The 72,089-nt window shown below is 36.8% G+C and overlaps 1 protein-coding gene across 1 annotated transcript; it reads right to left on the bottom strand.

The window, feature by feature from the left end:
* Positions 1–4,557: 4,557 nt before the first annotated feature.
* On the bottom strand, positions 4,558–35,630 carry LOC589806 (tailless). The gene is made up of 7 exons (XM_789440.5): positions 35,444–35,630; positions 16,742–16,978; positions 7,877–8,133; positions 7,310–7,450; positions 6,389–6,485; positions 5,912–6,061; positions 4,558–5,420 (listed from the first exon to the last, which is right to left on the bottom strand). Exons 1-7 carry the CDS (start codon positions 35,541–35,543, stop codon positions 5,170–5,172), a joined length of 1,233 nt encoding a protein of 410 aa, XP_794533.3. The 5' UTR covers positions 35,544–35,630; the 3' UTR covers positions 4,558–5,169.
* Positions 35,631–72,089: the final 36,459 nt, after the last annotated feature.

A 72,089-nucleotide genomic window follows, 5' to 3' on the forward strand; every position in this document is an offset into this window, starting at 1 on the left:
GGTGAAACTTTACTAACTTAATGATATCACAGTGACACCAAGACTCAGTGGTGTAACTGGGCCTAATTGGCATCGAGGGGGGGGGGGGGGGGCGTTGGGTACATCATTCGAGCCAATAGTGATAATTAAAATGTTAATAAGCCTTAATTTGTATAGCGCATAGTAAACCAGAGTCTGTCTATATGCTCTACGCGCTTAACAAGGTAAATCAAATAAAGAAAATAACATTTTATGCTGACGAAATGGGGTAAAACATTGCGAAAAATAATACCACTAGTACATCTCATACAATGAAGACGATTAATTCCTAAGACTTAATAATAAAAAAAATTACCAAGTACATCATATGATAAGCTTATAAAAGAAATGGCTCAGGAAAACTTTGTGATCAATATTCAGAGAAAAGTATCAATAACTATAGCGGTACGAACTTCAAAATCAATCATTAATGTGATTCAAGCCAACCAAACAAAAATATATAAACAAAAGAGTTTAACGATCCATGTATTTCAAGATTTCAAAAATTGCATGGACGGCGGGAAAGAGGGGGGGGTTAGGGTGATGTATGTTCTTCTAAATCTGTCTAATCTCTTTTTTAATATTTTGTAAATTTTATAATTTTGTTTTCGATGTACTATTATCACGGTAAGTAGCAGCGGTATCCAATCGATGTATAGTTATATGTATTTGTATTTAAGAATACGTACACTTATGATTTCATACAGTTTTAACAGTAATTTGAAGATTATTCAACTTGCAATAATTTCCCCACTTAACTGAAACCGTCACGTATCATCATTTTCCCTTGGACTCGGAAATTTGTCGGGGGGGGCAAAAATAATGCCCCTATTCCCCCCCCCCCCCCAGCCCCCTTCAAATACATCAGTGTCAAGACTGAGGAAGCGTATAATTTCATTTTCTTCAAGTTGCGTGACAGTATTGAGTTTTGGTAATAGTGTTTAGTTTTAAGAGGATCGGTAGCTTCATTACAATATCTTAAATTGATAGAAATAAAGTTGCTTACTTACAAGCTCATGCTTTCTTAGCTGTCAGGTAAAACAAGATAACCAAAGTGGGGAAGAATCGAGATGAACATAATGAAAGTAGTGCTATAATATTATCATTCAAGAGCATAATAAATCAATTTAATAGCTGATATCAAATCATTTCCCCCACCACATCTGGTATCAGCACATTTTGTTCTTCTTTTTCACTCAGTTGTGTATGTGTACTTAATGGTAGGACACACCCTTCCCTCCACAGGGGAAATTAAGGACAGTCCGACACTTTCTAATTTTAAGCGTATATTTAAACTGTATATTTTGCCTGTTTAATTTGCCAACTTCATTTGTTTTGTCATGTACTGTACGTCGCTTTTATGACTGTCATATTGTTGTGATTTTTTTTTTTTTTTTTTTTTTTTTTTTTTAAATATAAAAATATCAAAAATATCTATTACTGTACTGAGGATTAGCCTCGACATATATAAGCCCTTTGCTGGTCTGTGTTTATGGACATTAGATTTTGTTCGCTATTTTTTTCTCTTAATATTATTGTTTGTTAATTTTGTGTTACTTTGCATTTTTTATATGACTGAACATATATGTGTATGTATATTTGTTTTGTTATGAACCACATGTGGAAAATAAAATTGAACTTGAAGTTAAAGATACATGTTTTAGACTTAAACCGGTATAGTCCGGTAAATGTCTACAGATCAGGATTTAGTCAAGGGAGTCGGGGGATTCTTGTGAATAAATGGTCAACAAGTTTACAGGGAGCCAATCAGACAGTTAGTAGAGACATCTGAGCACTTCGGCTTCGGGTATGCCACGTTGATCCTTAAAGGGAAAGTCTACCCTAATATTTGGTTGGTTTAAATAAAAGCAGAAAAATGAGAATGACAAATGAGTGAAAGTTTGAGCAGTATCCGATTGAAAATAGGAAAGCTAGGGTAAATGTATAATTGAACATTTTCTTGAAGTTTGTTTAGTACAGGGCATACGAGAGGAAAGCTCGCAAGATACGCCACAGAGTTTTTAATTTGTGTTTGATTTATCGCACCAAAAATTCACAACTTTCTTATTTTTAATCGGTTTTTCTCTAACTTACACTAACCCTTTTCTCTCTTATTTTCTGTTTTTTTTAAACTAACTTAATACCAGGTAGACTTCCTCATTAAGGGGGGGGGGGGGTGTGCCCATTTCCTAAATCCTTCACGGCACTAGGGCGTGTCACCTTACATGTAGATACAAAACCGCCATGCTGCTGCCAATGACATCAAGCAACTCGCTTATGATGGCGATCTCCCGTGTTCACAAATTCCAATAATTGTGAATTTTAATTCTAAATTAACAATAATATTTATGTCTGAAAATATGTTCATATATATGTTTTCTGTTATATAACATTTTTTTGTATTACGTTATTGAACGCATAGATAAAATTCAAACAAACAAAAAACACAACGCCCAACAAAAATACAAGTACAAATCTAGAATAATTCTTTAAATCATTTTATTCAGCCAGAAATTGGCTTAACGTGTCTCACATAATTATATTCACATTTTTACAGAAAATAAAGTTGAGCAAATCTGCCTCATTGGAGAAAACAAATCGAAACATACTCTAACACCGCTAAAGTTCATAGCATTTGAATCTTTTAAGATTAAAAGTTGACATACAATTTATCCAACATGTTCAAGACACTTGATGCATGGTTTTCACAAAACCATAGTCACAAAAGAGATCAGAAGAGAAACAAAAACTATATACACATTACAAACATGCAGTCGTCCCAGTGAACATTCCCTATTGCTTAGGACAACACTCAATACTCAAAGAAAATCTTATTTACATATTGCATTTCTTTTCTTACAAGAGGAAGATTCTGTTGAAGGCACTTTTATAGCCTGAAGTCAAATATTTCACGAAACATTTTCACATTAAATAGCATATTTTGTTGAAAATAGATTGAACAAGTTCTGCGCAACTTTGACAAATTCATGTTGCGATATCAGCCCCTACGATACAACACTTTGAATTTTATGAAATATATTTCTAAAACCTCTCTGAATTGAATAAGGCATACTTAATTTTCCACATGAAATCTTTTTTTCAATAAAATTTATAAAATTCGTGGACTTCTCCTAAAAAGCTATAGACTGCATTTTGGGCAAAGATGCAAGCGCTAAATAGTCACCACTCCTATGAAAGGCACTTTGTCATTGCATATTGACATTTTGAATCGTATTTGTCGATTTCGTTTACCAAGGCAACGAGACATTTTTCATAGGGCTGTTTATAATTGTCGAATAGAAAGACATGACAAGTCCTGATTGTTTTGTTTTCAAAAGACTAATTCTTTTTAGTGTTATAGACGCATACTATAACGCATTCTAAGTCATTATTTATTTCTACTTGATAGCAACATGGGTAATATAAAGACACTGATACAATTTCAACGTAAATTTATACGTATAAAATGAAATGGAATGATTTGAAAGGTGCAGTTTGGAAGATAATCTTTGGTCATCACAATATATTTCAAGGCACATTACGACGATAGCAATAGATGATTTCTATCTAATCTGAGTTACAAATCAATGAAAACATGTTTCATGTAATAAATTGATGATTTATATTTAATATTTGAAGCCATTTGATGACCTCAGAGAATAGTGTTTACCATTCTAATAGATCATGATAATTGAAACCAGTGCATTCAGTCCATACCCAAAGACATTGATCAACACAACAATTATTGTTGGATATCATGACTCAAAGCGGCATGATTATATATTGTTTTTTTTTTTATGACCGGACTTTCGACCTTTATGGGAGGGAGGGGAAGAGAGGGGTCAGTGCCCCTGCATACGTTTTAAACCAGCTTCATACTCTAATGAGGGTTTTAATATGTGGCGATTATACAGCCCCCCCCCCCCCCACTCTTACGATGGTCGACGCCCCGGCTTTGTAGACATCAAATCAAGATAAGTGTTGACGACATGAGACCAACGAATCTCGTACTTTGATTAACCTCTTTTCTTTTATGATACTTTAGTGCAAATATATTGGTGGTTATCAAAAACAAGTGATGCTTGCATTAGACCCCGTACTTCATTGGATAATGCTTTCATTGGCAATTTTCAGTATAGATAAAAAATAATAATAGAAAATACTTTTTGGTTCTCAATGGTACTACAGTGAGCTATACAAAAATTAATCTAGAACGCTATCGCACTACAAGATACCAAAGGGCTTTAAATTACATTGAACATTAAGTTATGGTGAAGATGAGAGAACATTTCATCTTTCTCATTCTTTGGACGTAAATTGTGGAGAATATCATTGAGGAAAATAAAGTCCTCTCTCTATTTCAGCTCAGGACCACTGGCACTATGGGTAAAAATATAAACTGACTAAGCGCAGATCAGACAAAGGTATTCGTAGTAGTTTCTTCTCTATGACAATAATTAGTACGTGGAACAGTCTTCTAAACCAAGTTGTGGTGGCTGTTTTTTATTCAGTTTGAAATAGGCTGGAAAGGCTTTGGCAAAGTGCTGAATTCAAGTACAATTACAGAGTAGCTACCCCAGACCGCGCCTATACTGCGGGAGCACTACATTAACAGAATCTGACGTAGAGGCATCTCAACCTGTATCCAGAAGTAAACCCTTAGTACATTATCTCATATCTTGTATTTATTGAGTCCCTGTTGGAGTTGAGTGAGTTCGGTTTTCCAGGCCATTTCGAATGCTGTGCAGCTTCAATTAAGGATCATCGCCATCATGGTTTGTCCCTTTATCTTAAAGCTCCGTGAAAATATAAGGTGTTTCGTGCAGTGATCTGTGTCACACTTTGTCAATGCTATCCGCCGTGATTGCAATGACAAGTCCGCTGTGATGTAGCCCGATCACCAACAGCACTGCTGCAGTCGAGACCGGCCTCGAGACCATGGGCTTACCCTCGGACCAAGACACGAGTACAAAGTCTGTGGAAGACTTTGATTTTCAGCCACCTCATGTCTCGGAACTTCTGGCCTCGATCGACTACATCAACAGACCAACATTTAATGTTTTCCACGCAAAGACGTCTCCTAGCGTCAATTAACGCAGAATGACGGTCACATGATGTTCATTTTCACTGTTTCACGCATTTTTTGTTTTCCTAAAAGTGTTCGTTCTTCTTGTACAGATCTGTGAGGAGTGTATGGAAGGGAGTTGACCCGACGGCCTTCCAGAAGAAGATTTGCTCCAAGGTGGTCGGTCTGATGGCCCTTACGCTCGGAAGGAGAAGAAGAAGCTTGCCGAACCGGTAGGGCTGGGTTTGATGCCGAACCGTGATGTATTTGCTTAGAGCCAGCTGCGATTGGTCTTGAAGTGTGACGACTGAGGATGTCTCCTTGATTCCACTGATATCTGAAGATAAGAAGAAACAAAAAGATTTTGTTTATAATTCCAAGCAAAACATGTCATGCTGCGGTCACAAAGGTTCGTACGAACGATAATTTCGTACGAATCTCCCTGTTTTTTCATTGTCTTCCCGAATTTCCATTGGCTGAAAATCGTTCGTACGGCGTTCGTAGCAGTTCGTAATGGCATTTGTGACCAAGGCTTCAGTCAAACATAATAATAATTATGGAAATAACGCAAATAATTTCACTTTCACCCTGCATCGATCAGGTAAAGTGAGAAATAATGATAGCCGAACACCAAGAGAAGGGAAACCTTTATTCCTTTACATCAAACTGACGACAAGACACGAGTCTGATTATGGAGTAAAAAGAAGGGAAACCTTTATTCCCTTCAACCCCTTCCGCCTGCAGCATCAGTAACCATATTGCCATCCATCCAATTTTGCTTTATCCAACAAATAAATGCATACCTGACAACATTCGCCCATCACTTACCTGTCTTAAAGATGACGATGCCTTTCAAGCAAGCGAATTCTGTGTCATCAACGTTGAGCTGCCTGAACTTGGCGATCAATTCCTGTAATACCCGCAGCTCACTAGAAATGGCCGCTAACTTTTCAGCTGGTGTTGTGTCGGGTTTCATACCTGGAGAGAAGGGGCAAAGATAATCCACTTTAAAACTTTGTTCGACGGAGATCCGATATGAAGTAGGGCCTAATATTGTATTCGTTTGATATTTTCGAGCTCATTAATTTATTCTGAGAATTTCAATTTAAAAAAAAAAAATTCAAACTATTATAATTTTTTAAATGAAAATGTTATGATTGTGATGATGGTGACGAAGATAATGATGATGATGACGTTGATGATGACAATGACAAAGATGAAGATGACGATGTTTTATATGATGTTGCAGCAGATGGTTAAGGAGATTAAAACAGATATGAAAAAAACAATGAAAATAAGTGTTACCTGCTGAAGCCATGAGACCAGGCCCATCTACTGTCATCTGCCATTGCGCTGCTCCCAAGATAAATAACTCTCTCCAGCCCTCTTCCAGTAACGTGAGCTGTAACAGAAGGGACCAGCGAAATATTAAAGTACAATTCTAAATTTCAATGGCACTTCCATATTTCTAAGTCATTTTTGCCATTTTTGAAGCTACACTGTATGAAACGTAAGAGAAGTCTAATTCCAAGTTCAATTGAGCATTTGTGGTAAATGTGTCTAGTCATTTTCACGAGCTATATAGGGTATGTAGAAGTTAAGAAAGGTCGTTACTCTTTCTTTTTTTAATTTACATTCCGAAACAAAACTATACTCTCGATTCCTCGACTCATAATGAGTTCCCTTGCATCCCATATTAGAATATAAGTTCATTATACGTCGATATGTTATCATCTATCATATGATCTATAATTTGCAATTTAAAATAGAACAAAACATTCTCTATAACTGATAATTGTCAGTGCACACCGACACATTTTCTCCCTCTATATTGTCATAACATTCTTCATCGATACCAATTATTGAATCTGACGGCACCGAATGTGTACTTATTGGAATGTTAGGCATTAACCGAGAAGAATGGATGTTGTATGTAATTATCAGAACTGTATCATGGAACTATTCAGATGTCAATGAAATAGTGCATTGACATATTAATGAACATCATCCATCGATACCAATTAAAGTGTTAAATGTTAGAGATCAAGTTGTTATACTGGTCTTAAAAAGTAACGCAAATGTAAAAGTACGTTGCCTTTTTATTGAGGGGAAATTTATATTGGAAGACTTTGTAGACAGATTAAAGAAATAGGCCCCATATCAAAAATTAATTTTGGATTTCAAGTTAGATTGATAAACAAACTAATAATGAAATGTGATTCTCACCTGATCTGAGTATGGTAGGCCGATAAAGGCGGGAACGTTTTTCACCCATCTGATACTCATGAAGAGAAGACGAGCTGCTGTCTCACAGATGGCATCTACCGACCCGACGGGCGGCATCATCGTGACTGGTTCATGAGGATACTGCGAGGGGTGGAGAGGAGAAGGAGGAGGAGGAAGAGAAGGAGGAGGTTCTCATAATTCCTGATTACACCATATTAAACACATATACATCAAATTAAAAGTTTACAACATGGAATAATAATTTTGACAGATCCGGAATTCTGTAAGAGGGGGGGGGGGTGGGCACCATTACGACAACAAAATATCTGACATAAACAATTTAAATCATATTTTCGGTGTTAATTTACTCGAATGATCGCTGTCAAGCAAAACAACAACAAATTATTACACATTTATAGCTATGTGCCTTTTAGGTTACATTTTTTTTTTGGGGGGGGGGGGGGGGAATTAGCACATTTGGGGTGGATTGTGCAGTTAAGCGTTAAGCATGCCGACTAGGTTTTAAGTGGAGGACCATGAACCACCATCGAAATACAGTGAACATACCTTTGGGGTGGGATAGCACGGGACGGCTTGGGGTGAAAAACTGGTGTAATCTACGGGGCTGACGATGATGCTTGGATAGGACTCTATACCGAGTAGTGGGTGAAAGAAGGCCGGTCCTGGCAGATAACCGTTGGGGAGTAGCGGGGGAGGTAGATCACCGGCTGCCGCTGCGGCTGCTGCTGCTGCAGACTCTTTCAGATAAAGCGCCATCTGTTTCTTGATTGTCGAGTTTCTTGGGCCACGTTCATGCTGTACAGCTGCAGAGAGATGATCAAGAAAAGAGGCGGAAAATTACAGGATTTTTTTAACCCATACGGTTTGCACGGAATACGGAAGGAAAGTAGCTTAATCATTTGTGTTTCCTGAAACGAGTATTCAGAAGGTCAATCGGATATCTTTGTTTTATATTTTGACCAATTTATTTTGCCTAACGAGTAATTTGGATAATGACCGGTCATTATCCAATTCTAACGACCGGTCATTAGTAAAATCATGTTATAAAACATCATTTTACAACACAAATAAAACATAATCTTATAAAACAAATAATACACATCATTTTGTTCGGGCATTAGTAAAATTACCCTCACTCGGTACCTTCAGAACACCGTCCGAACACCCTCGGCTACCGTCTCTGGCGTATAGACTGTTGCAAAGATACCTTGTGTAATTCTTACTAATGCCCTCACTGCTGTGTTTTATTTGTATAATAATCATCATCTTCATCATGATCATTGTCACGATCATCATCGTCATTGCCACCATCATCAACATCATCATGATGATCACTGTTTTCATCATCATCATCGTCATTATTATTATTACTATTACCATAATCATCTTTATCATCATCACCACAACCTCCATCACCGCCATAGTGATAATTCTTCAGTACCAATCTTATATGATTAAGATAATTCAACGCTTTGATTTCAGCCCAAAGTTAGTTTATAATTGCTTTATTTCAGGTTTAAGCAAAAAACATAAACAAAAGCTGAACGAGGCTCTGTTATGATATTTAAAAGACACTTTTATAATAAGTTGGTATATTTTGCTTTATACTCCCAATAAACTTCTATCAAACTCGATCAGATATGTCCATAATGAGCATTCTTTCATTATCATTAAACCTCTGCTAATTCTTTGCCGCTTCTTATCCATTACGCACTATTCATGCGCAGCCGATTTCAAAAGCAGTATATACTGTTCTGTATACAATGTTCTTATTTCGCTAATATACTTCCTGAAAAGAAGAGGAAATAAACACTCTCAATTCATTTACCGACTTGATTCTCATCTTATTAATGAACTCCAAGATCAAGTTCATTTATTCCCGTATCCAAGTTAATCCTTTTACCTATCAATTTGATTAACATCCCATTAATCCGATTCTAATCTTATCCCTAGATAACGGGATCAAGAGGCGGGCGGTCATTATCACTTTCATTCAAATTTGACCAACCGAGAGATTACCTGTATGTCCTTTCTGCCATTATAACCACCGTATCAGGTTAGGTAGAGCACATTTGGGCCCTATCTTACCAAGAGTTGCGATTGACACGGATTAATCGCAAGTTTGCAGTCTCATATATCTAATGTACATAGTTGCGATTTATATCAATCGCAAATAAATTGCGTTTAATCGCAACTTTTCTTTTATTCAAGACCGGGCAATGAAGTGTCCTTTTGAAAAAGGTCGCCTTTTCAATGTTGTTAAAAGCTACCATGTGATTAAGTACATTATTGGAACGCGACTTGTTCATTACGAAAGGAAAGGATGTAATACTTTGTGGCGCCCGGATGTTCGGTTGAGGAGAAAGGGAAAAGACAACGCGAGGCTTTATTTATATTTATGTTGCACTAAACAGAAATAAAAATAGACGATTACACACAACTGTACAAAATAAAAAAAAATTATTGTCAACTTAAAAAGTTATTTGTCAAGATATAAGATTTATTTAGCGTATATTTCGTCATATTAGATCATACGCACAACAATAAACGCCAAAGTAAATGACCTTGTCGAAGATAATTTATGTTACTTAGCTTAAATTCGATTTCTTTGTTGTTTTGACAGTGGTCACATTATTTTTATATTTCTGTGTGTATCAATAATAATGTTAATACTCTCAATGTTTCTAATATTCATCATGATCTTTGGATAGCATTCGGGACTGAATGAATACAAATATGTCAAATAAAGTAATGACTACTGAGTCGGTCTCTAGTTTACTCACTATTGCAACTAACATCGCAGACATAATACATGTATATTCTATTTCTCATTTCTTCTCTCGCTGACAAAAGTCAACCCGCATACGACAGAGCCAGGTCATCTATTTGTAGCTTATGTAAGCATTCCTATAATGAGTCAATTTCAGTTCCCACCACTTTCGTATTTACTTTTCGTTTAACGACAATAGTTGAACACCCGTAAGAGCATCTCGGAAATTGGTACAATTCATCGGGGGCGTCATTAGCCGATTCATCTCGATTTCTGATAGTGTCTGACGACAACCCCCCGCCGAAAGACCAAACATAACTTTTCTACAACACCTAGCATCCACAAAGAAACTTGTCACTTAGCAAAAAGTCACCATACTATTTCCTATTGAACATGTTGCATAGTTTTCATCCTATTTCATATCAAATAGTGTCTGACATAATATTTCTTGCTAAATAGTCTCCGTCCTAGTTTTCATTGAATAGTCTTCCTATTTTTTGTTAATAGTGTGCATGCTCCTCCTTGTTTAATGGTGTTACTCCTCTTTGAACCCTTAATCACCACTTCATGATTCACACCGGGCTTAGTTTTTGAAAACTCGTTGGAGTCACAAAGGCAACTGGTGGCAGCAGCGGGATACTGTTCTTAGTCAAAAAGTACCATGACTACTGGAAGGACATACAAGTTTCAATGCTGATTCACTTCGATGACCACCTGAGATAGAAGTATTTACATTTTATGAGTCATCCGCATATTAGTATACTCCAATTGCAAAATGCCATTGCCATGTTTACACTGGGTGTATTGATATAAAAAGTAATTGGGAAATAATGTACACTTTTTTCTCGTCACAATTTTGAATGACTACACCCATAGGCTTCATTTAACACTGTGTATCATTATCAATTTCTTATGCCCGAACGCACGCTATACGATCTGTCGACAATCCGATTGTGGAAGAATGTGCAATAGAATTTGATATGAATGATTCAAACATGTAAGATCTACACGTCCGAGGATAAGCAAAGGCACCTGATTCATACAATCTAAATTTCAAGAGATTTACACCACAGAAGGATAAAAAGCTGACTTGGCTATTAAGAACCGTATAGTGACGTCTTAAAAGGAAAGAACTGAAGTAATTGAACCATTGCACTATTGAAGATTGATAATAATAAGAGAGAATTTTATCGCATGTAAAATAGATATTTGAAGGTGAAGGACGAAGAACGTATTGAATCTTGAAGCATGCATTGTTTTGTGTGTCTATTCAAAACTTTGTGGGATTTAATTTTGTTCTCCTGCAATAGTACCATTTTGTACATCATGTACATGTTTAGTCTCGTCTGGCCAATGTCGTATTATCACGATTTATGTTGCTCCATGAAGTGCAAGCAAGAATTGTGGGACGGGCAGACTTTCGAAGGAGATCATTGCAAGCTAAACCTTCTTTGAATTGTTTTTGATGTCACAGGAAAATGCAAACACGATAAACTGTCTACAGTTATAATATGTTTAATTTCTTGCTTTTCATTCTAAGATCAAATCCTTGGGATCAAATAAGTGTGATGTGATTATGGAGTATGAATATCACAAATTATTATGTACAGATATTTAGTTTGTCAACGGCATTCTTGTATTGTTGTTAGCATAGGTAAGATGACTAGAATGTCATTTTTCTTTTAAAAAGAAGTCAAGTTCTAATGTTCAGCTTTTTCTCATTTTCTTCTAATAAGGCATATCCAATCGGGGCAATTTCATGCTTAAAATGATATACTTTTCAACGCAGTATTCGGATAATTCTAATCAGTATCATTTTGAAGAAAAAACATCCTTTCGCTATTGCCTCATTTCTTCATGTCGAATTAAATGCATCTGACGATACAAGTATTGTACGATGAGACACCAATTCATTAACAGATTAAACATACATTTCTTTTGGTTTTGTGAATGTAAAGTGTGCTTTATACAAAATTAATGCGCGTTGAAATCTGGCGAACATTTCGCTCAGAAGATTGAACGATTTTTAAAATGATGGGACAGATTTTCCTTTGACATTTGGCGTCACTTGGTCTTTCTATACCTGCGAATGCCGTATCAATATAACTTTCGCGCCAGGTACAACAACCAATCTATTTTTTCTTCCTCTCCTCCTCCTTCTCCTCATCCAACATAAAAGGGAAGTAGTCACTCAATAAACATTTCGACTTCAAGATCCACTTGCGGTATGTCAATTTTATTTCAACTTTCCTTCTCTCCTCAATGTCTGATATAGTTGGAGGGGCTGGATCGTTTAGCGGTGGACGGCTTTTTGTCGCAAGCACGTAGATGTTTGCGCAGCTGGGTCGAGTGCGGAGTGCTCCGCAATGCAGGGTGGAAAACTGTCCCGCGGTGAGTATTTGGTGCTCCTATTCATTACTGACTCTGTACCAATCCATTTGGGGGAGCTTGGGCAAATACTCGCTAGAGTCTGAAGTGTAGGGATGGGTCTGAGAATGTCAACATCTGACAAAGATATTAAACACCCCTGATACCGACTGATCTATGTACTCCTCCTTCTCACATCATAACACCTTTTTGCTTTGAAAATTCCCATGGTTTATTTTATCGCTTACGGTTATAATGAAGGTGTGCGTGTGCGAAAATGTGTACGAAGATTTTAAATTTACAGTAATATTACTCTTAAAATATTCAAAAATTGCTGGGGCTTACATAACATTCTATATGAAAACTAATTTTAATATATATAATGGACAACAACAAAAATGGTCACAACGAAGCGTATAGTTTATGTTAGTACTTAAGTTGGTACTTACGATAATATCCATTAGCTTTGACTCATCTAAATTTGTATTCGTTAATGCTAGTCAGCAAATTGTCAAAATAATATAATGGACAAAAATTCAGCCATTGGAAACATAATTTCTTGTTTTGTTTATACAATAAACTTTTGCAATGGAGATCAGAAGAAGTAAGTGACGTATGAGTAGCAATCCTAATACCCATCCAAAAAGATTACTCTAGTTTTTCATGTCACCACTTCCCCAAGTACCCAGTCCTAAGTCCGATACCGTGTTCCCAATCCCCCCTTGGCTCTTCATCAAGTACTCTTTGGGGATTAACATGCCTTTATCTCCGTCCTCTTACCGGCTTGACTTCAACTCAAGTGGATGCCAATTCTCACGTATACTTCCACCCCCCCCCCCTCCACATCTTCAGTCATTATCCTCTGATCACTCATGCACCATTACGACTCATCTCGGGCCCTATTATCACCCCTCTCTGGGCAAATACGGTAACCGTGCATCGTCTTCATTCTAACACGATTAAACGGCCTATTGTGACATCGTCATAACGATACTTTGCTAACCAGTTGCTAGTAAATACTTGAAGACGATGCCTTGTATTTCCTTTGCTGTGTAATGATCATGGCGTGTTTATAATGAAAACGTGGTGAGAGGAATAGACCTATGTCCTAGATTTACTTTTGAGCTCTTGTTTTATTCAAACGATGTCTCAATAAATTAAACTATCATTATATCAACTAACCTACAAACTAGTCTTGAGTAATATGATACCAGCCTTTTCAAAAACATATGCCATTTGCAATGACGAATTTGAAAATAATTCGGCATATTCGGGCAAATTAACGTTACTCTTAAGACTTCTATCGCAGTGACGATATTCTACTTCTTTCTCTGTGTTTAAAATTTAATGTATACATTCATTGACTTGTGCATCCACAACCTCATTTATTTACCCATCCTTCACCCCCACTTGTACCCCATTTACCATACTTGTCCACACCCTTTATGCCCCCTACTACCATTATATATATCGTCACCCCATCGTCTACACCCCTCATCCGAGCCTACACCCGATCAAGAATGACTGCACAGGACTTAAGTCACCCTTCTTGTTCCCGAGAAGGACTTGGGTAAACTCCAGCTCATGAAACCCCAGGTGTGCCGAACAAGGGCTCCCGTCACCCCCTCTGTTACCTAGGGGCACGGCTCACCTTTACATCCATATCTTAACGGCTAAGTATGTTTATTTTCCAGCTTTTCACCTGAGCGAGAATCTCCGTCTTCTCTATTTTGCACCTTGTCATCTTTTCTTTCCTGTCTTGTCTTGTCTCTTTTCGAGTGATTGTGACGACAGATCACTGTCCATTGTTTGGGATGTCACTCCGGCCTTTAAGGGCTCTTTGATGGGTTGTTGAACATAAAGTGAGATGCGTTCATACACAACCCTAGTCATGTTTGCCCGTTGCCCAAGAGGCGTCGTTCGGTTGGTGGATAGGACGGTGTTAATAATTGGTCCAGTATTAGACACGCCATGTGAGAGTGACTTGTATACAAAATGATGGTGGTGATGATGATAATGATGATGATGATGATTGCGATGATGATGATGGTGATGATGATGATGATGAATGTGATGATGATGACGATGAGGATGATTATAATGATTATCATACTCATATAAATGATGATGATGATGATAATAATAATGATAAAAATGACAACGATTCGAAAATGAAGAGTTCGAACATTACATTGAATAACTGTTGAATGCACTAATTAATTCTCTTCGCAGACTTGATAAGTGCAGGTAAAAACGCAAAGAAAAAGACGTCTCATGTGCAACGAGCAATTAGATATTAAATTACGTCAGATGGTATCTAAAGCAGGGCTCCCACTAGTTGGAACCTCGAGTTGTGGCGACCTGGCGCGATCTTATGGCAAGCCGTTTTATTATTAATTGATATCAAGAAATCAATTCTTGATATCAAGAAATAATTTTACGTTGTAAAGCAATGGTAATTCTTGGTATCAAGAATTCGATTTCGTGATATCAAGAATTTAATTTTTGATATCAAGATATATGTTTTAATGATAAAACTGCTTGCCATAAGATCGCGCCAGCTCGCCACAACTCGAGGCTCCAACTCGGCTAAGTGGGAGCCCTGCACATTACTACTTTATAGGATATCAATACTATTTCTTATCCTCCCCGCTTTCTACACTTACACCAAGATAAAATTATAAACATAACCAGAATATTGGACAAACTGTAAATAGCGAGAACGGTCTCTGAAGCTAAAATCACTTAAAGCAAAATGGTTTCACGCATTGTATGATAAAACGAAGGGGGCGATATGAAAGAAATGTACATGTATATGTTTCATCATACACTATGATTAAAGTGCTTTGGAAGGCGAGTTCACACGTACCTTTGATATATTCTAAGTAAGCGTGTGAACGTATCATCTCAAAACTTTTGAACAGAAATCATGAGTATAAGAAGAGAACCACTCTTTGAAGGTGTGATAATGAAGCGCGGACTACCAATTCACTGTATTTAGATTTCCTGTGTTTAACATACTTTTGCCCTTCTACAAGCGCTTCATTTTTTTCTTCTTTTCCTCACTCTTTCTATCTCTCTATCTCTCTCTCTCTCTCTCTCACTCTCTCTCTCTCTCTTTATCTCTCTCTCTCTCTCTCTCTCTCTCTCTCTCATAAATATATATATATATGTGAAGAAGCCCAGTATGTCACCTTTCCCGCTTGATTCTCACATCACTCCTCCATTGTCGTGAGCATGTTTGTTCGTTTGGCCTATTGAAATCAGGCGACTTTTAATTCATGGATACGTGTTGGGGTAATGTGCCAATTTGACGCTCTAAATGTTTGGATTTTAATTGCATTATTTGAAAAGAGAAGAGAGAGAGAGAGAGAGAGAGAGAGAGAGAGAGAGAGAGAGAGAGAGAGAGAGAGAGAGGGAGAGAGAGAGAGAGAGAGAGAGAGAGAGAAACAGGAAGTGAGAAAAAGTCGTGAACCTAATTTGTCAGTGAATGTTAAATGAAAGAATGGATTTTACTAGCAGTAAAATCCATGATGAAACCAATCAAATCATTTCCCTCTCTGTTCAATGCAGTTCCTTTCTCTTCTTACACCCCTTTCTTTCTTTCTTTATTCCGGCACCAAATGAATGCTGTTAGTCTTTGCCTTCCGGTAGAAAACATACATGTGCTCTGTTAGTAAACTACGTGAGAAATATCACAAGGTACGATGGAAATGAATTTATATTGGAAAAAGCATTCTTTTTGTTGCCCGGACACTGAAAAAAGTTTTCCATTTCGAGCAGGGGGGGGGGGGGGGGGGAGGAGGGGGGTACCCTCTGCTACGATATGATTTCATCTTCAGAATTACATCGAGATTATGGATGGTTAGATTTTTTTGTTTATTTTCATTTGACAAGCTCTCACCCCTCCCCTACCTATACTTTACTAATATATTTATTGCCACACCGATGAATCGGCATTATTTGTTTTCACCACCACAGCCGTCATCATCATCACCGTCATCCCCATCACCTCCTCAATCATCATCATCACCATCACCTCCACTATCATCAGCAGCAGCAGCGACAATATAAGACAACAATATTAAAACTGACATCATCATCACTTTCTTCATAAATCATAATCATAATCGTCATCATCAATATCATTAACAAGATTAGCGCCGCTGCTTTCGCTTTCGTCACCGTGACCAAAAACATCACCTTTTACCAATAACAATCATATAATTTGACATATCTCACATTAATACAAATTATTTTCCGTCCAAACTTACCATCCTTATTCATATCAACCTGCAGGCATTTCTTGAGTCGACAAGCCCGACATTGGTTACGATGCGTCTTATCCACCGGGCACGGGCCTCCACCGCTTCGGTTCTTACACACGTACGTACGGTTCCGTCGAATGCTGCGCTTGAAGAACCCGCTGCACCCGTCGCAAGCGTAGACGCCATAATGCTTGCCCGAACTCCGGTCTCCGCAAACTTTGCAGGGGATGTCTAAGATTCGACCTGGTTATTGTAAGGGAAAAGATTGAAAAAGAAAGAGATATGAATTAAATGCGATGCATATGTGAAAACATTAGTGACAAATAAGCATGTTAACCGTGTCTTATAAGCGCACGAGGCGTTCAATGTCTGACGCAAGACTGCGTCACTGACTGGTGACTGGTCTTTGATGCGCCATTGTGAAAGTGACATTGTCTAAAAGGGGGTAGCATGCACACAATACTTTCAGTAAATGGCGTATGAGCTAACTACATATATATATATATATATATATATATATATATATATATATATATATATATCACAGGCTTGATTAACGCAAGTAAAAACGTCATCAAAACAACGCCTTATGTTGTACCGGGCATAACCCAAATAACATACGAAGGCGTGGTGGAGGCGTGATGGCTCAGTGGAAGAGCAGTGGTCTCTTACCGGGAGGGCTGGGTTCGAAGCCAAGTCGATGCACTAGTGCACTTTGGTAACTAGGCATTAACTCTCATTACCAAGTCCCTCGGAGAGGACTTAAAGCCGTCGGTCCTGCAGTTGCTTACTTACAAGCATACGCATGCTTTTTTAGCAGTCAGGTAAAACAAACCATTCAACCAACATAGAACAACAATGCCATCCACCAAACAATAAGATTATAACCATTCATCAAACGACTTTTACTGCCCATCAAGTCCGAGTTTTAACGCGCGGTAGGTCGATATGAAACTCGAGTTCTACCCCCACCCCTCCCTCTTTCCTTCCTCTTACACAGATCAATAACATTCGCAATGGTAGCATTTGTACGGCACGATCGATTTTGACGCCTACCACTGCTTGTGTGATCGATATCTATTTATCCCTTTAGCGAAAAGTCGATCGATTGAACCTAAAGTCAACAAGGCAAGCACGGAGAGCACGTTCAAATGCAGTATTCTTTCTTTTATTTTGACTCCTACCGTTGTTTAGGGACCACAGATGGCGATGGTTAGGAGGAGGGGTGAGAAACCCCTTCACGATACCGATTTTAAGGCGTATTGATTGCGAGGTAGGAGTTAACGAGCGGAGAATGCTGAACCTCATTAACGCGAGCACAAAGAACGATGCTTGAAGAGAATAAAAAGAGAGATATATACCTTTAAAGGTACAGAGAGATTTAAAGCTCTTCATTTAAAAAATAGTGGAAGGAAAATTAAAGACTTAGTATGATAACCAACAGACTTCTTTAGTCTTGTTAGTTTCAAATCATATATTGCTTACTTTAAAACGCTAATTTAAATATCACTGAAGAGTTCGGTAGGCTTATACATTATACCTCATTTTTCAAATGAAAGATCTGAAATCCCCATGCCTTTCTTTACTTCATGCTTTTTAAATAATAATAATAATAATAACAACATTTATAATGCGCACATATCCACCTCAAGAGATGCTCAAGGCGCCTAACAAGGTAAGTACATTGAACGAAAATAATTTAACATAAATATAATTCAACAACGTTAATTGTTGAATTGTTCATTGAGTTATAGACGATCTGTCTATGCATATGTAATAAAACTATTGTAATATACTTAATGAGTATAACATTGAAATGGTTTGACATCTTAGGAAATACAAGTATAATTACATCTGGTACGATTTGAGAAGAAATAGGATGGAGGTATTCACAATGAGAATGTTTGCAAACTTCTTATTTTTTCTTCTCTTTCATTATGAATTTTAACAAGGTGTAGGTCCTCATTACAAATGATTTCCAGAGTATATGCTTTAAATAGAGCAGAACCAATAAATCAAATAAAGGCATTTGTATACTCAACATGGTAAAACAAGAAGAGAAACACATTTTCCGCTCTGTGAATGAAAAGTTAATATTAGTCAATTTGTCGTCCTGTGTTCAAATATGTATTTTCCAATCAATGCTGGTATATAGGGTCGTATGTTACGTTCCCGTTTTTTCCTTTCTGTTCGCTAGAAAGATTGCTAAGAATATTTGTTATCAGAATGGTACACCGTCTCTGTACGATGAGGGAGAGAGAGAGAGAGAGAGAGAGAGAGAGAGAGAGAGAGAGAGAGAGGAGAGAGAGAAAGAGAGAGAGAGAGAGAGGTATGTGGGAGGGGTGGGAAGTATATATTGTAATCCAAAAACACGTTCTTTTTATGTAATAAAATAAAGTAATGTTTGAGAAGTGTACGTACACTGTTGCAAAATTAATTATATAAGCCTACGCGTATGTTATTTATCTCTTCTATTCTATACGAAAAATTATGATTTGCAAAAACCATCTGCTCTGAAAGAGGGGGAGAGATAGGGGCTGAGGGAGAAGGGCGGGGCAGGATATAGTATAGAAAACAGATTTAGCGGAACGGAAAAGAACAAGAGAGCGCTCATAACTGAAAACAGTCTTTTTTATTTAATAGAAATAAAGTTATGAAAATGAACGACAGACATAATGGAAAGAGAGAGAGAGAGAGAGAGAGAGAGAGAGAGAGTGAGAGAGAGAAGTGATGTCCATGTTAGGGGGGGGGGGGGAAGTATGCAAAAGTTTCTTTTATTCCAAAAGACAAAAAACAATAAGCGTTTGATTGACACGTCAAATAGCCACTCGAGTACCCGTTAAGTCGCATCCCCTGCCCCGGCGATGCGGGGGACAAATCCCACTCAAACCGATGGAGTATCCTTTCTCCGCTGGTAGTATATTCACTCAATTCAACGTAATATTGTCAGTTGGTATACCGTGAGATAATGCGTGTCAATTGTCTCTTTCACCTCCTTCTTATCCTTTTCTTTTCTATATCTCGAGAAAGAAAGAAAAGACAAAACTGTATGAGAAAGGTCAAAGAAAATTCTTGTTAAGGATGACTCACCGCATGGCATGCAAAGCATTGTACGTGTGACAAATAGTGACACTTTCTCCTGTTCTTCTTATTAAAAGGAAAACAAGATGTGAGACGCGAAGAATCCCAGGGCCTGACTATTTAAAGAATTGACAAGACTTATTATGAAGTTCCGTAAACATCATGAGTCCAGTCATTTAAATAAGCAACGACACGTTCAACAGTTAGGCCTATAATTATGACATCTTTTCTCAGTGTTTGTGTTTTTTCCCTTTTTTTCTGAGAAGTATTTTCTTCCCTGGATAAATATTCAGCAGTCTACGAAACAGTACACAACATTATGCCGAACATTAAAAAAACGGAATCAATCTCACTGTCAAAATTCGGCATGGGGATGGATGTTAGTTATGTATATAAGCCTTCACATGCAAAGAGGTGCGTTTTTGTATTTCCGTTTTGTTTCTTCTATCTTTGCAATGAGCAAAGCCACAGACTAAATTCTAACAGATATTTTTACATGTTTTTTCCAACTTTTTTCAACCATATTCATATAAACAATAGTAATGGTTGTAAACAGCAGAAAGGAAATTGATACTACATAAGTCTTCTACGGAGGCAAATTCGTTCTTTCAAACACTTATGTTTTAGAAGGAAGTGGGTCTCTCTTTGGAACTAGAAGGTCGTTAATTATGCCGTTTGATATAAACTTAACGCCCTCCTGGATCTCAAACATCGCTAAATCATTTTTAAGGACATAAATATGCTTCTTCCTTTACGAAAATCATCAGTCTTTCTATAAACTTCAAAAATAAAATTAATGGCAATTGCGAGTTTCCACGGGTACTATTTGAGTCACGTGATATTTGAAGATGTTCTTTAGAGTCTTTCCTTTTCTATGATGACATGACAGAGAGAAACAGGAGGGTGTGGTAGTTTGTTTTATCATTGGAGGTCAACGATGTAATTTACTTAGGTGAAAGCACTTTCACAAGGTAATATGACAAGAAAATAGAAATTTTACAACTAGTTTAGGGAACAGAAACATTACATTTCTTTCAAATCAAGCTGGCAGCTGCGAGAATACTACAAGGTGAGAAGAAAAATACTCTACTTGTTATTGGGGAGGTCAATGATCTACTCCAGCTATTTGACAGAAAATGGACATAATTTTCTTCTGGCTTTCAAAATCTAAAAGAGTACATGTCCTGCAAGTGTGCTAGTTCCATTTTAAGTAAGGAAAGTGTAGTGACAAGCAAAGTACTTGCAATTCATGTTAAACAAGCAAGCAGATGCGAGCATGAAAGAAAACGGTTGAGAGATGAGTAAATTATCCACCTGTGCTTTGGGAGGTCAACGATGTACTCAAAATCCATTGTAAATAAATGATGTACACTTCTTTTGTTGAATGTAACTACATGTATTTCTAAATGAGGTACATGTCCTGTGGCAACTTTCCAAGAACGTTTGTCCATCAGCAAACAAATTGGCAGGGAAAATCATAGTCCTTGTAAACCTAATCAGTAGCTGATATAATGCGACAGCGACAAAAAGACAGAAAGGAAATATATTTTTCACTTGTTATTTTTAAAGGTCAATGATGTACTCTAGCTATATGTGACAGAATGTTTGCATCATTTTCCTTCTGTCTATATAGATTGTGAAAAAAGTACATATGTCATGTGAACACTTTGCTAGTCGAGGAAAAGCACAGTCCTTGCAAGTAATGTAAAAGAAAGACAGCAGCTGCTAGAATACAACATTAAAAGACAGAATGATAAATAAAATCTTCGTTTGTGTTTTGGAAGGTCAATGATGTGCTCAAACTCCATTGTGAAAAATGATGGACATTTCTTGTTCTGAAGTATTTCTAAAAATGTGCATGTCCTGTGGTAAGTTTTCTAGAATTTCTTTTCCATGAGAACATAACTTTGAGGGAAAATCACAGTCCTTGTATAATTATTGAAATCGGCAGCTGCAAAAAAGCAACAAAATATTGACAGAGAGATATGTCAATTATTTAATAATTATTTTTGTTTCGGATCAGGGGGTCAATAATATACTCATAAACAATGCAATTTATTCTTCTGACTATTAAAAAAATGACAATTTCCATTACATCTTAGAGATTACGAAAACTTGTTGATGACTTTGTACCTTAGAGTGTAAGTGTGCATAACAAATTATATAACTACGAACAACGACGCATGTAATGTGACAAGGTTCTTGGATTTGCAAAGTGCACACTGTTAAAGGCCCGGTCACACAGAGGGGACGCATGGGGGACGCACGGCCGGCGCATGGAAAATTTGCAATTTTGGCCAGTGCGTTGTCGTGCGCCCAACTTTTGTCGAAGCTATACAGCTAGCTGACACCAAATGCATAGCGCGCTGGACGCATACAGGGCGTATACAGGGCGCACACAGGGCGCACACAGGGCGCACACAGAGCGCACATGAAAACAACTTCCACGAATGCACAGCGTGTTGCTAGCGCGCTGGACGAATGGTCCACGCATGCACCGCGTTCTACGACGCACGGCCAGCGCATTGGAAATCGGAAAAGAACGTGTGCCTAACTTTTGTCATAATTTTGGAAAAGCTAGCGAGCTGACACAAAATGCACGGCGTGTAGCTAGCGCGCTGTGCGTATACAGGGCGTGTGCTCCGCGTTTGTCTGGCGCTGGTCTAGCGCGCTCCACGCATGTCTGGCGCTGCTCTAGCGCGCTCCAGCGCATGTCTGGCGTGCCTTTGGCGTGTATATTCATGCGTCGAGCTCGGCGCACGTTTTTGAGCATGCTCAAAAAATCCCGACGCACACAGCGAATGACGACGCATGCATAGCGCTGGTCCAGCGTTGGTCCAGCGCGCTCGACGAACGAGTAACGAATGATGACGCACGCCTAGCGAACGACAACGCACTGGCCCAAATTGCAAATTTCCAATGCGCTGGCCGTGCGTTCCCCATGCGTCCTCCCTGTGTGACCGGCCTTTAAACGGGTTACTGGAAACAACGAGAACAGCGCAGAAGGCAGCTGAGCTGCGCCAATGAAGACCCAAAGAAGGTCAAAAGTATGCCGAAGAATATCCGCTAAAAACGCCATATTTCCCTTCCTGAATCCCTGTCGCCCTTTCATGCCTGTTGCGACAAAATAATACGGGTTTAATGTTTGTTCCACCTTATTCAGTGCAGCCGTGTTGTGTATGAAGCGGCCTTATCTGCATGCTCATAATCATACGTTAATTACATCCACTTTGACAATTCCCACTCCTTTTTTTAAAATGAAAAACGCAGTGCATGTTTTTTTAAATAAATATCCGTATTCGGTTTGAGCTATACTTATTGACCTGGGTTATGATAAATATCTTCCAATGACACAAGTGTGACAGGGAGGAGAGAAAGCTGTGGAGAACATAAGAAGAAAAAAATAATGTCGGAAAGGAGGAGATAATGAAGAAAACCAAGCACTGAAGTGGAGAAAAAGAAGAAGAAGCAGAAGAAGAAGAAGAAGAAGAAGAAGAAGAAGAAGAAGGAGAAGAAAAAGGAGAGGAAAAAGAAGAAGAAGGGGGAGAGGTAAAAGAAGAAGAAGAAGAAGAAGAAGATGATGAAGAAGAAGAAAAAAAAAGAAGTAGGAGAAGAAGTTTCCATTAAACGTCGTTATATCCGGTTTATAATATTTCATATTGGCTCAAAATTCGTTGAGAAGGCTAATACCCTGTAAGAAATTACGTTTCGTTTTTAAATTAGGTATGATTACATTGAAACTGAATTGAATAGATGTATGCACACTATATACTCAACTACACATATATACATAATACACCGTATATACCACATCTCATCGGCTGGATACCATATCAATATTCACAGATCTATCGTTATAGCCCCCGTCGAGGAAGATGAAAACTTAATGTCTCTATAATGCGGTTAAAAATCAATAAAGTCATTTTGCAATTTACACCGGTCATCTCGCAATGAAAACAGTGTAAATACATTTTCATCACGGTTCATTTTGTTTATACAACAATAAGCCGTATCGTGTTTCAAAATCCATTCAATATTGCTTCACCGTTCCTCTGACTCGCATGAAGACTATATCGAAGGGAATCAGCATAATTATAACAAGATGGAAAGAGAGAGAGAGAGGGGGAGGGAGAGAGGGAGAGAGAGAGAGAGAGAGAGAGTGAGAGAGAAGGAGAGAGAGGGGAGGAGAGGGGGAGGGAGAGAGAGAGGGAGAGAGAGAGAGACAGGGGGAATATATATATAGAGAGAGAAAAGAAAAAAAAAGGAGAAGATAGAGAGAGAGACGTACAGACGGAGATATAGAGAAGGACACCAACGGACAGACAAGAATGCAGAGATAGTTGAAATCTCTACTGCTATACCAACAGATTCACTCGCATTATCATCTTATCTGAGCCAGAAGGGCGTTAACTATGTCAATGTACATGACTCAATGCCCTTCTAGCTCCAAACAGAAGGGCGTTGACTATGTCAATGTACATGACTTAATGCCCGTCTAGCTCCAAACAGAAGGGCGTTAACTATGCCAATGTACATGACTTAATGCCCGTCTAGCTCCAAACAGAAGGGCGTTAACTATGTCAATGTACATGACTTAATGCCCTTCCAGCTCCAAACAGAAGGGCGTTAACTATGCCAATGTACATGACTTAATGCCCGTCTAGCTCCAAACAGAAGGGCGTTAACTATGTCAATGTACATGACTTAATGCCCGTCTAGCTCCAAACAGAAGGGCGTTAACTATGCCAATGTACATGACTTAATGCCCGTCTAGCTCCAAACAGAAGGGCGTTAACTATGTCAATGTACATGACTTAATGCCCTTCCAGCTCCAAACAGAAGGGCGTTAACTATGCCAATGTACATGACTTAATGCCCGTCTAGCTCCAAACAGAAGGGCGTTAATTATGTCAATGTACATGACTTAATGCCCTTCCAGCTCCAAACAGAAGGGCGTTAACTATGTCAATGTACATGACTTAATGCCCGTCTAGCTCCAAACAGAAGGGCGTTAACTATGTCAATGTACATGACTTAATGCCCTTCTAGCTCCAAACAGAAGGGCGTTAACTATGTCAATGTACATGACTTAATGCCCTTCCAGCTCCAAACAGAAGGGCGTTAACTATGCCAATGTACATGACTTAATGCCCGTCTAGCTCCAAACAGAAGGGCGTTAACTATGCCAATGTACATGACTTAATGCCCGTCTAGATCCAAACAGAAGGGCGTTAACTATGTCAAATGACTTAATGCCCTTCTAGCTCCAAACAGACGGTACTACGATGTTCACCTCCTTATTTTTTCTATGGTATTCGAATAAGGAAACTTACTATAAATCATATATATATATATATATATATATATATATATATATATATATATATATATATCCAGAAACACATGACAAGCATCATTCTTGTTGACAGGGTGAGCTTCCTCATGTCTCTTAACTTCACATCCCTGAACTCATCTCATTTTCTTTTGATTTCTTTATTTTCTTTATTCTCTAGGTAAGTGCATGCAAGAACATTAATCCCATAACAAAATTAATGTGCAATCAGAACGGTGCTTCAAAACAAGTCTCGAATGCCACTCCTGGCTTTTGGGAAAGCAATACCAGAGTAAAACAATAAGCCAGAAAGTGAAAACGTGTCTCGATTAATTCCAATTAATAAAGCAATTGAACTGATGGAGTGAACATCACAATAATTAATGGCACCGCTTGTAATAAGCCAGTATTTGATAACATCTGAACGCATAACATTATAATGCGAGCGACGACAAAAGTTATACTCCTGAAGGGGGTACTTTCGATTGCATCGTTATGACTTTTTGTTGGTTCTCATGCCGAACCAGGAAATGCGAGAATGAGTGGTTAACAAATCGATTGTAGGACCATCTAAAGTGGGTTAATGATTAATATTGAACACCTCGGGAGCTTAGGGTAAAGGGAGATCGTTTTTTTAAATAAATGCATGTAAATAAGAAGAAGTAAGGGAGGGGGAAAGGGATTCCGTTATTTTCGCGTTTGCCCGCAAATGTTTATGATCCATGCTAATTTTGTTTCATAATTGTTTAATTTCGTGTTGGTATATAATTTCACCATTCTGTATTTTACACTGTTATTCTATACTGCACGTCAGATCCTGGGCTCAGAGAGTGTTTATGTGCAATCAAATACAATTAATACTATGGCCATGATGGCCGTTATTATGCTTTTTAAATATTTTTCAATATCTATTCTATTTCATCTCCTTAAATTAAGTCTTGTATTAGTGATTTTAATTTTGTTTTTTACAACATTGTAGTATGCAGTAATCGCTGTAGAGCGCCCTAATTCTCTTTTTGTTAAACACATTTTTATGCTCATCAAGTCATGATCTTTTGAATTGGAATTGGAGAAGAAAAAAAAATATATTGGATGTCTTACATTCATGCACCAATCCATTGTTGTTGTTGTTGTTGTTGTAGTTTATAGGCGTTTGTCATTCAGAAGTGAATATTTACGCCTCCTCTCTCAGGATTTTTATTCGTTTAAAATTAGATTTACTTATTTTGATGTATAGATTTGGATAAATTGGATTTTTAAAAGCTAAACTTTTGTTTAATGTTGAAGAATTTAGTGGCTGGCGAGCAAAAGGCTTATCGGCTATATAGGACGCCCAAGGACCATCTCGGACACGGTGCGTTGTGACGTTGTGACATTCATGCTCAGTGACATAGATCTTGATTACAACGCGTCGAAACACTTCTGAAAATATGTTTACGCTTTATTAATGGAAAATATCGTTTTAACTTTACCTTTAGAATCCTCGATTCGATGATAACATCGCGTAATTCATTCATTTGGTTGGATGAAAATGAAAGAAAAAAATTAAACGTAAAGGTTGACGTAACATAGGTAAATTAAAAAAAAAATCCTTAGTCAAGGATTACGTGAAAAATGCATCATGTTACATTTCATAAATAGAAATAGTACTCCAGGAAGTCCGTAATAGAAATACGAATCGCAGAATCTAATTATAACCTTTGCTTTGTAACATCAATCATAAAGCAATAACACCGGCCATTTAGATCTTAGGACCTACCAAATGGGTATTGAATTTACGTCTATATCCAAAAAGTGACTTTATAACCTCTGGCAAAGGAAGAATAGGAAGCATTTGAAAGCAATTTAGACTGTATTCCAACATCGAATAATATCACATCCATCTTTTTGTCACAACATTTCTACCATGAAACGCGATGGATGTCCATGATAATGGTACGAGGTCAAAGATCAATCAAGTTTGTCAAAGATTTTGAGTAGAAATTGGGTCAGGAATGTGTAGTTTTTATCAACTCCTGGTCAAAATGTATCGGTGAGGTATAAAGTAGAGACAAGGTCTAACGCAAGACATCATTTATCCTGCTTTTATCATTAATATTACACGCTTAAAAGTGGTGAGCGCATCGGTCATATTCCATATTCATTTGACACATAAGGCATTACATGGACACCTATAGGTGGGACTAGATGTGGGTTTTTCATCTTTGTATTCGGAATAATACTGAATCAAGACGGAATAACAATGCCACAACTATGTAGCCAAAAGTTGATTTGTTGCTTGAAGAAAAAATGTGTTTGAATCCCTCAATCAGTACTGTAACCACCTAACAATTATTGACAAATCGCATTATGAATGCCGATGAACAGATATTTCGACCTCTTCTGTGTGAGCTCTGACCTTTATTTGCAGGTTTCCCAGCGAAATAAACGATCAATATATTCCAATTCATTTTCGGTTGACGTTTCTTACACTAACAATTCGATTTATAAAGATTTTCTGATTTATTATTCTTAAGAACCAAGTTTTAGCAATGACAGATCTTCACGCCACACACGTATATTCCTTTCATTCACTTTCAGCGTATTATCACCTTTCACGGTTGTTCATTCAAACAAGCCATTCAACTTTTGATCACATATTCTAATAAATTACACTGCTTCTGACAGCTTAATTACATTGCTTTTTCATTATGCGGATATACCAGTTGCAATGTCCATTTTGACAATGTTACTTCATTTCTTCGTTGAAATATTTTTTCCCTTCATTTTATATCACTTTTTATATCTCTTTCTGGTTTCAATCCAAGGTATATATATATATGTATATATATATATATATATATATATATATATATATATATATATAAATACCGTTCCTGAATTATGTATTTATGAATAGGTCTATATGAATCATTTCGAACTTTACCGTACGTACACCTGTAGATGCCATTGCGTGAAACATTACAAAAGAACAAACCTTTTGCTATGAGATTTATTCAACGCAATGAGAAAGAGAGCTATTCATTATACACCGTTGCCCCCATACAGTTGGAATAATTTATTTTCTTACTTCTTTATTGTGACATGATGATGTTTTATTAATAAATAAGGTTTGTATCTTCTCGGGAATCTACTGATCAATAAGGATTGATCATTATAGATTTTATCAATAAAGTTCTGAGAAGATATAAACTCTATATAAATAATAAATCATATTGTCACAAGCATTTCATGAAAAGGCGTGAGTTAACCATTTCAACTGTATGGGCAACAATGAATACGTAATTCAATATTTCCATTATATCTTAGAAATTATGAAAACATTTTGATGACTTTGTATCTTAAAGCGTATATATGTATAACATATAATATAATCACCATGCTAATGCACGGAAAAAACATTCAAATTTTTTACCGAGGGACCCTTTTTCGTATACAAAAGAGTATCAATACCTTTACAAATTACGAAAGGCAAAATAGTAAGACGCTTTGAGGAGAATGTAGATTAACTAAATTTTAGTTTAAACATTTATATCTACTCGTCCACTGATTGCCATAAACCCTTGTCATAACAATGTACACGTATCACAAGTTCGTCTATTTTGCATTGGCAGCTAATGAATTACTTAAACTCGACAAGGATTTTAATGCTTACAGCCAAGACACAATGCCTACACTATTATGACATTTTCGCTCCTTAAGAAAAAAAGTCAAGCTCAGTTTGTATTTAAAAAAATGTCTTTCCGACATATTGTGTGGTGTTTAGGGTGTTTAGTTAGTCGTTGATGATGGTCCATTATTTAATTTATACTGGGAATCTCGCTCAACAAGCCTAGCTTTTCTGAGATTCCCTTTTTTCCCCTCTCAGTTAAATCAAGCAATTTAAAATATGTTGTTTAATTCTCAAACATAAATGTACTTTGTAAACTTATTTGATTACGAACATACTTGTCAGTTTTTCGTTACTTGTATAATTCATTTGTTCTATTATATATTGTATTACTGTATGGTTTATATATGTCATTTAATTTGTGGATATTTGAGTGGAAAATAAATAAATCAAATCAAATCAATCAAAATCAAGTTTAAAGGAATTCATTTCGGTACACAATGCCTCCAGATTTAAGTAGGTATCTCATCTTCCGGCTTCTTTTCAAAAGTACATGACCGCCAATTTTTCGTTTGATTGCAATCTCATCAAAGCAACAAAGCGGCATATTATTGCGCCGAATTTGCACGTGTGCCGCCAGTTCATTTGCACCAGGGATTCCAAGAAATGCACCGCAAGAGTCGGGCGGTGGCTGCCCGGCGGCTGTCCGATGGCCGGCCGTGCATTTCTGTGCCGTAGGGGAATCATTCCGATTTACAAGGGGCTTGTATGATACCAATTCAAGAGGGAAGGCAAGGGGTGCAAAAAATGATAACGAGTCGATGATGAGGCGATAAGATTTCATCCCATCGCGTGCTTCGCAATTCTTAGGAGACCAATATTACATGAATTATATGAGTGGACATACAGGATTTTCATAGAGAATTGAGTGCATAGCAGAGAATGTAGCTCTAATTTCATAAAAATAATCATGGTCGTAAGCATATATTTTATATTTTGTATCATATTAGATATTTGTTTGTTTCGAGTTCGTTTTTCAGATATTCTAATTCCATATATTGCTCAGCTAATGAAAGAGGAAATGTACATACGATAAGGTAGAAATATTTAAAGATGTTCTTACGAAAAGACAAAACCAAAGAGAATGATATTTTATCTGCTTTTCGGCTGTGTTATCTTTTTACTGAATTTTACAGGTAATAATGTTATTTATGTTGCTATTATTGGATTATTTTCCTTCATTTAAAGATTCAAGGTAAAACAAATATGAATATTATAACTTTATCACGATTAGGGGGTAATAGAATAATAATGTAATTTGATATGATTGTGATAGCATCATTACAATACAAATTATGACAAAAGGTAGCAAATGTATTATGCAGGCCTATGGTAGAATAATTCAAAAGAAGAATGTAATCTCCGAACAAAACGAAATTTCGAAAAATTGTCATTCTCCTCATTTAGGTCTACATTTTGATTGTAAGACGTTTTGTGGGCCTCGTTGAACAAGTCGACTTCCACTTGCAAATTTGAACGTGAATAATAGGGCTTCTTTGACTTTGATAAAGCGAGTCTCTGGCAAATAAAAACGTTAGGGGTGAAAGACCTATTAAGTATCTCGATCAACCACTGGGACCTTCTAATCTTTGACTTAACTCCTTGATTTGGGTCTGGTTTGGAGAGCTAATCATGGGGGTAATGGATGACCCCATGAGACCAGTAACGGGTGGAGGGGTGCAGTTAGTGTGTCGTTCTGGGGGGGGGGGTGATATCCGGAAATGTAGAATATTATTTATAAAACGTTTTGATTTATATGGTATGTGACATATTGTAACACTATCTATGTTGATTATGAAATGGGATGAGTTAATTAAAGATGAAAAGTGCATTTAGAATGTTAAAACCATCCATCCATTTGCAACTAACCCTCAACTTGGACCCAACTTGGGCCCAACCCCCACCCCTATCCCCCCACACACACTCCACCACCGCCCAGCTTGCATAGATTCCAAACGAGTTTCATCGATCTGTAAGCACGCAACTGGATAATGATGGGGAGGTAACAAGCAGGCCTGTTTCAAAGAGAACCTATTTTCACCTCGTTAAATGAATACCTTTAAGCCTAATGACTTAACGATTGACCAGGGGAACCAGCCATGACAATGATTCCAGTTCCGAAGGGATGTATTCGAATCTAATTCGACTCTCTGGTATAATTACAAGATGATGGGGGTCAAAAGACAAGGCATTACAATCAGTCTTCGGCAAATTCCAGAAGCCTTTCTGTTGCGTGTATCCTTTTATAAAGTTTTAAGGAGGAGCGGGCTTTTAGAAGTTAATGGACTCTGAAAAGACTTCGGCAAAGAAAGAAGAGAAGCCAGTCTTTAAACACAATATGAACCCCTTCCTGAAAAGAGACGTAATTAGAGGCTTAGAAAACCGACGGAACTTTCTTCATTAAGACGACCCGGATTATAAGACAACAGTAGCGGTTTAGCTAAATGGAGTGCAAGTCTAACGAGATTAAATGAAGCAGTATAAAGGAAATATCTTGGCTTTTTAGCTTGCGGAAACTTTAGAGGGGGAAAAGCCGCTTGCTGCGAAGCGTGTAACGACCTGCCAAAGCAAGTAAAAGTATGATTTTGTTATGGATGCAACGCGTGGCGCCGTGCCGTAACGCCCTGTACATCATGGTTTCCACCGACTCGAGCTGCAGGGCCTTGTAAATGTCTTACATGAAGAAAACGAGGGTCGGGAGACGTTGAAATAAAAAATAATAGGATAAAAGTCATGGGGAGTTTAAGATTGTATATCGATCCGTGAAATGTATTGACGAAAAATATTCGGATCAACAACTTGATTAAATCAAATGATTATTAGCTTGGGAAGAGGGGACCGGAAGTTAAAAGAAAAAAAGAAAAGAAAAAAATAGGGACCACATTTATGAACAGAGACTCAGAAAAGGGGAAAGAGAAATGTAATACAGGAAGCAATATCAGAAAGATGTGATGTAACATATGAAACAAGATGATAGATCACAAGATACATCACGTGATGACAAAATGGTATACAGTAACTGTCTTGCTCTGCATTCATCTTAACAAAAATACCAATTTCACTTTCAGATTTGAATATCAAATCAACAAGTATCAACAAGTACCATGTAAACTTACTCACAAAACGCAGCAAGTAATAATTCTAGTAACGCGAGAAATCTTGAGATGTCATTGAATCTTCAAAGTTTTACTTAATATATAGGATATTTAGTTTCAGGAAGGGTAATACAATGACTTCTTTGAAAACCTTGTCTTTAAGAAACAATTCAATCGGGAGGCAATACTTTCCTTGAAAGTAAAAGCTATATCCACTTCACTGGTGCATACACCATTTAAACATAGGCCCACATCTTGCATTGTTTAAAGTGAGATAATTATCATCGAGGTCGATTATGAGTTTGTAGCTATTTACTTTTGCTATAAGACCTATCATTTTCATACATATCACTTAATTTATAAACTTTCCTAAGATGACATTGCGAAATTAATTTCAAGATTAGATGCGTGTCTCAAGTATTTTGTAGTTTCTTACTAATTCTTCTTGTATTCTTTAGTTTCACCTATGCATGGCTGTTCTTTCTAAAAATGCCGTACTTCAACATCACTCCCACTTCACTTCTCCTGGTTTCTGATTCCATTTATTGAGGTTTGTCTCACTTTTGTTTTAACTCTATAATAAGGACTATAAACAAATATTTCTTTTTTAAATACGTAAATTATTGGTTTATATAGAGTCCAATGTCACTAAATACGAAATATCAGAGCATTTAACTGATACAATCATTGTGATTATACTCTCCGTTATTTTATCATCAGATGATCTTATCTATTTATTCATTTATTTATTGAAACCACAAGTTGGATTCCATACAAAAACATATCAAAATAGTTTACAATAATTTTACAATAAAACTACATAATGTGCCATTTGAAATACTATAAGAAAACACACATTGAAAAAGCATTACTTTAGATATGCCTAATTATCATCATCGTCGTCGTCTTTCCTCCATTTCGGAAAACATTTTTAGATTGAATGTCAATAAATGTAATTAGCTATAATGATGACAACATCTAGATTTGCGATGACTTGTAGTTTGTTAAAATCTTTTTAAGTAGGACTGGTGCTTGACAAATTAAAGGAAACATAATACTGTTGGCAAGCCCTTTTGAGTTGGCATTCCCAGTGAACTCAGGGCCTAATTGAAATGTGCATGTATATGTTGAGCGCTCAAGAAGTATGATTATGGTCTAAGCGAAATTACTATAAAATATGTATATGGCTTACACTCAACAAAGCGAGATGATATAGAACAAAGAACACTATTAATTGTAAAACAATATTCATATGATATTTTTTGACACAATTTGCTGCATTGATTTGGACTTTGTTAATGGGACATCTACAACAGAAGAAATAAGAACACAATAAGTGAAAAATTAGTGTAGGTGGTAGATTTGATAGACAACTGCGAAATAGAGATATTCTCACGCCACATCGTCATGGTAAAAAGAAACCCACACACTTTACATATACAGTCATGTGTAACCCTTTTTTTTCTAAATGAAGGATACCAGTATGAGTTCTAACAGTTGGAATTTTAAAATCATATTGATTAGACGGAAAGAGAAAACAAGAATCAACGAGCACGAAAATTGTATACGAAATAAAAGAAATTTGATATGCTGAATTACTTCAGGCTTACAAAACAGTGACTGGAAATAGGATAAGAATGTCACTTTCCAGATGTATATTGTCAATGCAATACAACAATTTGTTCTTCTTTTATATCTAACTTTTTATGTTATCACCTACAATTCTCAAGGTATACATTCTTATTCCCCCCTTCAGGAATACCTGGGTAATCAAAATCAAGAAATGTGCACGGTGCTAAAATATTGTGAACTCCGCATTGAATGGTTATTCATCTACAAAACTAATATTTTTTGGACATATTCGATTGATAAAAATGATAAAAGGGGTTTATAAAATGAAGAGACATATTTCGTAAAGAAATCCTCCAAATTTTGCCTTTCAAAAATTTGTTTTCCTACATATTTATAATGAACACTAGATAACAAGATTCAACATTAAATGTTAGTTCTATATAGAAACTAGCGCTCGGGGATTGAGATTACAGATACATTTTATCCCTTGTAATGAAATTACTTTTCCTACAGTCTAAAAATCAATGTCAAATCGTGCAGACAAAAACGCTATTTTGTGAAATTTTAGAGGAACACAGTTTCAATAGAAAATCTTGTACCTTGGATGCAGCCAGATATTTTCTTCATACTAATCACAATGAGAGGCTACAAAGATAGTAGTATGATATGCAATTGTCTTTTTGTTTCTCGTTTTTTCTCGTTCTCTCTCTCTCTCTCTCTCTCTTTCTCTCTCTACAAACTTTTGTTTCTTGAGAGATACATGTATAACAAAAAGTAGAGGGGTTTTTTCCCACAGCAATCAATACTTCATTTGCAATATTTACAAAAACGGAGCAGTTTGATTGCATTATTGAAAACCTTCAAACACTCAACCTCAGTTATAAATCAAAACAATATCAACGTGGCGAATATGAAGAGAAACATGTAGCTGGGTGTAGCTGGGTCTTTAGTTACATAATCTAAGTCCAATGTATATTGCTAGTTTTTGACATGTATATCTTTTATGCCTAACATGTGAGTATGAATATTCCAGCCATGGCTGTCTTTCATGTACAATTGTATTTGAATGAACCATGTTTGTGCTATAATAAAAAAAAAATTGTGAATTTAAATTAAACTGATGACAAATAATTATATAATATAAATTTCATTAGAAATAAATATGAAACTTAAAGAAATCAAGACAAATGATCTTATTTGAAATAATTTATACATGTTTCCTTCTCTCATGCAGGTTTGGAACTTATATCGACCAGTCTGCTTATAATAATTCCGACGCCCATCACCAATTTTCTCAAAGCGCATAATTTTGTTATCAATTCAAGTCTGTGAAATATGAGTTGGGAGAGGCAGTACTGTTGCTATTACTGTCCTGATATCAGCTCTAAGCGGAAAGAATTAGAGCAAAATAAAATTTCTGAAGAAAAAAAGGAAATGCTGCTATAGTATAATATAAACAATTTCGGTGTTGAACCCCCGAAGAGAAAACGCCGTTTTACTTTTTTAAAGAACTACTGAATGTATAATGAATGACTGAAATATTTGGTTGATAAACAGCAAAATTATATTATAGGAGTATGAAAATGATCAGAAGTGGAAGTTGATTTAAATTGTGATATTAATTTAATCTTGCAGTTTAATTCATGTCGTATATTCACAAACACGATCATTAATTCCAATGTGTAAGAGTGCCTCTTACTATTATATTGTCATGCTATCAGCTCTAACAATCTTTGTTAATTTATCCTTTTCTAACCTGTTGTTTAAAAGAATGAGTAATATAGCAAAAGACCTTGTCAGTAAGGATTTAGCCTTAAGCTGAGTTGAAAAACTTAAATTTTCAGGGTTAAAAGAATACAATGTGTAAGAACTAAAAGTGTTATCAACAAATACATTTTCATCACTTATTACGACAACATGAACGTGAAGAGAATTAGGAAATAACGAGTAATACATACTTGATGTGGTAGTCGTTTTGCTCACGGTGCTCATCTTTCCCTTGATCGATGATGTCGCCGCACCTCCGGCTAAAGTATGAATTTCAAAATCCCCTCTCATCAAGTTTGAGAACTAGATTACGCTCAAAGAGAGAGAGATCGTAGGCGATGATCTGATGTGTAAAGTCCAATTTATATCGTAATGAATCAAGAATGCGACGGGTATCGAACGGCGACTGTATGTATGATGAGCGGAGTGGTGATAGATATCTGTCGCTGAAGATACGGGCAAGGTAACGATGAGTAGCCGTAGAGTTGAGAATGTTGAATTTGTTTGCTGACGGGAAGACAATGAAGAGAAGTATTTAAAAGATGACCAACACAAGGTAGCCAAGCTCCTTATGAATCAGCTTGAGAGGATGTTCACAGATAACTTCTCGACTGGTGTACTGGTGGGATGTATATGGCAACCACACACTTGATGCGTCCCCTAACGTTATGGGCGCCTAAGCACTCTGAGTTCCGCTCTCTATCAAAAACCACTGCAGCTACCCACTATACTACTTCATCACGCTCCCCGCAAATCGGATGAAAGTTCAAAATATTGGAAGGAAAAAAAATTCGAACACACCTTTACAAAGGAAGAATGACTGAGTCTGTTGTTTGAAAAGAAGTGTTTTCTTCCCCTCTCTCCCTCTCTGTTTCTCTCTCACGAAAATCTTACGAAAGCTCCTCCCACTTTTAGTTGGATGGTCTTGCTTGAGCGCATTCCCTAGCAGACCGCAAGACCGGGCAGGCGATTGGTCGGATCGGGGTCATGAAGAACGCCACGAAGAGAGATTTTTACCTGGCAATATTACCTGTGCGTAAAATGAGCTTTCGTCGTCAGCATTTTAGCGGGCTGGCGTGTATCAGCACTGGCTGATCGAGACTGCTTCGCTCTCCCCTCAGTATGGATGCCAGGCGGCTGCGCTGGCGGGCGGCAGCGAGCATACTGCGGCGAACAAAAACAAGTCAGAAGCTAGTGTATGATTCGGGTTAATTATCCTCCGTGTTTGGAGCTCATTTTCATAACGAAAATTCGCTGATTTATCAGTTTTAGTCCAGGATTTGTATAAACATCATGAACTGAAAACGAGCAAATCATCAATAGACCTACCATTGGAAATTAGTTATCTTTTGATCAAAATTGTTTTGTAGGCAGGGGTTGCACCACGACCATAATATTCGTTCATGTATAGCTATCTTGCGTTAATGCAAGTACAATACTGACCTTTCGATTGGAGAAGAGGCAGATTGTTTATAAATGAAAGAGAATGAGGTATGATTAACTAAATACTCATAACAGTAAAACAACAGCTGACAGTTAATTGAATTGAATTTAAATTGAATTTATTTATTCACCACCATTGAAAACATTGAAACAAAAGATAAATGTACAATGACAATGTCAATATAACATAAATGCATGACATGAATTATAAAAAATACATGTTCTACAGCGATATACATGTACATTATGACAAATATAAAGTAAACTTTGCTACAAGAGTAAAACAATAAATTACTATTTACAATGAGTTTGTGATCGATGGTAAAATAGAGTAAAAATAGCACATGTGCTAGTCGGAGTCTGACTCTCGTTATCTAAAGCCTAAAATAAAGTTAATTGAAAATTACATGATGGGTTTCCAAATCTTATAAATAAGATTTGTGTATAATATTAAAATGAGACTGGTTAATACTACTCTTATATAGCGCCGGTATCCGCCAAGAACTGATGCTCATTGCGCTCTACATACAAATTAGCATAAATTAAAATAAAAGTACATTATACAAAGCATTTACAATAATACATCTCGTGATCTTTCGAAAGCACCATCTCCGCAGCAGTACATAAGTATGCTCTAGAGAAAATTCCAAATAAATAATTCTTCTTCTAGCACATATATCTAGCAGTGACAATTTACCTTTACTCCAAACTTTAGATGTCTTTTTGTTGACACTAAATCCATTCAGTGCATAGAAATCCATGAAATATAATGATGCACTCATAATATGATCGTCATTATTCATATTAGTCTGATTCAGGTAACAAAAAACCAAAGTCAATTCAAATATAAAAGTTATTTACTCATGTAGATATATAATTTCTCGAGATAAGACCCTATCTGAAATGATAAATATTCCAATTCAATGGAAGATTAATGATTGTTAATAAGTAGTTTGTACAAGGCAAAACTATCATGATTATCTTGTCATTTATACAGAAGTAATCGAACAAATACAACCTACAGTCGTGTTATAACTTATATTGTATCTCCTTAATTGCTATGCCATTATGAAACAGCATAAATCGCGACAGTCAGGGAATAGCCAATCAGAAGCCCCGTATCAGCTCGTCCAAGATAATGCTTCGGCCCTGATTGACTATTGGACGAAAAGTTATGACATAGCGTATATCGACGTCCATCATACATTGAACATCCGGAGGCACACTGGACAGTTGAAGATGATCACAGTTTTGACTCATACTGAAAGACCAAACCACTCTTATACAATATATAATCAACTGCATTTACAAGAACGTATTTTGTGTCTCAAATGTTTGAAGATTAATAATAATACTAATTAATGATAATTATAGGCATTTCTATAGCGCCTTCTATCTAAAATTCTATTCCGAGGCGCATTAATAGGAATGTATTGGAAGTGATTAAAATGATCATTATTCGGCACATTTTCTTGTACATCTATGTTTTTTATCCACTGAAAAAAAGAAGAACAAAAGTTTGCATTCCTATTTTGGGACTAATGACATTAAATGTATTCCACTTTAAAAAAAACAATACTTGAAATGTTCTTGAGTTTTCATTCTGGACTGCTTTCATCTTCCTTTAACATGATTAAGTTTCGCCAGGTATAAGTAGAATTCAATACAAAATTAATGTATATCCAGATTCAATGGTGTCCTCGTGTTTAAGTCTACCATGTAAAGCAAGTCAATTATCTCGACCAAAAGTTTCTCTTCAAGAGCATAAACGAGGGAGTAATTTTCATCTAATATCCCCAGCACTTAATACCTTTAAATAATTATATCCTTGTCAACTCTGTCATTTAAAACGTTTTTATCTGTATTAAGCACGTTTTAGCACTTTTCCGCTCTGATGTCTATAATGATACAATTGCTATACTAAAAATAGTTTGTACAAATCTTAAAGCAAACTATTGATCCCTATCGGGTGCATTTTCTTGTGAACATAAAGATTAAATTTGATTGATTTTTCCTCACTTAGATAACCTTGCTATATATATATATATACCTGATCGTTCATAAGAATGACGTAGCTTCGGGTAGCAGGGGGCGCGTGTCCCCTCCCCATCCCCTCGAATGCAAAAGAGAGGTAGACAGGGAGATGAAACAAATATATACATAACACACACACGCACACACCCCCACACACACACACGCACTCACATACACACGATCGCACACGCACACACACCCATTCTCACATCAGGGCCTTTGTGGGGCACCTGATTGTGGGGTATTTCTGTGCGTTCCAGATATACCTTGTGGTCCCCTACTAGTGGGGTATGTACAACCTGGCGATAACAACCCGGCGGTGTGCTTACGATGTTACCATAAAAAAAGTGTGCAAGTTTTAGCACACGCTCACAAAATGTCATTTATGGGGTACCACTTCTAATGCCCCGCAGGGCATAGGACACCGAATATACAGTCATTTGAAAGACTTTACTCTGTGGGGTCCTGAAAAAATACCCCACAAAGTAAAAATGCCTCACAAGGGGTATGTGAAGCGCACATAAAACCCCACAAAAATGCTGAGGTGAGCGCACACACACGCACACACGCACACCCACATACACACACACACACGCACTCACACACACCTCACACCAACCTCTGGTCAAATCGTAATTTACCCCCAAGTCAAACTTGTGCCTCACTTCCTCCGTGATCGAACCTAAGCTATGCTATTATTTATTTTCTTTCATCTTTAAAGTTAATAAACCTTGCAGAGCACTTTCACCTTAGTCCAATAAGGAGATTTCAATTTTGATGTAAAGCTATCTAATTGATAATTTTAATAATGTCCTTGTAATACGTTGTCAAATAAATCTGCTATTCATGCATACACCTTTTCAACAGAGAAAGAAAATAATTGTAATCAATTTTCTACTTGTTATATGATCATAATATCCTTACTTAAAATCGAATTCACATAATTTTGAATGGGGTGACATTGATCAAAGATAAATACTTGAAATATCTAAATGCAAAGAAAGAAAAAAAAATCCAAGCACAATTGATGGCTAGACGAATATGGAAATGATAACTGTAAAGTTGTTTACTGCCAATTTTGAAGAAGAAAAAAATAGTGATGGTGATCCTTGCTAAAGAGGATGGAGCATCATGAGCACAGTTTATGGTATCTTTGAAATTAGTCAGTGATTATAAAGAAAAAGTATTCGTATGCGTTTAACATAATTGCTAGGTTAAGCTTTGATTCATTCTAAATTCATTCTATAAACACCTGTAAACTGGACCATCACATATTTTGCCCATCACCTCCCAACGAATATCTATTTAAAAAAAAAAACACTTTCTCGCCCAAACAAGATACTAGACGGAAACGCTTATATGTTTTATTACCCTCAGCGTCAAATCAAGTCACAATAAAAACCCAACATAATTATTTCTGTCCTAAGCACATATTTTTACAGCATTCGTGTTAACAGAAGGGCTATTCATAGACGTGTTAATCCAGTCGTTCTCAGACGATCCTTTCTCACCTTTCTAAAGACTCCCCCAATCGTCTTTCCGCCAAGCTTGATATTCAAGGACTGGTTCAGAGGGGTTGCTATAAGTCATCTCATTCTATCATCGCGATGCAAACAAGTTTTAAGAATGAAATAAAACCACAGATTTCTTGGAGAAATGCTTCCTGGGTGTAAAGAAAAAAATAGGTCCCATTTGCATCTCAAATTTAACCACAAAATGTGACCATAATTACTTTAAACGGATGGCTTTGTAACGTGGAAAAGATCAAGGTTGAAAATGAATTTGTGGATGATTTTATTTTGTTATAATGGTGGTCCTGTTTTTTGATTAGTCAAAAGTGACGCATGACCTATGGGTTGAATGCCCGATGGGTTTGTACCTCTATATGCCTCGAATGCTATTCTTGAGGCATGTTTTATCATGTTTATGTTTAGTAGGCTTCATTACAAATCTTTACAATAACGACATTACAAATTTGTTAGAGGATATTTTTGTAATGCTTTTCATTTAGATGGAATTGCGATCCATCAACTTGAATACAACGAAAGGTACTATTTTCATAACTTGATTTGAGGATACTGCAAGAACCTGGAGGAAAGCAAATGATTTAATACAGACAAGTTTATCATTTTCTCTTAAAGACCGTCAATACTACCGGGCCAGAAGGGATTAGACCACCCAGCCAGGTCACTGACAGGTGGCTTTCTCATCAACTACATGTATGTAATTGCATAAGGTGATGAACAAGGAAATAAACATTTCCTTAGGTTAATTTTTCGAAAGAAAACAGGTTTCGATAGCATTTTTATTTCATGATACAATATATTGGAAATAGTACCTGGCATTCTCAAGTGTCAAGCAATGTCCTTTTCTCAGTTTCTTTACCAATTAAGAAGAAGAAAAAGAACGATTGCAAGATATTAAGGTTATGTTCTGAACTGCCCCTAAGAAGACGGGATGGATATCCTTTAAAAACATACAACCTCCTCAGGGTTTCTCGACCATTTCTCCTCCTTTTATGGATGGATGGGTGAAGAAGAAGACCTTAAAATCGCTCTCTTTGATGTCAGTAATTGGGGTTTTGTTACGAGTGTGACATCGGTTAGCAGTCATAGCAAGCCATCCATTCAGCACACCTGGCGCAACAATGGAGGCACTGCGTATAATTACCCACAAAGTCGCTTTTTTAACTGCATTGCTACTTTGCTACAAAAACTAGAGTATAATCGAGATCGTAGTAATACATTCTTTGATTCTTTCATTCTATTTTCGTCGCCCACTCTCTCCCTCCCAGTTTTTATCTGTTATCTATTCTTCTTCATGTGTTTTGTAGGCTGTCACTTTTATATAGTTGAGGGAAAAGTAAGTATCGCCGAAAGGGTTCATTTGAAGTAAAGTAAGAGGTGAACATTTGTGTGGAGGGCAAAAAAAAGGATATGGCTTGGCTTATAAGCTAGATTGAAAAGAAATCGCGTTAAACGTTTCCTCTTTATGAACGGACTGTCAAGCCGCATTGGAAGAGGAATATGGGAGGGGTAAAAGGGGTGTAGAAGAAAGGAGTAGATATAGATGGGGGCAAGGCGAGGGGGATGATGAACACCCTCTGATGAATAAGAAGATTTAAAGTGACAAGTGGATGTTTTAAGACCTTAATATCAGGGTCTTACAAGAAAACCTGAAATGACTGCCGAAGAGTTAGGGAGGTGTCGTGCATGTGTTAAGGATTCGCCTCACCATCAGCGACATCCCTAGAGGCTGCGGATGAAGCGTGGAGACCAACATTATGAGTGAGGTTGTAGGTTCGAATCCTGCGACAAATATCTCAAGTCCTACACCTTATGCAGCAAATACATGATCATTTACTAATCAATAGCGATACAATGAAAGAGAGATATTTTTAAAATCAAACGTCACCCAACTTTCCTTGGTAAATTAAAGGCTGCAATCTATTTTCAGTTTCAATTGCACTTTTTTCCTTTCCTTTCCATATTCAGTGGCAAAAGTTTAAACAATGGTTGTAGCCATGGTTACAAATGAGAACTCCCTAACAGACATCGGACATGTTTTAGTCCAGTCTAGAGAGTCAATCCAGTGTATCGTTAGAAATAAAGCCTTGGACGTGGACCGGTGCTTCTCCATCTTGTCCATTTACCAAAATCTCTAATGTGTCGCCTGCTAGTTCCTATAGCAACCAAATATGACCCGTTTTCGCGGGAAATAATGCATACCTAATCGTGTATTACTGCATTGAAACATCAACAATGTTAGGCGTAGGTTTGGTGATTTCAGCCACCTTTCCTGGGCCCTTCAGAACCATCTCCTACAACTCTCAAGGCGGACAGTCAAAGAAAGAACAACACACCTCCTTTTCTTGTCAGGTTTCTGTTTATCTCACAGTCGCAGAGCAAAATCATTCAAGGATTTGTTTTCGATCGAAAAAAGTCAAAAGTTCGCGGAGGGGACCGTGCATGTTTTGAAATGGTAGGAAATCGTGCGAAAAAGCTGACAAAAGTCAATATCTACCAGGTCAGTGGAGTTCTAGGTTTGACAGGTTTGGATAGGCTTCTGAGTGGGTCCCAATCAGCAGTGGAATCTTAAGGAGGATGACACCTTTGAAGGACGACGACATACCGAGGATATTCAGCACAAATTAGCTCTCTTACTATAATCCAGGAAATTCAAAATGCATGGCATATTAAAAGATGTGCGGTGTATAAGACATTCTTCCCCTTTTCTTCAGGTTATGCGGTTATCAGCCATGTTTCGCTCTTCTGCGTTAGGTTTAGTTTGTCTGGCACTTACCTTATAATGATTGCATGGTAACAAAGGAAACTTCTCTACGAGTATATAAAACTGGGTTAAAAAGTAGACGTTCAGGCAAATTAAGCGGTATATGTTTCCTTATCTCTGGTCATAATGTAAACGAATATCATTTCGATTACACACAATATTAATGAATTGTAGTCCCGACAGGTAGCGGTCACAGTGATGATCTTGGAACCGGGGGTGTAGGTTCGAAATCATGTAAGATGCTTATGTTCCGGCAATAATACATGTCCCTGTGATGAAGCTTATCTTACAACCCTAAATCACCTGCCCTTGACAAAGTTTGGTTCGTGGGCTAGCCTGGGAAAGAATTGACACGACTTAAGATATTTGTTAGGGGGAGGGGGGGATAGGGGCTAAACCTGGAGGCTGGATCTCTGTGCCGTGACTTATATTAAAAAGTATTCAATCTTAACATGCTTAAAGATAAAGTGGAGTACTGATCGGGCGATTGCATTGTGAAAGAAACGGTGATAATAGTACTACTACTACTACTACTACTACTACTACTTCTACTACTACTACTACTACTACTTCTACTACTACTACTACTACTACTAATACTAGTAGTAGTAGTAGCAGTACTACCACCACTACTACTACTACTACATGCGTATTACTACTACTAGGCCTACTACTACTACTACTAATAATAATGATAGTAATAATAATAATTGATAATAATCATTATAATAATGATATTGATGATAACAGTAATATCGAGTATTTTGGGGCGCTAGAAATAAAATGTACCATAGCGCTTACTAAATCTTGTCGCAACTTCTCTAGCTCTATTGAAGATTGAGATCGCACGTACATTAGGATTGGAAGTACGGTCAACCTTTAAACTTCAACTTTTCCTTCTCTCCTTTTCCGTGCTCCAACAATAGCTGTCCATTTCGCGCTCAATTTTCCATTCTAAAAAGTAGGATAATAGCTTCGTCACCCTTTCCTCCAGGTATCTTACATAGTCACAGTTTCCACTCCGTTTTGCTTGGATCTCTCTAGGCAGCGGGTCCGTTAACACTCCACCAATATCCTCCCTCGTATCACTCGTATATTATAACGCTCTACGATAACGGTTGGAAAGGGTGTTGGAAAGTGCTGGGGTTACGCACAGCGCCACAAAAGTGAACAGTCATGCGAGATTTATTTGGCAGTATGGACGTTTCTGAGAGTTTCAAATAGGATTGGTGTTGTTGCATGCTGAGATGACCGTGTAGAAGAGAATGAAATAGGGATAGTCTGAGCTATCCCAAGGCTGAATTCATGAGTCATGGTTAATTCCCAGGTCGATATTAAACAAAAACGGTAAGAGTTTGCATGAAAATGGGTGAAATAAAAAAGATAAAATAACATTTAAAGGTAAAAATTTAATTTAATTTTGAGTATACATTTTGAGTTCTAATAAAGACGTAAATAAATAAATTCTCGAAGAGTCCAAAGAAACCCAGGACTACCGATTGATGATAATTGCCAAAAGGTGACTTTTCGACCAACGTAATTTTAGCACGAATGTCATACACAAAAATATTGACATATAATATCAATAATAGGCCTAACTTGTAACCACTTGACTCTCCTCGAGATCAGTATGGGTCAATATAAAATATCATCGCCTTCATACTATCTATTACCTTGTTTCCTATAGTCCAATGTAAGGACTGTGGATCACAAGGTCCGTGGTTCAAGTCCCGCCGCGGCACTAATGTCCTTTGGCAAGGCATTGATCTACATTTGCCACTCTCCACCCAGGTGTTAAATAGGTACCCGGTAGGATTCGAAAGTTAATGTGGTGAGATGAGCAAGTGCGCGCTTGTAAAAATGACGCCTGGCTGGAATGCTCCCCAGGGAGTGGAGAATCTGCATACATTGTTTGCGGGTAAGCTTGAATCCGATGACCGGGATGAACGAAGCTTGGAAGCGAGAGAGAGAGAGAGAGAGAGAGGGAGAGAGAGAAAGAGAGAGAGAGAAAAAGAGAGAGAAAAAAAAAGAGAGAGAGAAACAAAAAAGGGATAGAGAGTGTGTGAAAGATGGAGAAAGAGAGAGAGAGACATATTTTGTTTTTAAAAAAATATTTATTGTGCTTCCATTCAACAAATTCATAGGAAACAAAATTGCGTATGATAGACATTATTACAAATGACAGAAGGAAGTAGTATAACATAACATACCACAAACTCCCTCTCCCCCTCACCCCCCCCCCCCCCCCTCCAAAAAAAAAACCTTTGAATATTTGTGTTTTGTTCTCAATACAGTTTATTTATATCTCATTAAACAATTCCAAATAGAAAAAAATCTCTAACCCCACTTAACACACACGCGCTTGCGCGCACACACACACGCACACATACACACACACTCTCTCTCTCTCTCTCTCTCGCTCTTTTTTCTCCATTCTTTTTCCTTCTACCTCTCTCTCACCTCACTCCTTCTCTCTCTCTCTCTCTCTCTCTCTCCCTCTGTCTGTCTGTCTCTCTATCTCTCTCTCTCTCTCTCCCTCTGTCTGTCTGTCTGTCTGTCTCTCTCTCTCTCTCTCTCTCTCTCTCTCTCTCTCTCTCTCCTCCTTATCTCTCTCACCCCTCTCTCCCTCTCACGCCACTGGTCCACAAGAAACCCAGCCTCGACTCATCTCACACTGCTAGCCGACCAAACCCGGGCCATTCTTTCATAAAGTCACGTTCAGCAACTATTAATATTGGAGATTGAATACTTGAAAATGAACCAAGGTGTCAAAACGCTCTAGATAATAAAAGGTGCCAAACTGGAGAGAAGAAAATGGCGAGATTTAATACTTAATAGGACCTAATATCAAGTCATTGTGTATTTTTCTTTAGTAGATAAGACGTTTTCCATTTTAATCACGTGTTAACGCATGGAGTCAAATCAGGTTCCCGTTTATAGCAATGAACCTGAAAGCTCCTTCAAAATTGACGTCATTAAAAGAAATAAAAGGTAACAGCACGTGGCATATCAAATGAGAAATTCAAGAATTATAAAAAAAATTACAGGTAAGGACAAACTAAAAACCGGCTATTATATAGTTTCGGGAAATTTTAATTGGTTTAAATAAAATGAAGATTAGTGCCTGAAGAAGCTAAAAACAAATGAACCTGGGGATGATATTATATGAAGATGGAATAAAGACATTAACTTAGGTTTTTTTTCTTTCGGTTGAGACGTTTATTACCGCTGCAGAGCGAAGAGAGTAAATGTACACTGCAGTTGAAGATGGACAGACAAAACAAAAAAGGCAAAGATGGAAGAGTAAAAGAGAGCCCCGTAATCTTGGGACTCAGGTAACTCGAACCCCCCCCCCCTTTCACCAAACGGGTTGGTAATTTGCTATCAGTTGTCTTTATAATTAAAAAAAACCTGTCCATACCCAGTTAAAAAAATCACTCAACGGGCAATCCCGGTATTAGTATACCACTCAAATCATAAAGATGCAAAATCTTTTTTTAGGTTTCTGAATTTTATAGAGAAATAGAATATCAAGTCATGAGATCAAATAGACAAAATAGACAAAATGGTTACGTATGTGTTTGTGTTTATGCATGTAGAGCAAGTAACACATTGAAGTTAGATAAACAAAATTACCAATCATATCGATCATCGCGATAGGTTAAAGATGATTAAGAGCTGAACTTGCAATAGGACAAAATAACCTTCTACAAAGTATGCATACACACATGTATTTCACCGCCGTATAGATTGCAAACGGTGTGCCGGAGTCAAATAAAGCGACCCGGCGGGCCACTCGGTCCCAGACCAACCAACCGAGGACCAACGAGCACCCTCCAACGTTTACCCAGAATAAAAATGCTCTTGACTTGTGAGGACTGAGTGACAACCTGAATATTCGAAAAGTCAATTGCTTCGAAAAACCACGTAAATCAATTGATAGCTTTTGCTTGCGTCAACATCACTTAAAAGCGTGCAAATCATTGTTAAACGATTTGTACAGGTGTGGTGTTTTCAAGGTCACCCTATAAATGATTCGTTTGTTTCCCTTTATATTCTCATCACTTCTTTCCCCAACTTTTATCCAGGTTTTCTGAATTGCCTTTTTTCCCTTGGGGGACTTCTTGTTCCCCCTTGCCAATTTTGTCGTCTCGTTTTACAATTTACCACGAGAAGCAGCTCAAATGGCAAGCTTCTCGCTAGTAAAGTGAAAGGAAAGCAAGCTATTTTTTGTGATGAAGTTTGTTGAGTGTGAATGGTGAGTGTTCCGTGGCTTTGCTGGTTAAGGGTGATTATACCATAATAACGCCATGATACGAACTGCCAAGCGGTGTTACCTTACACACGAGTCCCAACGCCCAGTAGCGCGCGGTGCTACAGGGGTGCTAAGGGGCCCAACCCCCCCCCCCTTCCTCCCATTTTGTCTTGAGTATGAATTAATTTAAGGGAAGCACATGTTGTAATGAAGGCACAACCCCCAAGCCCACAATTATTTTTTCCTCTAAAACCGCTCCTTCCAACCCCCTCCCCATGCCGCGAGAGGGTAAGAAGCCTGGTTATAAAATGAGAGGGTAACAATCAGAGGTTGAACTTCAATTAACCGAAATCATATATAATTTCTGTCAAATATGTCTTCTCATTTCCGTTTATATCGAAGAGCAACTGCGGGCTAAAAATAAATTACGAAAAGAAATGGAGAATATTTCAATTTTCGTTGACAAACAACCACAAACAAAAGAGTTTATCAAATTTGATTCAAACGTATAATGATTGTCTTAAACAAAAATGTAGTCAACCATTATTTTAGTGGGTAAGATTTGAAGGCTGTTTTCGGAATAAAAACCGAAGTATAAAAAGAAGCCCTAAATATTATAAAGAGAAGAATATCCATACAGAAAATAGATTATGTTGATAGTTGGCATGATTGGCAGACTCTCTCGTGCCCTGAGTTTAGTCAATTTGAAATGAAATAGAGAAAGGCCGACACGAAAAGTGAAGAAAGGGGGTAAATTAAACCCCTAAAGTACTTTAAAAGGTTAATCGTGCCTAAAGAACATTGAACAGTTTTGTGAGAACTAATTGACTCTTTTCGCTTTGCCCGTAATAAGGCAAATATTGGTTCGCTTTGGAAATAAAAAGGTGAGGAACCGGCACGCCAATTTTCCACGTCTTGGCGCAGACTCTCTTGCTAAATAGATATTGATTTCAACTCACATCAAATACTTCAACATATCGGACTGACTAGCCTGGGGTTCAAACTGAAGAAATTTCGCAAGCTACTTCTTTCTTTTTATCATCTGGTAAAGTGTGATCAACATGATCATTGCCTGTAAAAGAATAATACCAGCATAAATTCGACCGGCATAGATGTTTCGAATAATAATGTCTTTTTTCTCTCTCTCTCTCTCTTTTCTTTTTTTTCCCCTTTATTTTTTCCCTTCAACTGTAATGAATTGTCAATATCTTTGTTTTAACCAGATGAATTTTGTTCATGACGTCCCCTTCATTAAAATCAAGAAACACAGTCTTTTGTCACACTTTGCATTTGTAGGCGTGTTGGTGACGTGGTCTTCTTGAGTTCTGTAAAGTTAGTAATTTACAAGACTTGTAATTTGAGTCATTCAAAAGTAGTTTCTGTATCAAGCAACACTTCAATTTAACTAAGATTCTCGGGTCACTTTGGCAATCTTCGAGGTATCTTTTCGAAACTGCACCAATTAAACAAAGGTGGGTATAAGAGGGAATTTTAAAAACTCAGTTTCTCATCTATCTTCCACTTTCGTTTAATATATTCCTCTTTGTTGTAGAGAAAATTTGAAGTATACACTTGAGGTGTGTGTCATTGAAATAACTATTAATAACAGTCTCTGTATAGTTTCTCATCTTCTGCATCCTCCCTTTCCCTCTCTCCCCTGTCCCTCCCCCTCTCTCTCTCTCTCTCTCTCTCTCTCCCTCTCTCCCCCTCCCTCTCTCTCTCTCCCCCTCTTCCCCCTCTCTCTCTCTCTCCCCTCTCTCTCTCTCACTCTCTCTCCCTCTCTCTTTCTCCCCTCTCTCCCTCTCTCTCTCTCTCTCTCTCTCTCCCTCCTCTCTCCCCTCTCTCTCTCCCCCTCTCTACCCCTCTCTCTCTCTCTCTCTAGCAAACACTTTCTTTTCATTACAATTCGTTTACTAAGTTTAATTTGTTTTGTTCTGTGGCTTGGAGTTATTTTGTTAACTAGGTCAATGGCAGAGTGTTTGGTGTGTCATCATCGTAGGTTGTCTGTTTCGTCTTTTTCTTTTCATGCTCCTCACTCCTTCTCTCTCTCTCTCTCTCCCTCTCTCCCCCTCCCTCTCTCTCTCTCCCCCTCTCTCTCCTCTCTCTCTTCCCTCTCTCTCTCTCTCTCTCTCCCCTCTCTCTCTCTCACTCTCTCTCTCCCTCTCTCTCTCTCTCTCTCCCTCCTCTCTCCCCTCTCTCTCTACCCCTCTCTCTCTCTCTCTCTAGCAAACACTTTCTTTTCATTACAATTCGTTTACTAAGTTTAATTTGTTTTGTTCTGTGGCTTGGAGTTATTTTGTTAACTAGGTCAATGGCAGAGTGTTTGGTGTGTCATCATCGTAGGTTGTCTGTTTCGTCTTTTTCTTTTCATGCTCCTCACTCCTTCTCTCTCTCTCCCTCTCTCTCTCCCCCTCTCTCTCTCTCTCTTTCCTTCTCTCGAAATGATTAATTGTTCAAATGTAGATCTCGCCTTCTTTGTAAATCATCGTCAATTTGATCAGAGGTAAGAATGATGATTTTGTCAATGACGTCCGTCGTCGCCATCTTGATCAATATCATATATGTTGGGGGTAATCAATAATGTAGTAATGACTTGGTTTCCTGTTTAATCTCTTCCTCCACACTCCCCCTCTCTCTCTCCCTCTCACTCTCACACACCCACGGCTAACACGTATATACGCGCACACCCTCTTTCTCTGAATTGATATTGATAAATTTATACTTTTCTCTTTATATGTTGTAATCTCTTCATCATTTTGCACAAATACAGAAAGCCTCCATTTCTTTTTAAAGTGCTAAATGAGCCTTTCCCCTTCTTAATAACCATCTAGGTTTGATCACTTCACTTCGACCATCTTAACAAAAACGCCTCTTGATTTCCATCAATTTGTAGACGCGACCCCAAAGAGAATAAAATAAACTGGTTGACCTGATGTAGAACGAGAGACCGCTTTGTGACTTTTAAGTTGTCATTTGCTTTGTCTCTCATATAAATGTAACCACTTACTTTCCACTCCTTTAAGTCTTCCACACATTCACTTATAAGCTCTCCATTCCCACCTCTTCCCTTTCTCCTATGTCTTTAACCTTTCGCTACTAATATCCCCCCCCCCCCCTTCTCCAACGTAGCCAGTATAGTCCATGGAAAAAAAAACATATACAATGGACCGGTGCTTTTACTGCAAACTCGTCAAAAACCTTATATTACCCAAAGAAGAAAGAACAAGACAAAAAAAAGCCTCACGAAGTCAACCGGTGTGAGATTAGTCTACGTTTGAATTCAAAACACAGTCGGAGATCTACTGCAGGGGAAAAATAACAGAATTAAAGGCAACAGAGGTGCCAATTTTCAACAAAGAAATTAGCAATGACAAATAAGAGGTACATGTATATACTATTATGCCCATTATCTTCATTTGCATTCAAGGAGATAAATTTAGGTTTTGATATATGAAAATAATAAGCACATTATTGTATAGATAATTGTGAATACGGTAATTCAGATAATGATAATGGAAAGGCGTTACCACTCCCGAGTTGGTGAATAAAGTATCATTTAAAAAAGGGCTTAATGGTTTCAAATAAAGTAACAATTTTCTAGTGTATTAAAAGAAAATATCTTTATAATGTCATACGTGGTTTTAAATTGATAATTTAATTCGTATTTGTAATCCACGTTTAAAATATCAGAGATATCTAATTTCTTCAACGCTTAAAAAAAAAGTTAGCATTAAATCTTTCATACATCTTTAACTCCCCAAAAGGAGAGACACTTTTGTCCAACAAAATCATTCCAGCTTGAGACAGTTTGAGTTAACTTTGCCTGGGCATTGATACATCAAAATGTAGAGGAGGTGTTGATGAAAAAAGTAATTAGGTTTTGTGTCATGATGTCATGAAATAGTCAATATGTCTGACAATTTCTATTTCAAAGCCTCTCCCCACCCTGCCTTCCTTTAATCTCCTCCTCCTTTTCTTTCTTTCTTTCTCTGTCTTTCATTCTGTCTCCTTTTATCATGCTTCATTCATACCCCCACCTCTCTCCCCTTCCCCTTTTCATCTCTCTCTCACTATCTGCTTCCAATATTCTCTCTCTATTATATTTTGTCTTTAGTCATTCATTGAACTCCTTTACATGCTCTCACACCCTCCTGCTGCTAACATTATTTCTCTCTCTGTTGTCCTCTCTATCACTTCATTTTTTGTCTGTTACCTCTCCCCGGATATCTGTCGGTCCTCCCACCTCCCCCTCCCCTCTCCCTCCCCCTCTCTCTCCCTCTCTCTAATAATTTCTCTGTCCACCCCTCTCTCTTTCTGTTTCTGTCATTGGCTTCTCCCCCGCTTTGTCTGTCTATATACGTCCGTCCGTCTGCCAATCTCTGTCTCTGTCTCTGTCTCTCTCTCTCTCGCGCGCGCTCTTTATCGCTCTCCCTTCCTCTTCTCTCTCTATCTCTCACCTCTCTCTATTTCACATTTTAAATTAATCTTTGCCAATTATTCTTTGATACTAAGAGCAATTCATGAAGAAGAAAAAAACCGAGCCTTCTATGGTCTATTGTGTTTACAGAAAAGTGTTATCAACGAATGAGAGACAAGACAGAAAAATGGCAACATCCTTGCTTTTTCTTTTCTTCAGATTCTTTTTCTCCTTGTTCTATTATCCTTATAATGATTTGGTGCGGATTCGACCTCCTTACCAGTAGTGTTCTATACACTAGAGGTGTTGATGCAGCGAAGATTAAGCTTTTCCAACAACAGCAAGTCGTGTGTTCTTTTAGTTCCTTTGGTGAGAATTTGATGCGATTTGCGTCGATTTGATGATTTTATGTGACACGTCATGATTGTTCAACCCCCATTCTACAGAGGTTAATGAACCTAAAAAGAGGACAAAATAATTGATTCCGTAACTGTGAAGATTTAGAGTGTGAAAGTGTTTGATGAAAGAGATCGTCGAAAGAGTGTCTTAAAGACTAGCCAGGACGAATCACTGACAATGGAGGTCACACGAGTCGTGGTATAGTGGTTCATTCACTTTACTCTCAATCACAGGGTTAAGGGTTCGAATCCCAGCCCGGCACTAACGTGCTTTGGCAAGACATTAATCTCAATTCGTCATTCTCCACCGAGTCCACCCAGGTGTAAATAGGTACCTAGTAATTTCAGGGGTATAATTGCAGTATTCATTGTGATTGCTACCCTTGGTAAACGAGTTTCAATTAATCACAAGGGGCATTGATTTTTTTTTTTTTTTTTTTTTTTTTTGGGGGGGGGGAACATGTTGGTAGGGGTTATTATATGAAATAAATTAACCCTGTATCCTATGGTGGATGTATTTTTCCACCCACCCCCCCCCCCCCAAAAAAAAAAAATAATAATAATAAAACAAATAAATAAATAAATAAATAAATAAAATAAAAATAAGAATAAAATAAAAATAATAATAACAAAAAATATATATTTATATATATACATATATTTATTTATATAAATAAATGAATAAATCAATTAATTGATTAATAAATAAATATAAAGATGATGACAACAAATATGAATCAAATAATTTCACAATAAATTAATTCATAATTAAGGATAAAATAAATTAGATGAATAAATGAATACAAAAGGTACGCCCTGGACCAACGTCCTTGGAATCACGTAACCTTTTGTAAACATGGCAAAATACAATGCATTGTAGCAATCAAACTTTGATTAATTTGTTCAAAACAGGATTACAATTTTAATGATAATGTTCCTATTGAAATAATAATGACTGATCTTATGAAATTTAAGACATTAATTGTTCAAATAATGAAATATGTATTTTAAAGGGGTGCGTTGGTCTCTCCATAAAATCAACAGTTAAACCATAAAGAAAAATTTCAATTGGACCATCCCCAAACTCGACAATATTTAGGAATCTTAAGACAACTACACCAGGACACCTTGTAGTCTGTGTTTTAGTAAGGCTAGTTGCCCCGCGGATAGTTGTCCCGGTGATCATCCACATCACGGGTAGTTGTCCAGACAAAATATTTAAACCCAAGTTCTGATTAATGTTGTGGAGTCTTTTTTTCTTGGACTTTTCTTCCCATCCTACCAACTAGTTTACCAATGCATCTGAATTTCTTAAACCTAAGAACCAATGAATGTACATACTCATTATGCTGCAACCCCCTATGTCGACATGCATTTGCGGTATAGAACATGATTTTTGTGCCTCCCCAAGCATGATACTATACGGCGTAATAATATGCCAGCCAAGTCGAAGTAAGTTTTGTAACAATAGATGAAAATGAAGGATTATTAAGCATGAATTAACAACATGAAAACATGATAAAATCACAATCGATCATGAATCATTTGAATGCATTTAAAATCTGGTATATTTGTTATAAATCAGTTGCTTTCCCACAATCATCATCTTGCATTTATAGTTATTTTCTCTCAATAGTTGATTGTTGATATGCTAAGAAATAATAAAATACAGGTAATTGTTCTTTCATACTAGGTCAGCGAAATCTCAAGCAGGCATTTGAGGTTGTTAACATGGTTAAAGAACAGACAACTCTGGTCAGCAAAGCATGCATAAAAGTTGAATGAATATCATTAACAAAACCCACAATGCAATCAATTTCAAGTCACCTCACCACTGGTCACTTTGCTCGTCAATGTCTTGGTCTCTTTATTGGTCAGGTTAGTTGTTCTCAAATTTGCATTCAAACGAACGACATTGCAAATGATGGCAAGTCTTACATGTATAATGACACATGGCAGTACATTTTTCTTATGAACCTAATGTAACCTAAAATTAATTTGAATGATGAATTTGTTTGCATTTTTTGCAATCCTGATTTAGGCCTAAACGCAATGACATATATACAGGTGAATTAAGGGCAAACGAAGGTGGAAGCCCTTTTTAGAAGATTATCACCAATTTCAATATTTAAAATGCTTTACCTACATGTACCTGTATGATTAAATCATCCAACATAATTAGTTAAAAATGATAATGTGTTTACTCATGAATTATTATGGCATCTTTTGTCGTCGAACAAGTAACCGCGGGAGTTTGGAAGAAATGATGTTACTGATTTACTTTGGAAGTGACATTGTTTGAAACATTGTTTGACAAGTTTTATTTAGAATAACCCTAGTTTATAAATCATTGTCTATTCTCTACCCCCTTTCTCTTTTTTTCTTCCACAACTCCTCACGTTTTAAACTATACCCTTGTCACCTCTTCCCATTTCTCTGCCTCTCTTATTAATTTCATTGTGCAGCTTAAATTCAATAAACCACATGGTTCAATAAGCCCCCTCCCCCCGATCTCCCCGGTGACTCATCGACTATCGACAAACAGATTTCAATCAGCCCTACCAGATAAAGGGGGGAAACAGACGAAAAAACAAACAATACCCCTTTTCTTTTAAAAAGAAAGAAATTATAATTGATGGTCTGCGCGTACGCGATGCTGCAACTCAAATCTTTTTCTAATCGCCATTGAAAAGGGAAAATGAACTTGAGGGATAACCTTCTCTGTTATCTCCGCATAATCGTCATAAATGTCGTCATAGTACGAATCGGTGATAAATACAATAACCAAAGAAATTGCCCCAATAAAAGAAACTGAAATCCCCGAATGACTGCACGCAAATTTGTCAAAGAAAAGCTACATGTGTCGCCGAATGCGGCTAACGACCATAACCTGAAGCTACGGAAAGCCAGGACTCTTCAATTTTCATCTCTTTCGATCTCTCCAATAAAATAGCAATTTCAATACAAAATCTTCAATATCAATTTCTAATTGACTGATAACTGTATTATGAAAACAACTGCCTTCGGATAAAAGATTCATCCGTCTTAGGAAGGTAATTTAAGGTCAAATTAATCCATTCTCGAAAAGTGGCGGACTGTTTTTACGACTCTTCTTCACCTTGTTTGAGTTCGGATTGGTACAGGTGCTATATCAAGAGAGAACTACAAAGAGGAATATATGGAGCAAGACTCCTTCTCTTTTGATAAATGATGGATCAGTTAAGATCTCATTAGAATTGGACACACATCGCATAATAGACACACAACAACAATTTCTAAAGTTCATTTTAACCCCACTTATGGTGGTTTTTGCGCTCTGCTTGTTATTTTACAGGGTGTTCCAAACCAAAAATTGGAAGACTCTTTTTTTTTCCTCAGCATTTCTACCAAAATCTTAAGTTGTATAGTCATTGTCATCTACCAAGTTGAAAATGTTTTCTTTTTTCTTAAATGAAAGCCACATTTTCCTTTGAAACTCATTTGATGAGTACAAATTGATAACAATGTTGATGTCATATACACTTTGCTGAAGTAATGCATAAACAGTCAGAGAGACATCATAATTATAATGAATCAAGTGATTTGTGTTTTTTAAACAGCAAGAAATGTTTATTCACATAACCCTACCATGTCTTCTTATGTGATTGATATCTTCGTCATTATGATACAAATAAGTTAACTAATTTGCTTACATATCAATTCTTGCAATGATTAGTTGAACTAATAACATTGTGACAAATAGACAAATCGCATACTCTTAGTTAAAGATATCATTACATTTTGCTGAGAACAGTTTTTTTTTACCTAGAGAGACATTGTTACGACTTCCTTTTCATATACGAGTAAAAAATACGAAACGCAACCAACTTTTCCCTCATCTTTTTTTAAACTGTCTGTACTCCGCGCTAGATGTACTTTTATTGTTCAGCGGCAATTTTTTGTTAGTCATGATGGATTTGGTTTTGTTCACCTCCAGTATTCAGATCGCACTTCCCTATTATTCGTGTTTGATTTTGACATCAATTACCTAGACTAAAGGAGATCTTTAGAAGGCTCAATCGACAAGTTTGTTGTTTGCTAGAACTCTGACTTTTAGAAAAGTTCACTAGACGAGAGTTCGTCACCCCTTTTCTGTTTTTCTTCTTTTGGGGGGGATTTTTTAATCTCTTTTTCCTTTATTAAAGAGGAAGGATTTTGGGCAGGGAGGAGGGAGGATGGGGTTGGAACGCCTGACCCACAAACTCTTGGTGAATCTTCCTGACCCACAAACTCTCTTGAATCGAACCAATCCCTCCAAACCGCACTCTAAGACACACCATTGCTCTGAGTCCATTGTCAGTTGATACCAAAAAACATAATTAACCTTGATCACAATAGCTGCTTGACCTAAATATGTTATTAAATTATTTTAATTCACTCCCTAGCTCCCTGACTTAGCAAAACTGTTTACGCGATTTACTATTTGTTTTCAGAAGTAGGATTATCAATAAGTAATCAGACAGTTTTAGGTCATTCTGTTTGTGATTTTTGTGAATTTTGAAGTAAAAATCAGGGGGTATCCGTCAAAACGTCATAAGTGACAAACTGTTATTAATTGGTTTTAAAATCTTGTAGATTTGGTCATACTGCAATTACTGAACTGTCCGCGAGCTTATCTGAAATGTGGGTTAATGTAGTGAGAAAAGTATTGTTTTGTTTTGTTTTGGGTTTTTCCATAAAAAAGACAAGCGAACAATATTTCTTACTTGTTTGAAATGTGAATCCGTTTCTTAAGAAGAAAGTATTGAAGATGAATTGTATTGTAATATTTGGGCCAGCTGTCTTCAGATTTTGCCTAATAGGCCAGTAAAATAAATACCAGAAGAGTACAGGCCTTGATCTACATCCTAAGAAAATGTATCCATCTTATCTATTCATATCATCAATAGTTTATTCATAATAAAATGTTGTGTCGTCGTTCAAATAACCAAAAACATAAAGACTGGTATGACGGTGGTATACTTTATCTTCAATTTCTAGTTGGGAGAAATGGAATTATTAAAAAAAAGATAACTTAACAAAGGAATTGTTGAAGTTCATTTGACAATTTGACTGATAATATATGTAAGTTATATTTGATGTTTAGTTACCTTTTGTGTTATTTGTTTATGTTTAATGTTCATTTATTTATTGGATTTAAAATAAATCCTCTCATGAGGCAAAGAAGAAAGAAAAAATCACCCCAAAACACATTTTTCTTTCATTGTATTCATAAACTGAAAATGAAACAGCTTATGCAAACTTACCTCACACTTTTCGGTCAGTCCATGGACAGTCTGATATTCAAGTAGATATTCAGAAGGTAGGTATTCAACAAGATTTTGAAATTAATTGATAATAGTTTGTTCATATTGACATGTTGAGTGATGTCCCTTGAATATACCTTATACGAGGCGTACGAAAAATCTCTCAGATTGTGGTGACCTAAAAAAATGTATTAAAAAGGAAACATCTCACCGATTTCCAGGTTGTACTATTTTCTCCCATCTCTCTCTCTCTTTCTTTACTTCTCTCTCTTTATCTCTCTCTCTCTCTCTCTCTCTCTCTTTCTTTCCTTTTTTCTTCTCCCTCTCAACTTTTCTCTCTTTCTTTATGAATCTACATAATTACAAATGAAAGTTACATTTATTTATATTTAAACTGTGTGCCCTACATAACAACACATTCTATGCAATTAATATTCTGACTACTGACTACTGAAATACAATAGCCCATTTCATATTTATTTATTTCCAAATTTATTGCACAATTCTTCGTTAAGTGCCTCGTTAAAATTATTTCATTCACCTGTTACGAATAATTGTAATTCGATAGTCAGAATGTGAATTGCATAAAAAGGCAAAATAAACTATTTGAATTATAATTGTTGCTATGTAGGACAACAACCACTACTATGGCTTGTATGTCCTACCTTACATCATGTAATGTATGCCGTTGGGTTAAATACAAATTGAAAAAAATTGCAATTGTTCGTAGCAGGTGAATGAAATAATTTGTATTGAGGCCCATTGACAAAGATTTGTGCATTAAATTGAGTCCATTACGACAATGGCCTATTGCTTGTTTACGTGAATACAAATAATTCATAATGTGGAACCATAGACTCTCTAGTAAGTCCATGGTGGAACTTAAAGATGTCTGCGTAACATGTAAGTACCCTACGGCCATGATCTGTAAATTAATGCATTGAGATGTAGTGATCATTTTCAACATTCACGCAGTGGCTATATAGGGAAATATCTTTTCGTGTAAAGCATTGTCCTGTCCCTTGCTCGTGTCTGTTGGCACCCCCCTTTTCTTTCCCCTATTCTGTAGTTCCTTTTGTAGTTACGGATTACCTAATTTAATTACTCATTATTTCTAAGTATCATTTGAGGTGTTCACACTTGTACAAGCATTGCTTTTTAATGGACCCCTCTGTTTCCAACAAGTATTTCTTACATTTGTTTTAAATGCTTATAATTGATTTGTAATGTTTTGTTGAAAACATGAATAAATTGAAATTTAAATTGAATATACAAATCACAGCATACATCTCTGGCCAATAAAAAAAAATAGGCCAACCTACCTGCTGCAATTTGCTTTCAATAAGTCTGTCTTCGGAAAATCTGTAAACTTTGACCTTGCAACTACGCGCTGCCCTTGATTTGAACTCCACACGACCTGGCAACACCACCATCAGGAAGCAAAAATGTGTATATCACTTACAAAGTGTGTGTTTAGCGTTGGAATCTTATACACACTAAATGGTCGCGGAATGGTTCGCATTGTGCGATGACTGAAGATAGCGACAAAAGAAAACGTTCGCTATTGATCATGTGATATAAAAGGAGGACAACGCCACACGGTGACCGGTTATTGCAGCGTGAATAATTGCCATTGTTTGAGTGTGTTGAAGTTTTATTGGTGGCGTATTGTTCGCACTGTGGCTTTTTTGGCGTCCTTTTACCCTCGTGTCTTTGGTAAATCGTTCTAGTATAAAATTGATTTGTTGAATCGTATTATTGCTGCATTATCGCGTGTCTGTAACTTGCATGATACACGCATTCGCATTTATTATTTCGAGAAGAGTTAGGCCTTCCATATGATCTTGCCATGATGTTAAATGTACATTGTATTTGTTAGTTGGCTTTTTTTCCTCTCGAATGACTGAGTATTCTTCAAAGTTTATACGAATTATGTAGATTATTTGCGAACATTAATTATTAATAACGAAATTAATGAAATATTGCGAAAACAAAAAACAAAAAACAAAAAGTAAAGGCATATGCTGCTATCATTGCTGAGTGCCTGAAAAGTATGATGGGTCTACATAATACAAGCCAAGGTGTTAGAGAGGAGATCACATTGATTGAGGACATAATTTCAATTACAGAATCAATGATAAAGGTAATTATATTGATAAAAAGATTCCATTGTAAGAAAGAAAATAAGCTTTAGGCAGGAACACCAATGAGAACAAAGTTTTTTTTCTCTCTCATTCTCTCTCTCTCAAAAGTTAGAGTAGCATAAATTGAGGCTACCCTTTTCCTGGAATTCTTCAATACAGCTATTTCATAAAAATCAGATAAGGAAATAATATATCTTTGATAGAAGTCCCCGTCTTTGTTTTTTTACTTCCTGTTTTTCTCAAGTCGATTATTTGATTCCACCCTATTATTCTCTGTCTTTCTCCCTAGCTGTCTTTTCTTTACTACCACCATATTATTTTCTTCTCTCTGTTCAGCTGTCTCTCTCTCTCTCTCTTTCTCTCTCAACTCTATTTTTATCTCTCTCCTATCCACTTCTCTCTTTATCTATCTCTCTCTCTCTCTTCTCGTCATCTCTCCTTTTCTATTTTTTTTTAACTTTCTTTTCTCTATTTCTCTCTCCTCCCCCTCTTTCTCACCTTTACATATTTTCTCCCTCTCTCTTCCTCATCTCTCTCTTTTTTTCTATCTGTTTTTAATCTCTCTCCTCTCTCTCTCTCTCCCTCCCTCTTCCTCCTCTCTCTCTCTCTCCCTCCCCCCCCCCCCCCCTCTCTCTCTCTCTCTCTCTCTCTCTTGTTAATCAACACACAGAGAGGTGTCTGTACAGTCTAGGCTATTTATTGCCCTGCACCCTTGCATGAATAGTGAGCGGGTCACCACCGGGCTACATCCACCTTCGATGTGACCTCAATCCCAGCCCAATGAGAAGAAGGGGGCAGGGTCGATGCTTATCCTTTATTCTACTAGTAACTAGAGTAAAGAAAAATATGAACAAATAATGATTCCATCGGATCCGAACTAACAAACGCTCTACATGACATGATCAAAACCACATAGCTAATGTTTCATCAATTTGGGGACACGACTGTCTTTTGTTTATCAATCGTTCATGCAATCATTTTCCCTTTCATTTGTTTTCATTCATTTGAATAAACCAAAACCTTATAAGAACAATAAGACCAGTATATCCACCAATAATTTACCAACAAATTAAAATATGATTCGATTTTTTATTAATACATTGATTTCATTGCTTATTTATTGTAGTTTTTTTAAAAGAGGATAGCAGTTTCAGTTACAAAGCTGCTCCCCACAATGGCCCTATTGGTCTAGATTTAGTATACATGTATATACAATGTTATTAAAGACTGAAATTATACAACAAATTTGCTAAGTTCTATACACATGTACCAAATAAGGATTTTAAGACAACCGAAATTTAATTTATCAATAATGAAAGTGAATTCAAAGAATTCGTTGAAAAATACCTACTAATATACATATACATATATATATATATATATATATATATATATATATATATATATATATATATATATATATGTATATAATAAGCTTTAAAATAAGCATTATTAGAGAGAAGAAAATCATATCAAATTTTGCACTTTAAGAAGGCTTCAACAAATTCTTCATTTGGATTTATGAATCGTACCCAAAGATTTATACTCAAAATAGCATTCTCTTTGCATGTAGAGGTGGAATTTCTGTTATAAAGAAGCGTTTCATCAAAGTGAAGGAGATTGTTGAGAAAAGAAATAAATAATGTATAAAGATGTGTTGTTTCAAACAGGAATACTCGAGCGGTAATACGTTTTTCAAGAGTATATATAAAAATATATTACATGTATATTTCTTTCATTGTTAAAATGAACAAAAGCAGAAGAAAATAAATGATACTTTGACTTGAATTTAATAAAGTTAAAACATATATGAAGCAAAAGATCGAGAAAGAAAAAAAGGAATCTTAAACTGAGCAAGTAAAATGAGCGGGTAAAGTCAACAATTTTTTATTTTTTTAAACAGAATATTAGAAGAAGAAAGTAAACTTTGTATCTACATTTTAGGTGTAGACTGGATTGATTTATATGACACTCTTTAGACAGTGAAAGAGAAAAGAAATAAAAAGCAATATCATTACTTCTACTGACTTTAAGAGGTATTTTATAATTATGTGCATTATTCCAAAAAGTACACTGCCGCAAGAACATCGCATCTACCCACACATAACTGGATTTGATGTGTTTTTTTGTTGTTGTTGCGGTTAAAACCTTAAAAACAAAAGGGCGTGGCAGTGGAGCGGTCTCCCTCTCCACCCCTTCTCTCCCCCTCTCTCTTTCTTTCTCTCTGACTTTGTGATCGCCAGTCGGACCGTACATAAATCTTGGTTCCAAAAAGTCTGATGATGGCGCCATATGCAACAAGGGGAAGACGTAACCAAAGGGTCATTTCACATAAAAAATATAATTTGTTAGAATACATATTAATGACAAGACACAAACAAAGTTCATGTACATTATCTGTTTTCAGATTGTTCGTGCTCATTCTCCTGATTCCATAGTAAATGGAGCAGTAATAAACGTAGGCCTAAATCGTGTAAACGTATTATTGGCGATATATAAATTTGGCTTGAAATGTTGTTATAGACATCATTTTAAGAATACTTCTTTCTAATGAAAGAAGATTATCTAACGATATTTGTAAATCATTTCTTAATTAGATTACAATCTTACAGAACGCATTTTACTCATTTCACTGATATACTCTGCAAAAAAGTTATTAATTACTTATTGTCCCATGATCTGATGGTGAAGCCTTTCTATGTGTCTGACTATTTGTCGAAAAAGAACAAGTTCAGTTTTGAATGTAAAGAGGGCCTTATACCTTAAAGAGTAATGCCCGGGGCTATTCCTCCAGTCCTGTAAAGATGCTTTCTGCTAGAGTTGCTACCAAATTTGACCTTTCCCCGGCGACTTTTGTTCTCCCACCCCTCTCTCTAACGCCTCTAAAAGAAGGGCAGGAAAAGGACGCAATCGATCGGGAAAATACGAGACAAGAAGTTGAAATATAGATAAACAAGGGGGCAGATTCTCATGAATAGAGTTAATTTTAAAGATTTAGATTTTGTGTGTTTATTCTGTAAAAGAAATATCAACTGGCAGATTCTCAAAGTTTGTTGGAAAGGTGGTATGAGGGTGATAGGGGGTTAAGGGACACATATATTAACTTATTACACAAATTATCATCTTGCAAATAAAATTCCCACTTTTCCGGCGTTACACGGTTTACAACTCAAACGTTAATCATTCACTTTAAACAAAAATGACAACGAAATAAAAGAATAAAATACAAACAAAAACAAAGCAGCAACATAAAAACAAGCAAAAAAATGATAATAAAAAAAAAAAAACTTTTAGAAACCTTAATGATAAGGCGTACAAAACCTAAAATAAACAATTAAAGATAAACTCCAGTTCTGGTAAAAAGAAGAAAATTAATTCTCACAGAATCAAACGAAACTTACTCTGAATGTTCAAGTAAATGACATGTGCTAAACAATTTTGGAAGAAAATGTATACTGGCTGAGTAATGAGCATAGAAAGACAAGGAAATCAAGGTAGTACTAGCCCCGACACCGTGTGTGTTGTCCCTTTCTGTGTACAGTGCTTGTTATTTTACCAAGACTCGGCCAAATTTATGATGATTTTGATGACTCCAGAACCTTGCAGTGCACACCAATACATACATGCTACATGATCAACTGTTTCTGCTCCATTCCACACCTTTTCTTTCACAATGCAATCGCATTACCAGAACTGGAGTTTATCTTTAGATACATGTACATCGCTTGAATGGTCATTTCATGGTATAAAATTGTTTTATTTATCAAATACCAGTTTCTTTGTATCAATCGTCCCCTGTTATCTGACCAGGAAACAGATGATCAATCACTTTATTATTGACAGCTTTCTAAATTTTTGACCAGTGATTGGAGAGTACATTTGACAAAAAAAAAGTATGGATCTTTTTGTCGCGTAAAAGAAAAAGACTGAAGGAATATGACATTTCTTATCATATTCCTCCTTAGATATTATTTGCTGTTACCTGGTCACTAAACGAATAAATCAGAGGAGAAATTAAGTTTTAAAGAATTAAAATCCACTGCCAAGTTAATCGTTCAGGTCTAGCGACATCAAATATTTACAAAAGGTAATTGAATGAAATGTTATTTTACTTATATTTGTTATCATATTTGAAGAGATTCTTGTTTCACCATGAAGCCAATACATTCCTACTTAGCCCATATTTAGAGCTCAGGAACCATGGGATACATACAACGAGGAAAGATGGGAAAGATGGGGAAGGGGAAGGGGAGGAAGAGAGAACACTGCACTTCAATTTTACTTCGTCTAACTTCTTGTCCCGCCCCAAGCATAATTTCAATACCTCTCCAAATTGCCCATGGAAGTGGAAAAAAGTATCGTGTACAGAAATTGACTGCGGCTTGCCGTGCGATAAACATCTCGTTTATTGAATTGGTGGCAATTCAGAGAAACGCTTCTAAAGATAGAAGATCAAAAGTTACCCAAACACCACCCCAACCGCAAATTTGTGTCGTTTTTTCATTTATCGGATCGTGATAATTATGATGGGGATACGCCACTCGACGCTTGGGGCAGCGCCATTTTGACCCATCTCGCCACTCAAGCCGTGCCCCTTTTGAATATCTAATTAGGTAATGGTTGATTGATGTTTTTCACCAATTAGCCGGACCGGGTGTATATGGTGTATAAGTGTCTGGTGGGGATGATAATAACAGGGGATTGTTTTGCACTATGTAGAGGGTAAAGTCTGTACTCTGGTAGACATGACTACATCCGGTCCTCAGTGAAGCCCCCTAAGGCAGCGGAAGAAGGTGTGGTCAGCCTGGTTTCATGACCGTTAGAAGACACATTTTAAGACAATGGTTATTATTTTTAAGAAGGATTTTTTTTTTAGAGGGAACTGCCTCACATTAACGGTTTGAAAATAAGACAGGGTATGCCGATTCGGCTTTTACACTTCTAATAATGATGATAATAATATTCTTGATTTATAAAGATGTCTCTAGGTACTGTACAGAAATTTTAACTTGGCCATTGAATTCAAGCTTGCCCGCATACAATGTATTCTCCACTCCCTGAGGAGCATTCCCAGCAGGCGCCATAACAAAAGACGCCGCACAATGTAGAACAAACTAAATTGATTTTCGCATCGTATAGGCCTACTGGGTGGGTACCCATTTTAACAGCTGGGTGGGAAGAAGCAATGTGATAAAATGCCTAACTTAAGGTCATAATAGCTATGTCGGGGATCGAACCCAGCTCCGCATCCCCAGTCAACCGTTCAAAGAACTCGACATCGACCTCTCAACATTCGATATAATGCACTATTATTTGTTCTTGACCCCAAACTAAACATACCCTTCCTTCGATGTGACGATGTGTATTTTCTATTTAAAGATAAATTTGAGTTGTGGTCATGCGATTGCATTATGAAAGAAACGTTGTGGAATCAATCAAAAAAGGTTGATCATCTAGCATATAAGTATTGGTGTGTACTGCAAGGTTCTGGAATTATCAAAATGATAAGAAATTTGACCCAGTCTTGGTAAAGTTACGAGTACTGTACACAGAGAGATGTATATGGGACTACACAAACATGTAGCGAAAAAATCTGTCCCGATTTTTATGATGTTACATGCCTATATTAGAATATTAAGGCATTTAAAGAGCCATGCTTTTCAGGGAGCATTTTTTAGCTGATGTTCTTCCACACTTGCATAATACAGTGATAACGCTCACAAAATATTTTTCACCTCTCCCCAGAACTCAACCTTCTCTTTAAATTGAACATTCCATTCACCTATTTCTTGTAAATGATGAAGGATAATTCTTGAATTATCAGTTATTTCATGGGGATACCAATTAATTTGTATTTTACCTGTGTATGTGCTTGTAGATGTATAAATTTGTTTTTGATGCTGTTATTTGATTTATTCTTACCAAACAGGGCCTCATGGTAGACCACCAAATTGGTGATACACTGTCGCTCATAAAGGTGGAATATTTTTTTTATATTCCAATTTATGGAATTATTTTAAAAATAGTTTAAAAATAATAGATCTAGATAATAGTATACATTCTCAGATTTTATTGAATAATAATTTGCCAATGTGTGTTTTGCGTGACTGCTAAAGCATGTGTATGCTACTATGCTTATCAACTAGGGGACCTATGCCCTTAAGTCATAAATGACAGTAATGAGGATTAATGCCCCCAAAAGGGCACTAATATAGCACATCGACACGGTTTTGATCCTGGGGCCTCACAGTTACGAGGCCATTGCTTTGTCACTGAACCATGACTGTACGCAGCGGGGGCTAGTGTAGGGGGCAGTTTCCATAAGTTAAACAAAACACAGAAAATGCAATAAATTTTCAATAATTTATTGCATTTAACCCCGGTGCCTAACATTAAACAAAAATCTGTGTGCCCATGCCTTGAGCCATAATGCATGGCCGTCCAGAGGATTTTTTTATGTTGGAGACCGGGGTAAAATGCAATAAATTATTGAAAATTTATTTGCATTTTCTGTTTTTTTTTTTAATTTATGGAAACTGCCCCCTACCCTAGCCCCCGCTGCGTACAGTCATGGTTCAGTGACAAAACAATGGCCTCGTAACTGTGAGGCCCCAGGATGAAAACCGTGTCGATGTGCTTTATTAGTGCCCTTTTGTGGGGCATTAATCCTCATTACTGTCATTTATGACTTGAGAGCGTAGGTCCCCTAGTTAATAAGCATAGTAGCATACACATGCTTTAGCAGTTCCGCAAAACACACATTGGCAAGTTATTATTCAATAAAATCTGAGAATGTATACTATTATCTATATCTATTATTTTTAAATAATTTTTAAAATAATTCCATAAATTGGGGTAAAACTAAAATATTCCACCTTTATGAGCGACAGTGTATGTGCCACCCTGTATACATATCAGAAATAAATAAATAAATACATAATAAATACACAGAACTAGCATAAGCCTACAACAGTGTAATGATGCCATAAAATCGTATAGCGAGAATAGCAATTGCGAAATCGTTTATAAGGCCAAATGCTAATTGGCTTTGATTAAAGATAGCAATTTTTAAAATATGTATCTTTATGTTATTGATAATGAGTAGCGGTTCTAAGCTTTTAGTTCTATATTTATCTCATTTTATTTTATTATATTATCAGTATTTATCTATTAATATTTTGGTTTTTTTTGTTTGGGGAGGGGGGGGGTGGCTCAAGCCCCAGGCACATGTAGAAACTGAATTCAAGAACCCCCCCCCCCCCAAGCCTCCCCAACTGTTCTTCTAGAGCCGCTTCTGGTAAAAATGTCTTCCAGGTGTTTCTCTTGGCAGTAATGCGGTATCCACTTATTTATAAATGGCTGGTTAAGAAGTGGTTAATAAAAAAGTATAGGAAGAAAGGTTTCGTAATATCCACTAACAATGGTTCAAGTAAAGGTGTACTTGACAAATTTATGACCCTCCATCATGTTGGCTGATTCCCACGTAAAAATGAAGAGATATTGCACGAAAGTGCGATAAAATACTCAGATCATCACGAGCAGAAATAGGTTTCACAAGGGATAAAATATAATGACACAATGGTGGCACTTCTTAAATAAGCGATTAACAAATCACAATTATTTCTTTGCTATAGACTCTGTAAAATTATCATTCATTGGCTGTGATTTATCGTCGGCGATGTAATTAAAGTCTGGATTGTTCTTGAAAGAAATTCTCTTTACTTTTCAAAGAAATGTGTGAGATACAGATGAGACACATGACAAATGAGAACGGCGACAGCATTTACACTCTTCTATACGAATGGCCAAGGGCGTCACAAAACTTAGAAGGAGGTAATATACAAATTCAAACAATTGGGAAGTGGGAATCTCATTTAACAGTCTGGTAAAAAAAAATCACAAAAATATTTCTTTCATTCTTTATCCTTTTATGCTAGCTTGCCTTTTTTGTGAACCTTTTGGGCTATTTTCTAGGCCAGTTTTCGTCAAATTGGTGCAACACAATTGCCCTAAAACTGAAAATTGTCGTTCGACGCCCCTACAAAATGATATTCTTTTAGGGTCAGAAGCGCTTTAGTGCCGATTAATAATCCAATTCATTGCATTGTGACGATTTATATTCATCTAAACTGTAGTTAAATAGTAATAATATAGTTGGGAGAATTTAGGTATCGATCAGATCAGTTTTTCCCAATTGTTATCGTAAATAATTGTCTGTTTTCATTCAAGATTTCAGATTATCTTTAATTGTACATCTAGCATTGAAGTCACGTTAGCACCATTTTCTCTCATCTTTACAATGTTACCAAGTCCCTTTGAAATAGAGGAAGTACTCGGGATTTATAAAAGAGTTGATATTGCACAAAAATCATGTACAGCTTTTCTCTCGATATTAAAGTACAAGTCCACTCCAAAAATAACTTACTTTCAATAAAAGTAGAAAAATCAGACAAAACAATCAAAAAAAGTTTGAGCAAAATCGGATAACTTTTAAGAAAGTTATGTATTTTTGAAAAAGTGTGTAAAAACTATAGAACAGTGGAAATCACTACACGAATTGCCAATTCGGTTTTCAGTTTGTTACGTCATTTCCTCACTATTTTTAAATTGCTTCATATATTTAAATCCCATTAATTTCTCTTTTTATCCCCCAAAACTTGATTTTTCTATCACTTTGCCCAGGTTAAATTATTTGTATCATATTGCGTGCATGACATTGCACAAAATCTTTTATGAACTTTGAAGAATTGATACTATTTTCCGAATATTGTATATTTATAATTATTGTTTTTTATATAAATAGTTTATAAAAAGTCACATTTTTCATGATTCAACTGAAAAAAAATACTGGAGGTGGTTGTATTTGTATTTTTTATAAATGACCCGATATGTAGTTGACCTAAAACTTGTATGATGGCCATCTGTTAGCTTACCAGTTTATAGTGATACATTAGTTGACATATTTGTGATTTTCTTTGAATTTCACCTTTAAACATCGTTTTGTCATTGAATGCGATCACAAAGACTTTCAAAAAGTCAACCTTAGGCACTTTCAGTAGCCTTGTCCAACACTGGCGATATTCTGTAAGATAAATACCAACAGGATGATTCCTGAAGGTCAATGGAAAGGTGCGGTTAGAGGGTTTAAGGGGCGAACAAATTAATTGTACAAATCATCTTGCAACTAAAGTTTCTCTTTTCCCAGCGTTAATTGCCAACGTTACCATGACGTATTGAATGATTTCTAAGAGATAAACAATAGTGAATTGCCCTTGAGAAAGTTGAGTTGATTTCTTGAAAGCCTTTGTAATCGTAGTGTTTCACTTATTTATTTTATACTTGGGAGATAGCTAGAACACCCTGAGCAGCACGACTGTGGTTCTCCATAGGGGTCTACATCGCTCTATGGATGCACAAAGCTAAGAAGTTGTTGTGCACGACGCCTCCACCACAGTGATAGATCGAATACAGCGCGTCTATGGGGTCGTTCTTTTATTGACTGTCAGTTAAGACACTGCCATATTTACCAATCAGCTTCTGACTTGGCGTATCCTAGCTTTTCTGACCCTCGCTACTTTAAGACGTACCCCAAGGGTGTAGAGAAGGAGGGGGTCTCATCATTGAAACAATGTTATTGACTGAAAAGATTGCGATGAACTTATCCGCATTCTTTTGACTCTAGAACTAATGTCAAACAACGCTTGATCCCATCACAAGTACATGTCAATCTCCGGGGTTTGGAAGACTTTTTAGAGGTTGAAAAAGGTATAAGTACTTCTGAAAATTCAGGGTAGAAAAAGGACGCAAAATGAACATGATGTATTTTGTTCGATGGAAATCGGAAATTGCTAATTAACCGGGGCGATGTCGCGCATTTCGTCTGGACTAAAAGAAAGAATCTCAAAAAATAACAACAAAAACTAAACAAAAAAATTCCTCATAATAACCACAAAACAAATCTAAAACAAAAGCGAGAAAAAGGAAGAAGAAATAAAATCCAGAAAAAAACATGCGACCTGACTGATAAGGCCTTTTTGGTGTCAAAATGTTCACGTTGAAATCAAACTGATTTTTTGGTTGATACCTTAGGCCTAAACGTTCGTTAACACAAAAGGTAAATTGGTTAGCGTTGTTAAAGTTGTTTAATTCTTGGTTAATTTACTAAAAAGGGGGACAATTGGAATATCTATTTGACCCCTTTCTTCCCCGACCTCACACATTTTCTGAGCGATTTTACCCAGGGTATATACAAGCAGACTCCCAGCCTAACAGATCGCCTATCAGTCCACTTTCAACTCCAAACAAAACTGTAAATCAAACAAACGCTCGAAAACAGCTATTCATTGCAAAATTGTTATTACATAAAGAAGGCAATAAAAATCCATTGTGAGAAAAATGGAGGGAAGGATTTAATAGTCCGGTGGGGGTTGAGCCAAGACCGCGCTGGCTTTTGTCCGGGGAAGAAACGGCGGTGAAAGCCGAAAGCGTTCCGCTGGATTGGTACTAAAATAACAAACATGCTGGTCTATTGATGGGACTGACGTAGAACTACACCGTTTCTCCCTGGTGCAATATTTCTTCTTGGTTTCTTTTGGTTCGTTACACCAGTTCGCTAAACAGCATATCAAAGCACTCCTCACAAATCCATCGTACTGTGCACATTTTGAGTCAATCATGCGCGACATATTTGGGGCTTTTCCATACAAATATTAACATGAATTCGGCTTTTCAAACCAATTCAATTTTCTTTCATTTGTGTTACCTCTTCATCCATGCCTTGGGTAATCATTGTGACTTGTTGAGTCAATTTGGAAGCTTTCATCTACCTCGCCTACTGATGTCATATTTTCACATCAGAAAAAGTCAAATTATCCGTGGCATATTTTTGTTATTTGTCAAGTACTCGTGTTACCCAGCATGTGGGACTAATACGTTGATTGTTAGTCCAACTGTTCATATATCAGATTAGTGCATTCACATAATGATTCATGACGTTAAGCACGAAATGAAACTAGGAAAAAATAGACAAAGCAAAGAAAGAAATTAGGTTCAATGGCTTAAGGCGCAGAATCAACTCTTTCTTTATGACATGCGATTTTTACAGAGAGTTTACACAATAGAATGTTTTCTTTTGCACAATGAGGGTGATTTGAAATGAATAGCATGCAATGAATCATGAAAAGGCAACATGGTGAGGAAGGTTCGGGGTTCAATGCCTCCTAATGATGGTCTCCCGTGGATAGTCCTTGGTGTGACATCCACGGCCATGACTTGAGGCGGGACCGTAAAGGATTCGATTTTATGGATGACTCGAGCAAAAAGTTCAGCTTGTATAGGAACGTTTTAAAAAAACCTGGTAAAACTGATTTTGGGGAGTGGCACTTTGAAATGGGCATTGAAACAAGCCGAGAAAAAAAGACTTTTTATAGATGCATTTGTGTATAGAAATTATTAAAACGGAATGACATGTTTTTAATAGGCCTGTACGAATATTGGAGCATTGCCAGGGGTGGTACCTTCCCACTCACCAATGAAAACAGTTGCACTCAGAAAGAGATGGGAAGACAAACTTCTTCCTACGTTTGTAGACGAAATATTAGTGATAATCAAAATCATCAGTACCAATGCTGTTTTCCCGATGACCTTGCACTTATAATTGTCCCATTATAACCAACTACCCATTTACATCTGGGTGGAGAGTGGCTTGCAAAAGGACATTAATGCCCGGCTCGGATTCGAACCCTCAATTCTTGGATTGAGAGTCAAGAGAATTAACCACTATACCACAACACCTCTTCTGAAACTTCAATAATGATTTCAGATAAAGTTGATAGTTACAATATGCACGTTGCAATCACTTCATTTTGTATAAAATTGTTTTAAATATAATGTGTTTAATTGTATATCAGACTTGAATCTATAATTAGATGGAAATGGAGAAAGCCCCTTCGATGTTAAACTTTGAATATGATACGTATATATATATATATACGTATGTAACCCTCATCTATGCCCTAATATATATATATATATATATATATATATATATATATATATATAACCCTACATGGTATATATGATAGTCCTATATATATCCACAGCTTCTTTCTGGTGCCATGGACGTGGGGAGGGGTAGGTCTTAGTCCGTGAATGAAAGGCCAACAAAATATTGATTCGGGGTCCTGTCATCTTCTTTTCGTCTCCGTGCTTTATCCCTCCCCTCGCCCTTCCTTCTCTTTTGTCTTTCTTCTTTTTACCATAGGGGGGGGGGGATGCCATCCAGTGCCCCCTCCGTCAGCTCTGCCACTGTATTATCAAGAGCAGTGAATGTTCTCTTTCGGCGCCACTAGACGCTTCTTTAAACACTCGTCATTGAACCCCCTTCATTCCTTCCGACATTTAATTGCTTTACGACTAGAGGGTGGGAGTCGAAAGGGGTGCAACTTTGTACCCCATCCGATCACCTCTTTGTCAATAGGTAATACACCATGTGCTATAATGGGTAATTAATTTATTAGATATTGTAGTTGAACTGTTCCTCAAGAAACCGCAGTTCGTGGTCAATGCTTTA

Source organism: Strongylocentrotus purpuratus, unplaced genomic scaffold (assembly GCF_000002235.5).
Source record: "Strongylocentrotus purpuratus isolate Spur 01 unplaced genomic scaffold, Spur_5.0 spur5_scaffold_21, whole genome shotgun sequence".
Classification (NCBI taxonomy): domain Eukaryota; kingdom Metazoa; phylum Echinodermata; class Echinoidea; order Camarodonta; family Strongylocentrotidae; genus Strongylocentrotus; species Strongylocentrotus purpuratus.

What these genes read in the sequence shown, in the direction of transcription:
- LOC589806 (XM_789440.5), bottom strand. Translation starts at nt 35,543, where the DNA reads ATGAGAGGGGATTTTGAAATTCATACTTTAGCCGGAGGTGCGGCGACA. An exon ending in CGTGCTATCCCACCCCAAAG is followed by an intron (nt 7,451 to 7,876) that starts GTATGTTCACTG and finishes CACCCCTCGCAG; the next exon opens with TATCCTCATGAACCAGTCAC. An exon ending in GCCTACCATACTCAGATCAG is followed by an intron (nt 6,486 to 7,309) that starts GTGAGAATCACA and finishes CTTCTGTTACAG; the next exon opens with CTCACGTTACTGGAAGAGGG.